The 72089-nt window shown below is 40.3% G+C and overlaps 1 protein-coding gene and 1 pseudogene across 1 annotated transcript in view; both read left to right on the top strand.

Moving 5' to 3' along the window:
* LOC104215806 (putative invertase inhibitor) overlaps positions 1 to 481 on the top strand; it is a 1114-nt gene extending 633 nt beyond the window's left edge. Inside the window, exon 2 of the mRNA XM_009765703.2 lies at positions 33 to 481. Within this exon, the coding sequence (XP_009764005.2) occupies positions 33 to 481 (449 nt within the window). The remainder of the gene's footprint in view (positions 1 to 32) is intronic.
* Positions 482 to 47221: 46740 nt separating this feature from the next.
* LOC104236238 (ornithine decarboxylase 1B, chloroplastic-like) lies at positions 47222 to 50944 on the top strand (annotated as a pseudogene).
* The last annotated feature ends 21145 nt before the right edge of the window (positions 50945 to 72089 follow it).

Genomic DNA, 72089 nt, shown 5'->3' on the forward strand with positions numbered 1-72089 from the left:
TTTCTTTCTCTCTTTTGTGGCTCATTCTTCAGGAGATTTGATAGAAGATATTTGCAAAAAGTCTACAGACTACAAATTATGTGTCAGTTCTCTTAGAGCGGATCCTAAAAGTTCTTCTGCTGATAAGAAAGGTTTGGTGCGTATCATGCTTCAATTATCTTTAGCCAGGGCTGAGGACATTTATAATCAAACTCTAATTATATTGAAGCAACCAACGGAGCCAATTCTCAAGCAATGCCTTCAAATTTGTCGGGATACTTATGATCTGGCCGTGTCACGAATTACAAGTTCGATTAAATATTTAGACGAGAATAACTTTGATATGGTGAATGATGGTATAAGTAGTGCCATGGCTTTTTCTGTCACTTGTGAAGAATCTTTCACTGAACAGCCAGTTCGCAAGGATCCATTAAAAGCGAGGAGTGATGATTTTTTTCATTTTAATGATACAACATTGAGTTTGTTAGACCTTTTCAAATGATTGTAAAGTTGTTATCTTTAGTCGCGCCCTATAAAATAATGAAATAGAAAAGTAAAACAAGCTCTTCCTTTTTTGAGATGTTGTTATTGTTGATTAATAGTTTATGCTAAAGGTAAAGATAATTTTATGCTTAACCTATTAAGGGAGTAAACTAAAATTCACTGTTTACCGCAAAATGTGGTCAAATCTTCGACGAGAATACAAAACACACTATATTTAAAACTAGAGAAAACAATCAAATCTCATTAGATTTCCGACAAAAATACAAAATACACTTTAGATCTCTGATGAAATATAAAATACACATACTATTTATACAATATTTTTCCAGTGTGAAAGGCAGTGGAGGAGAAAGAGTTGGCTCCTTTTTTCGGCGTGAAAAGAAGAGGTGGAGGAATAAGTTTCCGGCCAGATGAATACACTCAAATGTGAGATACAAAGAAGGAGAAGAAGCCATGGATTCCAGCATCTCCGTCAGATCCAGATATGGTGACGCCTCCGATCTTCCTCCTCTATTGTTTTTGCAGCGGGTAATAGATTGATCGCAACTTCGTGATTTTAGATCTGGGTCTAATGGTGGGTAGCGACGGTGTTCAAGGGTAATTGGTGGTTGTGATGACCCTAAAGGTCATCTATTGTTTTAGAAGTCAAAACTGAGTTTTGAAGCCTTGAAAACCTCATTTTGTCTTACCTCAAATTGCGTGTGCAGTCCGGACGCGTTTCCGAAAAGCTTTATGTGAAATTTAAGAAAAATAATAAAATTGGCCTTTAAAATTGGTTAAAGTTGATTTTGATCAATATTCTTGAAAACGGACCCAGACCTATGATTTGATGGTCTCGTAGGGTCCGTAGTAAAATACGGAACTTGAGCGTATGTCCGGAATAGAATTCCGAGGTCCCAAGCTTGAGAAAAGAAATTTTTAAAGAAAATTGTTTGTTGGAAAATATAAAGGCTTTTAGAAGTGAATTGATGCATTTTCTTGATGGTATCGGTCCCATATCTTGGATCCGGAGCCTGGTACAAATTTAGAATAATAATTAAGTTGAATCTTTGAAATTTGGTAAGAATCGGAATTGGTTTGGTATAAAACGGACCTATAGTTGAGAAAATGGAAATTTCATTGTTCTTGGGTAATTTCATGAATTTGAGGTTTAATTCATAGTTGTTGATGTTATTTTGATAATTTGATCGTACGAGTAAGTCCATATGTTATTTTTAAACTTGCGTGCATGATTAGTTTGGAGCCCCAAGAGCTCGGGTGAGTTTTGGATAGGCTGCGGAGTGGATTTGGACTTAGGAAAATTGCTGGTATGTTGCAGTTGTGTAGCAGGCCTCTGATCTCGCAATTGTGAGATTAGGCTTCATAAATGCAAAGTTCTCAGGCATGGGAAATGCGACCCAAGCATCGCAATTGCGAACCAAGCCTGGGCAGGCCATTCTCGTGAATGCGACAATTTGGTCGCAAATGCGAAAGAGTCAGGAGTCGCAAATGCAACATATCCTTCGTAAATGAGAAGGTAGCAGACTTTTGAAGAGTTTGCAATTGCGAACCCCTGTTCGCAATTGCGATAACTGCACCTACTAAATGAGATTTCAGATGGGATTTTCTTCATTTTTCCAACTCTCTTAAACCCTAAACCTCCTTAGGTGATTTTTCAAAGGCACAAACTTCTCCAAATCATTAGCAAATAATTTCTAACTTATTTTCTTCAATCTATAACATCGTTTTACATGATTTCACTTTAAAATCAAGGGTTTTTTATGGGAAATTGGGTGTTTTTGGGTAGAAATTAAGATTTTTAAATTTTGGGGATTTAGATCTTGATTTGAGATCTGATTTCAAAACTAATTACATATTTTGGTTCGTGAGTGAATGTGTGATCGGGTTTTGGTTCGAACTTTGGGTTTTGACCAAGCAAGCCCGAGTTCGATTTTTGACTTTTTGGGAAAAATAATGGGAAACCTATTTTCATGCGTTAGAATTGGTTTATTTAGCATTTATTGATATCGTTAAATAAATTGTGACTAGATAAAAGTGAATTAGAAGTGGAACTGAGAGGTAAAGAGGTAGTTGAAGCTTAATCTTGTCCGTGTATTCGAGGTAAGTGTTTGGCCTAACCTTAGCTTGAGGGAATATGAGTTGTGGTCTATTTGATATGTATTTGTATCGAGTACAACGTATAGGTGTGGTGACGAGTATCTATACGTTGGTGTCGAGCATGCCCGTGAGTCTTATATCATGATTGTTGTGGCTCTATTATGTATCGATCATGCTCAATTTGATGATTATTAATGTTGAACAAAACTTATGGATGTTTCACGGTAATTGTTTATTATTGAGAATTGGAACAAATTGAGTTTCATTCTTGTTAAGTAATTGTTGAAAACGAGATTGGTTATAGCTGAATCCCTTACCGGGAAGTTATTGTTGATATTGTTGTTTCACTTGCCGGGACATATTATTTCTATTATTTGGGTGAGGAAGAGTATATAGCATGAAGGGTGATGTCGTGCATGATATTGTGAATGAGTGTAATGCACAAAGGTGATGCCATGCCGATATTATGAGTGTTAATGCACGAAGGATAATTCCGTGCCATGATTTGAGAGTTAATGCACGAAGGGTGATGTCGTGCCGATATTGTGAGGATTAATGCACGAAGGGTGATGTTGTGCCATGATTATGTGAGATAAAGCACGAAGGGTGATGTTGTGCCATTCAATTGTTTCATATGGTGAGGATGGGAGTAAAAGCACGAAGGGTGATGTCGTGCACGTGTTACTGTTTCATTATTTTGTTGATTCAGATATGATATTTGTCGCGCCCCCATTTTTCCTCGCGGAATCGGGTTTATGACATTTTGGTTGGGACAACTCTTTCCTTTTAGGAGAGGGGTTTAGATTTTTGAAGAGTCGCCACCTAAAGATTTAAGGTGCGTTAGGACACCTATAGGGTTCATCTATAACTACGTTTGATAACCAGAGATAGGGTAAGGGCTTGAAATTATCCTAAGGGGAAGGTGTTAGGTACCCCTCAGGATCCACTTGTGTGATTCCCGGCCAAACAGTTTTTTGTGAATTTGTACAATTAGCAAATAAACAAGCAGGGCTCAAATAATATGGGATTTAAGTTTAAGAACACAGATATTTGAAAAGCAATTAATGAAAGCAAGATTTTGAAAAGAATTACAATCTAAGCATATTCGTGAATGTAAAGAGGGGTGTCTTAGGTTTATTATAATATGGATCACATCAATGCAATACCCGGTATGACACTCCTTAAAGAGGGGCTACACGTGGTATTAACGCACCAGTTATCATATCCATATCTACCCTTTCCCGCCCCGTGAAAGTAATTAAAGCGAGAGTTGGTCTCGACCCCTATTGCATGCTATTGCCCGTCCCTTCATATCAGTCCCGGGCTACATTTAAAAGAAGGAGGATTCTAGGCATACCCTCAGGTTTAAAGGCAAAATACTAGGCGCCAAATAAGAACACATAGGACTGGATTTAGGGGGGAAAACACAGAAAACCGATAGAAGGCTCAGATATACCTCCACAAGTAATGCACATAGATACCATGACTCATACACATATAAGGTCTGAATTAAGATCCTAAGCATGGTATAACAGTAGAACCAAATTTATTGCATGACTCAGAAAAGAAGCCCGAATCAGGCTTGCCTACTGATTTTAAATGATAATTAAGCATACATAAAGAAGCATGTTTCCAGTTTTGACAAATTTAGCACCTAAGACTTGCCTAGGCGTAAAATAACATGCAGCAGTTATTCAGAATTATTAAAAATATTTTGGAAATTGTTTGTACCTAAAACATGTTGTTCTAAATATTGCGAAGACATGCAGGGATTATTACTAGTATGTTTAAAGAAAATGATACTATTGATACTCTTTTTCATGCATCTGTAGTTTAACTAAGCGTAGCTGAGTTAGTATGAACAAGAACTTAATCATGGTATCTAATTATTTATATGCAGTATTCTTAAAGCAGGATTTCTAAATGCACAACATGATTGCAGAATTTCCTAAGAGCATGATTTCTAAATGAAATTTCGGAACATGCTTACGTGGGCAGAATCACATAATAACAGCTTATTTTATTGTTATTATCTATCATATAGACAGGATTTCTAAGTGTGGATGAGATGCTGAAAACAGTATATATAAATCCTAAATAGCATGATGTCTAATGTATGAATCCTAAGCATGGTTTCTATTACGCAGTTAGGAATATCAACCTAATAACATGTTTTCTACTCTTAGCAACTATAACATGCATATTTACCCTATCCCTTTTCACTAGCCAAACCCAATACTTGTTTACAACAAGTTATTACAGACCAATCATTGAAATGAATTACATAAGCAGGAAAGAAAGATAAAAGTTACACTATAGAGAGCCTGAAAACATGCCCAAACTTTCAGCACCTGAATAGGACTTCCTCCCTGAGTTATGTAATAAATCAACTCAAGTGCCAAGATTGTTCCATAGTCTTTCTCATATCTGGGTGTGTCAGAGTTCCCTAAGGACCTCAAGGGATCTCGGGCAGAGCTCACACCCTGACTGCATAGACAAGATAAAGTAAGTGCAGTGTAGAAATGCCAGCTTTTATGTGTCCAAGTTCAAAGGGAGCTCCAGGGTCTCAAGGCAAGGCTCACACAAAAGGGGCAGAACCTAGTGGTCTAAGAGTATATGTAAGAGTGTTTGACATAGATTTAAAAGAGTTGAGTTGGAAACAGTTTTGAAACAACATGTTTGAAATAAGTTTTGGAAAAAAGCAATAGAAGAGTTTGCCTTAGGGAAAACAATTTTGTAAGGAGAAGGGAACAGGAGCAACAACAACTTGGAACAAGCCAGCACACACAGAACAAATTCAAAGAATAGTATCATCTCAACATTCACAAGCAGGGAAATAAGGGGTTGGGGACATAGAGGGCCCAAATCAGAAATACATAAATATGGCTGAGAAGAGATGCATATAGACCAGCAAGTACAAAGAACAAGTAGCAATGGATTGGCCTCCAGAATACAAAACTACTACTTCAAAGTGTTAAAAAGGGAGTCATGCTCGAAATCAGAATAGTAATAGGCAATAAGACATAGAGACAGGGTGTAGGAGTAGTCATGCTGAGGGCAGGAGTCTATTACACATAATTAGTCATGCCACTTAGTGTTAAACCAAACACATTTAAGAGTCTATAATGCTAACATGGCATACTAGTTGAAGGGAATAAACAAGAACTCAAGTAGACATGCTGATTACACACTTGAACCAGAGAGGCCAAAACTTAAGCATGTTGAATAAAGCAGTAAACAAGAAGGGCAATTAAATACATAAGCCATTCAATTAGTACAGAAGAAGACATGGATTAACAGATAAGGAGAACATAGAGTTGAGTTTTAGAATTGAACTAGGAACATACTAGTTAACGAAGCAAAGTGCAGAAAGTAAAGCAAGTAGTGTCCCACAGTTTAGCCTTGGCTTTCAGCTGGCTAGACAAGCAGTTAGCACAAGTAGCAAAGAGAGAAGAGAGAGTTTTTATGTGTGTGTTTTTGAACTAATTGTTCGTGTGTTAAGACTGTAGAAGAGAGTCATTTATATAGTAGCTTGAAAACTGGTTCAAAATAAGGCAAGAATTAACTTTTCAGTAATTATAGAACTCAGTATCAATTAGGAACGAAAATCAGCCAAGTATCCCTTAATTAAGGGAGTAATTTACCAACGGTAGAAAATAGGTAACAGATAAGGAAAGAATCCAAGTAACATAGGTACATAATATGTAAATAAGGGCTAGATACATATGATAATATTGAAAATCAGAGGAGAAGTCATTTAAAAAAAAGGTTAAGAAACCCTAGCCTTGAAGACGAAGGGTTACTTTAGAGAAAATGGGAAAAAAACCTTCAAGAAAAACAACAAAAGCTCATAATTTACACAGATCTAAGATATATCTAAAAGAAACCTGAGGATCTCAAGAGTTATGGTTTCAGAGAACCCAGAGAAGATGAGAAAACCTTAGAACGTTACCGGTTTTAGTCGGAAAAGTCATGGATCTTACTCGAACAATCATGGATGGCCGGAAAATGGCATGAAAGACCATGGATAGGAGTTGAACCACTCTAGGTTCACCTGAGGACCTCAGGGTAGTGTCAAACTGGCGTGGGATGAAGCAGGGGCTAAAAGATGATGAGAGGCCATGGTTTCCGGCGAGAGAGATGGCCGGAGAAGGCGGGCAAGGTCCATCAGAGAGGATGGGAGAAGAGAAGGTTCTAGAGAGAACCAAATATAGAGGGAGGGAACTGAGTGTCGATTGAGTGAATGAGAGAATGAGGGTTTAGGGGGGGGGTAGTCTTACATTAATTATGGTAAGAGTGAATCCGGACCGTTGATCAAAATTGATCAACGACCAGGATTAATTCAGGTCTGTGCTGGGTATGGTTTGGGTTTGGGCTTGGGTCCGGTGGGTTTTTAATTGGGTTGGGGGTCCGTTGGATTTAGGCTAGAATTGAAAGCCAATTTGGCTATAAGTTAAATAGCTAGTTTTTTCACTATTTAATTTATAAAAAATAGTAGATAATTTCTAAAAAATAATTTAAAATGATAAAATGATTTATAATACATAATTAGAAATTTAAAAACATTGGATCCAATTTTATGCATATAAAACATAATTGAATCATAAAAGGGCTAATATTGCAATTATGTGCAATTTAGCTTTTAAAATACTAAATGTAATTATAAAAATATATAAAAAATACATTAGCCATATTTTGGAGTAACTATAGAAATACAATAGATGAATTATAGAAAAAATAATTTTGGAAATAATTAATGGGTATTTTATGGATAAAAAGGGAGAAAATAAATCAATTTAAAACCTTGAAATTTTGAAAAAAAAAAAAAACCTTGGACATGCTTATATATGCTATTTTGAAGGTATTTTGAATATTTAAAATATATAAAGAAAAATTGGGTATCAACAGCTGTCCCTCTTTACACGGGAAGAATAATAGAGTTTCCGAGTAAAGAAATGATGGCCAATTTTGATCGAGCGAAATGGTTTGAGGAGGTTAGGACGCACCCTGGCTTCTGAGTTGCCTACATATCCCTGGTTTTACAGGAATCGGGCTATATGTAGTTCAGGATCCAACGATGGAGTATACCGATGAAGCGATTTCAAAACGGACGCAACATCTAGGGCTGGGTGAGTGGACGGTTTACGAAAATGGTTAGGTTTGATATGGCTGAGGGAACTGGAGAGGGATCGCTCCTACTGGGATAGCCATTGCTCGTCGACTTACCTGCAAATAGAAGCAATACAAGCGTATACTGTGCACAAATTTAAACATGATGCAAATTTCTGTTGCACCATGAATGTTGTCTTCGGAAGATGAGGATGATGTCCTGCCCCATGAAGCGTATGATAAGGGATTCGCATGCCATAAAATGATGGTCTCGGGCTATGAGGATAGTGTCTCCGAACCATGACGCCTTTGAATAATGATATGCAAAAGATTGAAAGAGATCATCGGGCCATGACATGGTGTTCTCAGTCTATGAAGATGGTGCCTTCGAACGATGACGCCTTCGGATGAGTTGGCGATGTTTTAGCTCATGAAGGATGCAATAGTATGATGCGGACAAGATAAAGCTTAGTCTTGTGAATTGCAGGGCAGAGCTTAGCCCGTAAGAGAAGCGAGATAAATAGTGCTTGGGATAGCGCTTAGTTTCGAAGAAAATTGGAGGTAGAGCTTAGCCCCGGAAAGCAAAATGGTAGCCTTATGCAAATCGGAAGGCAGAATAGTAGCCTTATACAATGTAGATACAGATGGAGGTAGAGCTTAACCTCGGAAGGTAGAATGGTAGCCTTATGCAAGTTGGAAGGCAGAATGGTAGCCTTATGCAATGCAGATGCAGATGGAGGTAGAGCTTAACCTCGGAAGGCAGAATGGTAGCCTTATGCAAGTTGGAAGGCAGAATGGTAGCCTTAAATAATGCAGATGCAAATGGAGACAATGTTTAGTCTTGGATGGTAGAATGGTAGCCTTATGCAAATTGGAAGGCAAAATAGTAGCCTTATGCAATGCAGATGCAAATGGAGACAGCGTTTAGTCTCGGAAGGTAGAATGGTAGCCTTATGAAATGCAAATGCAAATGGAGACAGCGTTTAGTCTTGGAAGACAGAATAGTAGCCTTATGCAATGCAAATGCCAATGGAGACAATGTTTAGTCTTGGAAGGCAGAATGGTAGCCTTATGTGAGAAATAAAATAACAAATGATAGTAGAGTTTCCTTAGCTGATAGCAGATTGCGGCATTGTAATTACTGGGAGCATTGTGACATACGAAACATCATTAGTGTGTGCTGATAGAAAATGTTGGCAAGTGCAACGGTTCTGAGAGTCGTATTTTGAACAATGTTTGTCCCATGGGCGTACAGTATGTTTAGTGATTTCCCAATCCTAGTTCCTGCATCTAAAGAAAAATCGTGAGTTTTGTCAGGGGGAAGGTTAGTTCGTATCCCTTCTAGCTTTGCTTGACTCGTTCGGCTTTGATCTAGTGATGTCATCTGTATCGTTGGGGTAGCATTGCTAAATAAAGAAGTTTCAATAATAATCATGCATGATTTTGTAAAAATATGACATAAATTAAACATAGCTCTTAGATGAACCGATGACTCTGACGTGGTTCAGGACATTGCAATCTCTCTTGCTATGGAATTTTAAGGGTCCTCCTCAAAATTCTGCCCCAGTTTGATGGGTTGCAATTTTTGACTGTTACTCATTTGGCGATCGGCTGAAATTACTTTGGAATTTTGAGGGTCCTCCTCAAAATTCTGCCCCAGTTTCCAATTACGGGGGGAAATGAAATTTTATTGAATTATGACCGAACCCATAGGGCTTCCTACATATCCCGTCTTAAACGAGAATCAGGTTAGGCGTAGTTCAATTTACATCATATAAGGAAAGCATAAAGATTACACATAGTAATGCTTGACTGCATCTGAATTGATCAACTTTGTCCAGAGTTCTCCTTCCATTTCTGCAAGTATGAGGGCTCCTCCTGTCAAAACCCGGTGAACCATGTATGGACCCTACCAGTTGGGAGAGAACTTCCCTTTGGCTTTACCTTGATGCGGAAAAATTTTCTTTAACACCAGTTGTCCCAGTGCGAACTGTCTTGGCTTAACTCTCTTGTTGAAGGCTCTGGACATTCTGTTCTGGTAGAGTTGACCATGACAGACTACATTTATTCTCTTTCCGTCTATAAGGGCTAGTTGCTCATAACGACTTTTTACCCACTCTGCGTCATCGAGCTCAGCTTCTTGTATGATCCTTGTCACACCTCCTTTTTCCGCACCAGAGAGGGTGCAAGGGAGTTTTTCCAATTAAAGGATAATCGAAACGGGATTTATTTATTTATTTCAGAGTCGCCACTTGGGAGATTTAGGGTGTCCCAAGTCACCAATTTTAATCCCGAAGCGAGGAAAATAATGACTCCATATTACAGTCTGCGTACCAGAAATCCGGATAAGGAATTATGTTAACCCGGGAGAAGGTGTTAGGCATTCCCGAGTTCCGTGGTTCTAGCACGGTCGCTCAACTGTTATATTCGGCTTGATTATCTGATTTTATACAAGTCTGAACTTATGTGCAAAATTTAACTTTTAACCGCTTTTATCATTTACTGTTTTTATCAAGAATTGCAACGTTGTGAAAATGTATCTCGAACCGCGTTACAATCAATGTACCCGTGGTCGTCGACACACTTTGACTCCGTTGAGATTTGGATTTGGGTCACATCAATGTGCACCCGAGTTTAAGGAAATTAAATTATTAAAGGCGCGCCTAAAGCGACTAGCGTATTTATTTTGGGTAGGACCGTGGAATTTTACTAAACGGTCCATCCCGAAGTCTAAATAATTTTTAAAGCAAATATTTACTGAGGGCCCCGCAATTTGTATTTTATTTGGCGAGGCTCATCTCATTCTTATTTTTTTTTCAAAATGAATTTGCAACGTCATGGACACGCATCTCGAACCACATCACAATCAATGTACCCGTGATTAGAAACACATTTCGACTCCGTTGAGACTTGGATTTGGGTCACATAAATGTGCACCCGGGTTTAAGAAGGTAAGATTTATTAAGGCGCGTCCTAAAGAGTCTAACGTATTGTTATTTTAGGAGGGTTGTGAAATTTACTAAACAACCCGTCCTGGAAACTAAATGCTTTGATAATATACGTTTAACGAGGGCCCCGCATCTTGTGCGTTTCTGTTTGTCGAAGCTCATCTCGTCTTTATTTTAACAGGATATCCTATAGCAACTACGTTTCTTGTCACATTTGTCTCTACTAGTTGAGGTTAAAAATGACCCTATTCAATTACATGCTTGCAGGTTATTATAACGGAATCCCGAGTGCCTTTGCAGAATAAGAAAACATGATCGTGCCCATGGGCAGCTAATCGAGCACCGTGGGCCCAAACCCAGCCCACACGGTATTGGCTGGACCTGGGCCAGTGCCTTTCTGATGAAAGGCTGCTGGGTTCGTTTGATTCGGGCTCGACCTTCGGGAGGTTGAGAAGTGCAGCCTTGCGCCGTTTATTTTAAAGCAATGGTTTGTCAATTATAAGGAGACAATTTATCAAAAGGACATGAAATTAACTAACATGGTTAGTTCTATGTTTTAAGGACATGCTAACCATAAAAAAAACCTAAGATACAACCTACTGCATTTGAGACCCTTTTATCTATCAACCTACATATACAAACTAACATTTAATCACCACATATTGACATCTATTGGGCACACAGGCTACCTTCAGTATCTAAACAAGGATGCAAACTATTACATATTACATGAATGTTTAATGTAACCATCTATGTATAAAGACATTCTTCAGGACTTTCATTTATACTCATGCTCAAATTTCCCAATTACATTTGACAGTGCATTGGTTGTGTACCTGGTATAGAAGACAAAGAAGAAAGGAATGATCAGCTGGGCAGTATGCAGTAAACACAGCAACAGCAGATACACAGCAACAACACAGCAACAAAATCAACCAACAAAGATGAAGCTCCCGAGTAGTCGAGCAACAAACAACAATCCCCGAAACAGAGTATGAACCAGCAGAGACAGCAGAGTATTCAATGTAAACACCCCAGCAATTCAACAACCACAAACAGCTCAAACAGGCAACTAACAGTAATTGGCCAAGACAGCTAAACCAACATAAACTCTTATGTAATTTTCAGACAGTGTTTGGTTACAATATTCTGAGACTTTTGTTTCTTGTTTTTCTTTTCTGAAGACTAAGAAATGTCCAGCCTCGAGACTAAAAATTCCAGTCTTTTCTCTCTCTTTTCTGAAGACTAAAAGTCCAGCCCCTTTTAAGTTCTCAAATGGCTTATTTATAAGCCAAATGAACCAGTGCAGTTAAGCTGCCTTTTTTTTTTTTGCAACTTGCAGCCTGCCCATACCCCTTTAAGCCCCATGCCTCAGCATCTTTTGGTGTCAGCCCCCTTTATTCCCCACGCCTGGTTTTGTTTAATCAGGAGTTATGGGCATCATTTTATTATTCAATTTAAGCCCCATACCCTTGTGTCTTGTTCCCCATTGGTATTAGTTTAATCCTAAATTAGTACCCTACTTGTCAGCCCATTTATACTAATCTTTTCTGTCTTTTTCAACACCCCAGAATGCCCTTGTTAACCCTGGATTATTACTGCCCTGCCTATTGCAGCATCAGGGCACTTTGGGCTTTGAACGTTCGATTTCAGAACTGCCCCAACCTGGCCTTTAATTGTTTACAATGTAGTTACAGACTACCAATCATGGGTAATACCCAACATTCAAATCACAATACAGGCTCATTAGTCATGCGACATTATTAGCTCATTCGATTCATTAGTTATAGAAAACTAATCGACGACATTTATTGAGTCGACTATACTAATTATAACAGGTAATAATCAGTCATTCAAATAAACAACACATACAGGGACCTAAAGGGCATCAGACAGTTTTTTGTTCAATTACTAGGGCTATATGAATTAATTCGCTTGACGACTACTCTAATTGAACATGTACATCACAGAATACATTCAAATCATACACAGAAAGCAATTGACCAAATAAAAGGTCTTTACAGAGATGAAAGAAGTCCGAATGAAAAATAACAAAATAACAAACAAACACAACGAAACATGCTGACCACTTAATCAAAACTAACACAAAAGAAAGGAAAACTTACCGAAAATGTTTAAATCAAACAGACCCAAATCTGATTTAACCTCGAACTTTTGAGGCCGAACAAACTTTAATCAGGGTGTTCTCACATGAGAACGCCTTGATTAAGGTCTATTAGACCTCAAACCCATGTCCAAACCGCCCGGATTCCCCAGGTGCATGTGTTCTAAAGTCTGGATTTCCAGATCTGATTTTTAGGGAGTTGTGGGTAGATTCGGACCAAACCAAGTTTGGTTTGGTCACGAGGAAGGTCAGGGGAGTGTCTGGTATGAAGATGGGATGGTTTGGCATAGATCCGGGTTCGACTCAAATCTTCAAATGAAGATTCGAGACGAACGGAAGTGATTCGAGGCTCGTGGTTAGTGGATTCGTGTTCAGGACAGTGAGGTGGTCCTAGGGTGTTCAGGAGGTGGCCACCGGCGTCCATGCCGCCGGCTTTAATGGCGAGGGAGACGGGGGCGGCTAGGGTTTCTAATGAGAGGTCTGGGTTTGAGCTTGGGGACGAAGGGGTGGGGTGTTGGTATAGAGGGCGTGGGTGTAAGGGAAGGTTTATATACGGAGTAGGGGATTGGATCTGAGCCGTTAGATCAAATGATCTCAACGACTTGGATCTGATGGTGAGAAATGAGACGGGGTCGTTTGGTAGTTAAACGAGGTCGTTTGGTTTAAGTGAGGGGTTGGGTCGGATTGGTTATTGGGTCGGGTTTGAACACGGGTTGCCGAAAATGATCCTGGACCGTTGGATTGGATTGATTGGAACGGCTGGGATTGATTTGCCTGAAACGACGTCGTTTCAGGAGGTGCTTGGGCAGCCGGTTTGGACCGGGTCAGATCGTTGGTTTGGGCCTTTTTTTGTCTTATTCTTTTGGGCCCAAATTGATTTCAACTTTCTTTTGTTTTCCAATTTAAAGAAAAATAAAAATAAAAATAACTAATAAAACAAATGAAATTAAAACAAATAACAATATGGCATTTCAACATAATTATCATACCAAGTAAGTTAAATCACAACCTAAAACGGACGATGCACATATATTTATATATATTTTTTTGAATTTTCTTTTAACGCCACATATATTTTTTGTATTTTTGTTTGATAATGACTAGATGCAAAATGGACAGACTCACAAACGACTAACAACACATGTCACGGAAAGATCGAAAAATTGTACAGCGAAGCCTTTTGCCACTATTTTTATTTTCTTTTGGAGCGATTGTCCGTGAAGCAAAAATCACGTGCTTACAGCTGCCCCTCTTTGCACGAAGACACGAAGGGTTTTCGCGCAAAGATAAAGCGAGCGATTTTTGCCCGTCCGAATACTCCGTGTGAAGCATTTTTTGAAAAAGATTTGACCGAACCTTTGCTTCAGAGGTTTCCTACATATCCTGGGCTGAACAGGAATCAGGTCAATGTAGTTCGGGAAATTTTGGCAGCTGGGACTACCGTGTGACTGTAGTGCCTGCTGCTGTTGTGCTCTGTTGCATGCTGTTGTAGGCTGCTACCGCTCACTGATCTCCTTGTTACATTGATTTTGAAAGGAGAAAAAAAAACAAGAAGTTAAGCTAGAGTATGAGATCTCATCTATCTCCAACTTGTTCTTGTTGTCTTGCTTTCTTGTCGGCTAACGCTTTCCTCTGACGCCTTTATTTTGTGATCTTGGGGATGATGCTGTTCCTTCACCTTTTCTGAATGTCAGTTCTCATCACTTTGCTTGATTTGCTGGGAACATGGCTTTCTTCTTTAAATCTTTCAATGGTTTCTTCAGTGGTATGGCTTTTCATCAGAATTGTTATGTTGGGCATGCCATAGCGTTCTCAAACTGCTTCTTCTGAGACGTGTTCCTTCTTCCTTTTGAATGTGCGCTTGCTTTTGCAGCCTTCTGCTTCTTGGCGCTGGGGATTTTATTGTTTTTCCTGCTTGGGGCTCTCTGTTGTAACCTTCCGTCTTCAGGTGGGGTTACTGATTCCAAAATCTCGAGCTAGATGTATTCCCGCATTATACTGGTGGGCGACCTAGAACTTAAATGTATTCCCGCATTATACTGGTGGGCGACCTAGAACTTAAATGTATTCCCGCATTATACTGGTGGGCGACCTAGAACTAAAAAGTATTCCCGCATTATACTGGTGGGTGACCTAGAACTTAAAAGTATTCCCGCATTATACTGGTGGGCGACCTAGAACTTAAAAGTATTCCCGCATTATACTGGTGGGTGACCTAGAACTTAAATGTATTCCCGCATTATACTGGTGGGCGACCTAGAACTAAAAAGTATTCCCGCATTATACTGGTGGGCGACCTAGAACTTAAAAGTATTCCCGCATTATACTGGTGGGTGACCTAGAACTAAAAAGTATTCCCGCATTGTACTGGTGGGCGACCTAGAACTTAAAAGTATTCCCGCATTATACTGGTGGGCGACCTAGAACTTAAAAGTATTCCCGCATTATAATGGTGGGCGACCTAGAACTTAAAAGTGTTCCCGCATTATACTGGTGGGTGACCTAGAACTAAAAAGTATTCCCGCATTGTACTAGTGGGCGACCTAGAATTTAAAAGTATTCCCGCATTATACTGGTGGGCGACCTAGAACTAAAACGTATTCCCGCATTATACTGGTGGGTGACCTAGAACTAAATGTATTCCCGCATTATACTGGTGGGCGACCTAGAACTTAAAAGTGTTCCCGCATTATACTGGTGGGCGACCTAGAACTAAAAAGTATTCCCGCATTATACTGGTGGGCGACCTAGAACTAAAAAGTATTCCCGCATTGTACTGGTGGGCGACCTAGAACTTAAAAGTATTCCCGCATTATACTGGTGGGCGACCTAGAACTTAAAAGTGTTCCCGCATTATACTGGTGGGTGACCTAGAACTTAAATGTATTCCCGCATTATACTGGTGGGCGACCTAGAATTTAAAAGTATTCCCGCATTATACTGGTGGGTGACCTATAACTAAAAAGTATTCCCGCATTGTACTGGTGGGCGACCTAGAATTTAAAAGTATTCCCGCATTATACTGGTGGGTGACCTAGAACTAAAAAGTATTCCCGCATTGTACTGGTGGGCGACCTAGAACTTAAAAGTATTCCCGCATTATACTGGTGGGCGACCTAGAACTTAAAAGTGTTCCCGCATTATACTGGTGGGCGACCTAGAACTAAAAAGTATTCCCGCATTATACTGGTGGGCGACCTAGAACTAAAAAGTATTCCCGCATTGTACTGGTGGGCGACCTAGAACTTAAAAGTATTCCCGCATTATACTGGTGGGCGACCTAGAACTTAAAAGTGTTCCCGCATTATACTGGTGGGTGACCTAGAACTTAAATGTATTCCCGCATTATACTGGTGGGCGACCTAGAATTTAAAAGTATTCCCGCATTATACTGGTGGGTGACCTAGAACTAAAAAGTATTCCCGCATTGTACTGGTGGGCGACCTAGAATTTAAAAGTATTCCCGCATTATACTGGTGGGCGACCTAGAACTTAAATGTATTCCCGCATTATACTGGTGGGCGACCTAGAATTTAAAAGTATTCCCGCATTATACTGGTGGGTGACCTAGAACTAAAAATTATTCCCGCATTGTACTGGTGGGCGACCTAGAATTTAAAAGTATTCCCGCATTATACTGGTGGGTGACCTAGAACTAAAAAGTATTCCCGCATTGTACTGGTGGGCGACCTAGAACTTAAAAGTATTCCCGCATTATACTGGTGGGCGACCTAGAACTTAAATGTATTCCCGCATTATACTGGTGGGCGACCTAGAACTTAAAAGTATTCCCGCATTATACTGGTGGGCGACCTAGAACTTAAAAGTATTCCCGCATTATACTGGTGGGCGACCTAGAACCTAAATGTATTCCCGCATTATACTGGTGGGCGACCTAGAACTTAAATGTATTCCAATTGTTTCCCCGTTCTTCCGAGAAAATTTTCGACAATCGGCAGAAAATTTTCTGCCCCGGTTTTTGGTGACTTCCATGGCGGTGCATCTTGCTGCCATCATCAATCCTTTGTTTTCCTGCAGCAGACAAAAGGATTTAATCAGTTTTAATCGTGGTGGTAGAGGGTGCCTTTCTGGCGAGCAATTTTTCTCTCTTCCCCTTTTCTTGCTCTTTGTCCCCATAATTGGTTGGCGGGCAAAGTTGCCTGTTGGGGGTCTCTAGCCTGCTGGGGATTGGTTTTCAATTTATCCCCTTTTCTGCTTTCTTTTAAAACACATGATGTGGGAGTCTGCTTCTAACTCCCGAAACCACTCCCTTTTGGAGCTTACTTCTTCCAACATTTCCGAGCACAATCCCTGCATTGCCTGGGGCCAGCCTTTAAGACTGTTTGTATTATCCTGCATTGGATGAATTCCCCTTCGGTTTCTGGTAGTAAGCTTTGACAAATCCTTCAAAGACACATTTTTTAGGAAAAGAAATAAAGATATGGAAAAGAGAAAATCTTTCTGAACCAATATTTTGTGGGAGGAGACAATCAAAAGAACTTATCTGGAGGACACAACTGGTCCCCGTGATCATGACGTGCACCATAGATTCCCGACCCAGTCTATTTGTATCAATCGATTTGCCGAATGGTCTGACTTGCTGGGGATGATAAGTGACTGTCCATGCTGTTGCAAATGTGGTAGCTTTTGTTGATTCGTCTTGTCGCCTCATAGTGCCCTTCGAGGGGTTTTCACTAATGAGACTCTCTCTTTTCTCTCATCTCCCGGCGCCTTATGGTGCCTGCGAAGGTTTTCACCAATAAGACTCTCTCATTTCATATCCCTCATCTTACATCGCCTTTCGGTGCCTGTGAAGGTTTTCACCGATAAGACTCTCTCATTTTATTTCTTTCGAGAATCCGGTGTGTTGTAGATACGACCCTCTCTTCCGGGGATTCTTTTGACTATCAACTCATTCCCAGTCTTACGATCCTTTTCTTTGCTGGGGATCAGTGTATTATTCTCGGCCTTATTTGCCGGATTTGGCATCTCTCGAACATTGATCGGGAGGTCTTTTGGATGTCGATGTTGGTTTTGGTGTGGGATTGAAGAAAGGCTATAAAATGAAAACAACTTGAAGGGTGATGTGCTACAACTTTTGGAATCAAACCTTTGTTGGAACTTAAAACATAACCTCTGCCCCAGTTTTCTTGCTTGGGGGATTTATTTTTTACGCTTATGTTGAGTTACGTGCGTTACGCACATTGTGCTACATTGTGCACACTATGTACATTATGCATCCTATATTTGCTATGATGCACACTATGACCGAGCCGTGAGGCGCCTACGTATCCTCCTATGAACCGAGCCGTGAGGCGCCTACGTATCCTCTTTGAGGAATCAGGTCAAACATAGTTCCCACGGTTTTATATTCCTTGATTTTTCTTTTCTTTCTTTTCATTTTCTTTTCCTTTTTTCATGTCTTTTTCTTTTCTTTTCTTTTCTTTTTCTTTTCTCTTTTTTTTCTTTTTTTTTCGTATCTTTCCCATTAGTGATTCCAAAAGAGGGGTATTGAAAGAATTTGCTTAAGGCTCAAAGGGGGAAGCAAGGGTTAAACAGTGTTTGGGTAGAAGAAAGAATTGCCTCCGTCATCTCATTATCCAATAAATGCCAAATACAAACAAACAAACCGAATAATTGCCATAATTAAAGAAATTACGCATAATATCTCTTGACTGCATCTGAATTGATAGCCATGTCGACACATCTACCTTCGACATCTGTCAAACACAAAGCACCGTTGGACAATATTCTGGTCACGATATAAGGCCCTTGCCAATTTGGGGCGAATTTGCCTTTTGCCTCGACCTGATGTGGGAGGATCTTCTTTAATACCAACTGTCCTACTTCAAACTTCCTGGGGCGCACCTTCTTATTATACGCTCTTGCCATTCTCTTCTGATACAGTTGACCATGGCACACTGCTGCCAATCTTTTCTCATCTATCAGGCTCAACTGTTCCAAGCGAGCTTTGATCCATTCATCATCATCAATTCCGGCTTCAGCGACAATTCGGAGGGACGGAATTTCGACCTCCGCTGGTATCACGGCCTCAGTTCCATACACCAACAAATAAGGAGTTGTGCCTATGGAAGTCCGGACGGTAGTGCGGTAACCCAACAAAGCAAAGGGTAATTTCTCGTGCCACTGTCTGGACCCTTCCACCATTTTTCGCAGTATCTTCTTGATATTCTTATTGGCTGCTTCGACTGCTCCATTTGCCTTAGGACGATATGGGGTGGAATTGCGGTGTGTAATCTTGAATTGTTGGCATACCTCTCTCATCAAGCTGCTATTAAGATTCGCACCGTTATCCGTGATGATCACTTTTGGGATCCCAAATCTGCAGATGATATGGGAGTGAACAAAGTCCACCACTGCCTTCTTGGTTACTGATTTGAAGGTTTTAGCCTCAACCCATTTGGTGAAGTAATCAATGGTCACTAGAATGAACCTATGACCGTTGGATGCTGCCGGCTCGATGGGCCCAATGACATCCATGCCCCATGCCACAAACGGCCAGGGTGCTGACATCGTATGTAACTCTGTTGGCGGAGAATGAATCAAATCTCCATGTATCTGGCACTGATGGCATTTCCTTACGAAAGTGATACAGTCGTGTTCCATGGTTAGCCAATAACACCCTGTTCGAAGGATCTTTCTTGCCAATACATATCCACTCATGTGCGGCCCACAAACTCCGGCATGTACTTCCGCCATAACCGTCGTTGCCTGCCCGGCATCTATGCATCTCAACAATCCCAAATCCGGGGTTCTTTTGTACAATACTCCTCCACTGAGGAAGAAACCATTCGACAAACGCCGAAGGGCTCTTTTTTGGTCCCCAGAGGCATGTTCTGGGTATATCCCCATCCTGAGGTATTCCTTGATATCATGAAACCAGGGTTCGCCATCTGCTTCTTCTTCTACGGCATTGCAGTAGGCGTGCTGATCACGGACCTGGATGTGTAGAGGATCAACATACATTTTGTCAGGGTGGTGCAGCATTGATGCTAAGGTGGCTAAGGCATCCGCAACCTCATTGTGAACTCTCGGGATGTGTTTGAACTTTACCGATCGAAATTGCTTGCTCAGATCATGCAAGCATTGTCGGTATGGTATGAGCTTTAGATCTCGTGTTTCCCATTCACCCTGAATTTGATGTACCAAGAGGTCCGAGTCTCCCAAGACCAAGACGTCTTGGACATCCATGTCAGCAGCCAAGCGCAGACCCAGAATGCAAGCCTCATATTCGGCCATATTGTTGGTGCAATAGAAGCGCAGTTGAGCCGTAACAGGATAATGCCGTCCTGTTTCAGAAATGAGTACTGCTCCTATTCCAACCCCTTTTGCATTTGCAGCTCCATCGAAGAAAAGCTTCCAACCTGGTTCCTCGGGTAATTCCAACTCATTCGTATGCATCACCTCTTCGTCAGGAAAATACGTTCTTAAGGGCTCGTATTTTTCATCAACGGGATTCTCGGCCAAATGGTCTGCCAGCGCCTGGACTTTCATGGCCGTCCTCGTCACATAGATGATATCAAACTCTGTGAGCAGAATTTGCCATTTTGCCAACCTTCCCGTGGGCATAGGTTTCTGAAAGATATACTTCAATGGGTCCAAGCGGGATATGAGATAAGTAGTATATGAAGACAGGTAGTGCTTCAACTTTTGAGCTACCCAAGTTAGGGCGCAGCACGTTTTCTCGAGTTGAGTGTACTTGACCTCATGCACTGTGAATTTCTTGCTAAGATAGTAGATGGCCTGCTCCTTCCTCCCTGTGTCATCATGTTGCCCCAGTACACAACCAAATGAATTTTCCAAGACCGTCAGGTAAAGGATTAGGGGTTTCCCGGGCTTAGGCGGGACCAATACGGGTGGATTAGACAGATACCCTTTGATTTGGTCGAAGGCCTCCTGACACTCTGCTGTCCAACCTACCGCAGCATCCTTTTTCAGCAGCCGAAATATGGGTTCACAAGTTGCTGTGAGTTGAGCGATGAACCTGCTGATGTAATTGAGTCTACCCAGCAAACTCATTACCTCTGTTTTGTTCCTTGGCGGTGGCAAATCTCGGATGGATTCAATTTTGGATGGGTCTAACTCAATCCCCCATCGACTGACGATGAATCCTAGCAACTTTCCTGATGGAACCCCGAATGCGCATTTGGCCGGGTTAAGCTTGATATCATACCTTCGGAGTCTTTGGAAAAATCTCCTTAGGTCTGCCACATGGTCCTCCTGACGCCAAGATTTGATGATCACATCATCGACGTACACCTCTATTTCTTTGTGTATCATGTCATGAAACACAGCAGTCATTGCTCGCATGTACGTTGCCCCAGCGTTCTTTAACCCGAACGGCATTACCCGATAGCAGTAGGTTCCCCATGGCGTAATAAACGCTGTCTTCTCAGCATCCTCTTCGTCCATTAGGATCTGATGATAACCCGCATAGCAATCCACAAAGGATCCGATCTCGCGCCCAGCGCAATTATCGATCAGGATATGAATGTTGGGTAACGGGAAATTGTCCTTGGGACTTGCTTTGTTGAGGTTGCGGTAGTCGACGCACACCCTGATTTTTCCATCCTTCTTTGGGACTGGTACCACATTGGCCAGCCACTCGGGATATCGAGTGACCCGAATGACCTTCGATTGCAACTGCTTGATCACTTCTTCTTTGATTTTCACACTCATTTCTGTTTTAAATTTCCTTAGTTTTTGCTTGACCGGAGGGTATGCCGGGTCAGTGGGTAGTTTGTGAACCACTAAATTGGTGCTCAATCCAGGCATATCATCATATGACCATGCAAAAACATCTTTGAATTCCCTGAGAGTTTCGATCAATTCTGCTTTGACATTCGGCTCAATGTGGATACTAATTTTGGTCTCTTGGATGTTATTAGCGTCTCCTAGGTTCACAGCCTCAGTGTCATTTAGGTTAGGCTTGGGTTTCTCTTCAAATTGGCACAGTTCTCGGTTTATTTCTTCGAAGGCTTCCCCTTCGTCACCTTCGGATTCATTATCACAAACGACCTCTTGCATCATTGAGTCAGATTCAGATTGATTATTTAGACTAGGTCGAAGATCCGCTGTGCATGCCATGTCATTAGGACCAGTAAAAAGAGAACTGTTCAGAAAGAAAAAGAACAAAACAAGAAATTAAAATGGGACAAAAGAAAAGAACTTTATTAAATTTGCAGGATAAAAAGGGTTCACACTTTTACAAAACGGGAGTAAAATTTGGATTACACCCTTGAATAATCCGATCAAACAAATAAACAAACAAAACATTAATCAAAGCCTACTACCAAGACTCCCCTCGGACAGGAAGAGGAGTAACCGTCCAATTGTTGGTCTTGGCCTCAGGCCCCACAAATTTTATCTCTGCTCTGCTGGAACCCTCTCCAGCTTCCACCATACTGACATCCGCGAATAGTCTCTCAAAACTCTGATTCAGGTCTTCACTTATGCCGATCAAAGGTCCTCGAATCTTTGGGATCGCTGACCCCTTGGCACTAGCTTTAACAAAAGACCTTGAGAGGCGTGGCACTGGTTTAGGCAGAAACCAGACTCTCTTCTTCATTTTTCGCGCTTGCTTCCTGTCTGCTGCGGTTGGTTTGAACCCCAACCCGAAAGTTTCCAGATTCTTAGGAAGGGAGACAGGTTGGACTATCCCTTGAAGTTCAACTCCCAGGCCTTTTCCCGGCACAAACCCATTACCCAGCATTTCTGATATCATCATGACTGTTGCGGCAGCTACCCTAGGGTGCGGGATGATTTCTCCTTCAGAAATTTTGTTGGCCGACCCTGTATCGAGAATCTGGTAGACCCAGGGACCCTTGTCATCAGTGGTCTCTATGAAAGGCACAATGGTTCCGCCCATGGTGCATGTTGTATCCTCGCCGTGCAACACGACCTCTTGTCTTTCCCACTCGAACTTCACTGTCTGATGTAGGGTGGAAGGCACCGCTTTAGCTGCGTGAATCCAGGGTCGTCCTAACAGCAAGTTGTAAGATACCGTGGCGTCCAATACCTGGAATTCCATGGTAAACAGGACCGGGCCAATGGTTAGTTCAAGTACAACATCCCCCACAGTGGCTGTTCCGTTTCCGTCAAACCCTCGGACACAGATGCTATTCTCCCGGATTCTTCCACGGTCAATCTTTAACTGGTCCAGGGTGGATAATGGACAAATATTGGCGCTTGAGCCGTTATCCACCAATACTCGGGTTACCACCGAGTCTTCACATTTGACAGCTAGGTATAGAGCTTTATTGTGCTCCGTTCCTTCCACTGGCAGGTCATCGTCTGAGAATGTCACTCTGTTCACCTCGAAAATCTTGCTGGCAATGGTTTCCAGGTGGTTTACAGAAATCTCACTGGGTACATGGGCCTCGTTCAATATCTTTAACAGGGCCCGACGATGTTCCTCGGAATGGAGGAGTAATGACAATAGTGAGATCTGGGCAGGTGTTTTTCTCAGCTGCTCAACCACAGAATAGTCTTGTACTTTCATCTTCCTCAGGAAGTCTTCAGCCTCTTCTTCTGACACTGGCTTCTTGGTCGCCACTGGGTTGGTTTTTCTTAACTCCACCGGAGCAAAACATCGACCTGATCGAGTCAGCCCTTGCGCTTCACAACTGACTTCTTCCACCTGTTTTCCTTGGTACGTCACCACTGCTTTTTCATATTTCCAGGGCACAGCCCTGCTGTCAAGCATTGGCAGTTGGACCACCGGCTTTATGGTCACTCGTTCTCTACATACCCCTTTCAACATGACTGCCGGTGTGGGCAGGATCCCTGGTATTACCAACTTGCTTGGCTCGGGTTTGCTTGCTATGATGGACGGGCTCTTCCCCAATATCACTACCGGCTTGACGCCTTCTCCCTGCGACTGTACACTTGTTCCTCCACTGGTTAAGACTTCTTTCGGGGCGGCTTGGATCATCATCACTGTTTGTGAGGGTTTTCTTAATTCTCCTCCCTCACACACCAACTCAATCACGTGAGTTTCGTGGTGCGCTGGCAGTGGGTTTTGGTTGATGTTAGGAGCCTCTGGTGTCTGGACCTCGATCTTATTGGTGTCAATAAGATCCTGTATGGCATGCCTTAACTTCCAGCACTTCTCGGTATCGTGCCCGAGCATCCCTGAACAGTATTCACAACTGATTGAACGATCCAAATTCTGAGGCGGGGGATTTGGTTCCCGAGTATGGACAGGACTAACCAAACCTAATTGCCGCAGCTTGTGGAACACAGCGGTGTAGGTTTCTCCCAGTTCGGTGAAGGTTCTTTGCTTCCGCAACCTGTCATTTCTGGCATCTGGATTTCCCCGGAAACCTGCCCCTGAAGGATTTCTATATGCCCTTGGTGGAGGGTAAGTGTTTTGTGGTGGTGCATATATGTTCTGGGGAGCCGGTGCGCGCCATTGTGGGCGAACCGGAGGCTGAGTGTATACCTGGGCTTGGTGTACGGAACAATGTGGTTCTCGAGGTGGATAGAAATTTTGTGGTGGGTTGTATGGGTAGTTTGACCTGTGAGGCCTGGGTTGGTTGTAGTGCGGCCTGCCAGCCCTGGACCAACTGCCTGCCTCGATCGTGGCAACCTCTTCTTTCTTTCTTCTTAACGCACCTCCCGTGCCGCTTTGAATAGCCTGGGTTGTGGCCTTAAGTGCCGAATAGTTTAAGATCTTGTCCGACCTCAAACCTTCTTCTATCATGACCCCTATTTTGACCACCTCGTTGAAAGATTTTCCAACCGTTGTCACCAAGTGACCAAAGTAGGTTGGATCCAATGTCTGCAAAAAGTAGTCTACCATCTCTCCCTCTCTCATGGGAGGATCGACCCTAGCTGCTTGTTCTCTCCAGCGGAACCCGAACTCGCGAAAACTTTCCCCGGGTTTCTTCCCAGTTCTCAGTAACGTGAGACGGTCAGGGACTATCTCCAGATTGTATTGGAAATGACCTGCAAAAGCCTGCGCCAGGTCATCCCACGTGTACCACCTGCTGAAATCCTGCCTGGTATACCATTCCAGTGCAGATCCGCTCAGACTTTGGCCGAAATAAGCTATCAAAAGCTCATCCTTGCCTCCTGCCCCTCTCATTTTGCTACAGAATCCCCGCAAATGTGCCATGGGATCACCGTGCCCTTCATATAAATCAAACTTGGGCATCTTGAACCCAGCCGGGAGTTGGACATCTGGGAAAGGGCACAGATCTTTGTATGCCACGCTGACTTGATTGCCCAACCCGTGCAAGTTCCTGAAGGACTGCTCCAGGCTTTTGAACTTTCTTAACACTTCATCCTGTTCAGGGGCCTTAACCGGCTTCTCAACCTCTGCCGGTATTTCCAAATGGGGATTGTAAGCCTGTGGTTCCGGTGCGTGGAATGTAGGCTCAGGGGGATAGTATTGTGTATCGTGAGCCTGAAACAATGGCTCACTGGTCGTTCGCTGCAAAGGGGCTGATGCAGGTCCCACAAAAATGGGAATATTGGGTGTTGGGAGAGGTTGATGGGGTGGTGGAGCTTGGGAATCATGAGGGCTTCTTTCTTGATGATAGAGGGGATTTGGGCGGCTTGTGGAAGGGCCAGAGTGAGGGTACTCCGGCACGTGTCCCAGTGTCTCAGGGCTCTTTTGCGTTTTGGCCAGGGCTAGCTGCATTGCATGCATCTCTAGTCCCATCCTTTCAATCTTTTCCATTGCCTCTTTTAGCAACTGGCTCATCGGCCTTTCTTCCTCATTACTATTCTCAGAAGTAGTCATGCTTGTTGCTACCGGTCCTTTGGATCTGGTTTGGTATGAATGTGTTGCCAGAATTCTTTAACAACTAACTGTCTGGTATCAGACAACAACAAACTTTGTTAGTGTTAGAGCTTAACAGATTTGATCATAACACATACAGGATGCAATGCACCTAGGCAGTTAACCGTTTCTACATGCTTTGCTTCAAACCACATGCGTCATCCCGGTTTGTTCATTCGTTTCTTTTTAAAGTATTTTGCGAAACCCCGCGTTTTATTTTATTTACATTTTTTCTTTATTTATTAAAAGCGGTCGAATCTTATGGGGATTGCCTACGTATCACGTCCCCGCGTGAATCAGACCAGGCGTAGTTCTGCCTTAAAGTAAAGAAACACACAATTCTTGTGAAATCATTAAATTCATTCTCAAAATTTTGCTATTACAAATTACTTCAAGCAAGGAATAGCAATAGTACAGACTCCACAGTTCTTAACCCGTTTTGAAGAAAGGAAAACAACATATGGAAAAGCGACAAAGCCAAATAAACAGGACTCAACCAAAGATTAATTTTCCAACTTAGGGACCCGCGAGGCATCATTCGGCCTTTCCGCGGCCCTTGGTGTGAGGTCCCTCTGCAGGTTTTTCAACTCATTCATGATTCGGTGGACGCAACCCATGATGGAAACAAGGAGGGTCTTTCGAGGCTTTTGCTCGCATGCCAGGCATCTCATGTAGATGTAATGCCCAATCTCGTCGATCTTTCCCCGGATGTTGTCCCTTTCTGTGAACAACTGCCTTATCTGTCGGTTCTAAAATCCTAGTGTTTGTGCCTTGCTAGCAAGCTGGTCCTGGAACATCTCCATCTGCCTTTCCATTCTGGTCATTGCCTCGTAACATCGCCTTCTGTCGGCTTGGGCATCTCGTGTTTGCTTGAAGATCCTCTCTTGAAGAGAGGCATTCGTTTCCCTTAATGTCCCGATGCTCAGTTCATAATCCCTTATGACTCGCTGCAGGCGCTGCCTCCGAGCTATCGCACCCTTTGCCCACTTGGTTCGCAATTTCGCTGTGCTGTCCCTGGCTTTTTCCAAATCTTCCCGGCATTCCGCAATCTGATCCTTTAACCCTGCTATCAATCTTTTATCTGCCTGGCTTCTTAGCTGGCTATTAGCCTCTTTTTTCATTCTCCGGATCTGAGCTTTAAGGATCTCGCCTTCTCTGATTAACTGGTTCTTTTCTCCTTTGTGTGCAGCAGACTGTAATTGGCACTCAAACTTCATATCCTGGATTTATTGCTTCAGTTTGCCTGCTTTGGCAAGATATTCCTGCTCTTTGGCCAACCAGCCCCACTGTTCTTGTGAGGATTGGGCAAATTCTTGCAGGTGAGGTCTTTTGGTCGGTCTTCCAGGTGATGTCTCCCCTTTGTACCAGGCCTGATACCCGGGCGAAACTTCCCCTTTTGCCTGATTCATTACACAAGTATTTGCTTCTAAGTATTGACATTGGCTCCAAATTTGACGAACCCTTGCTTCAGGAAACTGGCCGTCGGGACTGATCTCGATTACCTGGATGCTCAGATCCTCGTCTTTTGGCACTATCTGATACCTCCCAAGTTGCCTTAAAACCCGATGCGGCGCGTATGGTTGAATGCTCTTAAGTCCCATTAAGAGAAAATGGGGCCTGGCTGCTGGCATGTATATGACTTCGTCGATCGGTAACCATCCTAGCGCCCACTGTATTTGACTGGCGTTGAGGGTATGGAAATATGAGGTCCATGCTGTGACTCCTTCTGGTAGGTAGGTTTCATTAACTCTGGTATAGAACTCCTCTATGCAGGTCTTTCCAGCGGATCCATGGCTCAGAAACTGGGCTCGGTGACATAGGTGTTCGGTCATCCACATTTGCAACAACAAATTGCAACCCTCGAAAAAGCTTCCTCCGGCTTTGCAAGAAGTGAGTGCCCGGAATATATCAGATACTATCATGGGTGCCAACGTACTATCACTCTGTGTGAGCAACGTACTGACGACCCCTGCTATCTTTATGTCAATATTCCCGTCTTTTCTTAAGAATACCAGTAGTCCTAAGAAAGCTATCATGAAAGCAATCCGTCTATGTTCTTCCCACTTTTGGCGATTACCTTTGCTGCACAACTGGTTTTCTGGCTTGTCGAATCCTCCTATGTGACCATATCTTTGATATACGAAACTCATGCTGCAAAAACCTTTTGCCAAGTCAGGGTTATGAATTGTTCTGACTATCTTTAAAGAATCCAGGAACCTGTGTATTGCTACAGCTCTTGGAGCAATCAGATATTTGTGCCTCAAAGGAGTCTCAGTGCTGCCGATATACCCTGCTATTTCTTCTAAAGTTGGGGTAAGTTCAAAATCTGAGAAACGGAAGACATTGTGCGCAGGATCCCAGTGGGGGACTAGTGCCCTTATGATATCTCCTCGTGGCCTTGATATCCAACAAACTCGTGAGGCCTTTCAGATACTTCTTGATTTCGTCATGCCCTTCTTTGCCCAAATCATTCCACCAGAGCCGCAATTGGAGGGGGATTTTATTCATGATTGAAAAGGGTTCATTCGGAATCGTGCTCATTCTGCACATTTATTAATAAGATTTAACAAACGACACTTATCCTGATAAAAACAAAAATATATGCGATTTTTTGTGAATTTTGAATTTTCGTATATATATAAAAACTTTCCAAAGAAGTCAATAACGGAAAATATTTTGGATTTTTGTTTCGAAAACTGGGAGCCTGAAAGGACTTTTCTAGACCTTTAGCAAGACAAATATTTTGCCACAAATAAAGATATATATACATTTTGAAGTAAAGCAAAACTTTTGAATTTTTCATATATATATATATATATATATATATATATACATATATTTGCAACAAATAATAAAAGTAAAGACAACACAAGACTCTTTTTATTATTATTTTCATAAAAAAACCATTTTAAAGATAGGGTCTTTTTTTTTTGACAAGACAAACTATATATTTCTATTGATATTTTATTTTTGAAAGACAGAACAACGACTTTTCAAAATTTTGGCATAGTTTTGACAGTATTTGTTTTTTTTTCTCTTTTTTTTTTCAACAATAAACAATCAATTCCTAACCGTTATTTCCCTTTTTTTTTCACAATATTCCAAATATTCAAACACCGGTCAGCATGCGGGTATGAGACAAATAAATGCACGGAAAACAATAGGATGCATCAGAATGGTCTTTTCATATCAGGTTGCTAGTCCTAGACGGACCCAACCCCTGTGTTGAGTCCCCTAAGTCATATGCAACATGATGCAAATAAGCGTTCCTACTAGGGATCCGGCATGAAGTCACGTTATTCTATGCTCAAAACCTGGGTCGGTGTTCTAGACAGTGTACCCGAGCGGACAACTCGAGTTGAGGAAGGAGCTCCTTTCCGGGAACCAAAAGGCCAGCCGGCTTAGAAACTTTCCGAGCCTCTTTTACTTAGGGTATGACACTAACAGAATAGGGAGTCTCAACCAGTGAGCACATCCCCGGAGGTAAGAAGAGAAAGGTTCCCGCACAGTTTATATACAGTTCAAATAATATCAAAGCGGTAACAGCAGCATTTAGCACATTAGTCTCAAAAACATGTAATAATCAGATAATAAATAAAGCCAAATAATAACAATTTATTCTAAGCTCGAATACTTAACCCTGAACCATTGGTTCTGGGTTATAATCCCCAGTGGAGTCGCCAGAGCTGTCACACCTCCTTTTTCCGCACCAGAGAGGGTGCAAGGGAGTTTTTCCAATTAAAGGACAATCGAAACGGGATTTATTTATTTATTTCAGAGTCGCCACTTGGGAGATTTAGGGTGTCCCAAGTCACCAATTTTAATCCCGAAGCGAGGAAAATAATGACTCCATATTACAGTCTGCGTACCAGAAATCCGGATAAGGAATTCTGTTAACCCGGGAGAAGGTGTTAGGCATTCCCGAGTTCCGTGGTTCTAGCACGGTCGCTCAACTGTTATATTCGGCTTGATTATCTGATTTTATACAAGTCTGAACTTATGTGCAAAATTTAACTTTTAACCGCTTTTATCATTTACTGTTTTTATCAAGAATTGCAACGTTGTGAAAATGTATCTCGAACCGCGTTACAATCAATGTACCCGTGGTCGTCGACACACTTTGACTCCGTTGAGATTTGGATTTGGGTCACATCAATGTGCACCCGAGTTTAAGGAAATTAAATTATTAAAGGCGCGCCTAAAGCGACTAGCGTATTTATTTTGGGTAGGACCGTGGAATTTTACTAAACGGTCCATCCCGAAGTCTAAATAATTTTTAAAGCAAATATTTACTGAGGGCCCCGCAATTTGTATTTTATTTGGCGAGGCTCATCTCATTCTTATTTTTTTTCAAAATGAATTTGCAACGTCATGGACACGCATCTCGAACCACGTCACAATCAATGTACCCGTGATTAGAAACACATTTCGACTCCGTTGAGAATTGGATTTGGGTCACATAAATGTGCACCCGGGTTTAAGAAGGTAAGATTTATTAAGGCGCGTCCTAAAGAGTCTAACGTATTGTTATTTTAGGAGGGTTGTGAAATTTACTAAACAACCCGTCCTGGAAACTAAATGCTTTGATAATATACGTTTAACGAGGGCCCCGCATCTTGTGCGTTTCTGTTTGTCGAAGCTCATCTCGTCTTTATTTTAACAGGATATCCTATAGCAACTACGTTTCTTGTCACATTTGTCTCTACTAGTTGAGGTTAAAAATGACCCTATTCAATTACATGCTTGCAGGTTATTATAACGGAATCCCGAGTGCCTTTGCAGAATAAGAAAACATGATCGTGCCCATGGGCAGCTAATCGAGCACCGTGGGCCCAAACCCAGCCCACACGGTATTGGCTGGACCTGGGCCAGTGCCTTTCTGATGAAAGGCTGCTGGGTTCGTTTGATTCGGGCTCGACCTTCGGGAGGTTGAGAAGTGCAGCCTTGCGCCGTTTATTTTAAAGCAATGGTTTGTCAATTATAAGGAGACAATTTATCAAAAGGATATGAAATTAACTAACATGGTTAGTTCTATGTTTTAAGGACATGCTAACCATAAAAAAAACCTAAGATACAACCTACTGCATTTGAGACCCTTTTATCTATCAACCTACATATACAAACTAACATTCAATCACCACATATTGACATCTATTGGGCACACAGGCTACCTTCAGTATCTAAACAAGGATGCAAACTATTACATATTACATGAATGTTTAATGTAACCATCTATGTATAAAGACATTCTTCAGGACTTTCATTTATACTCATGCTCAAATTTCCCAATTACATTTGACAGTGCATTGGTTGTGTACCTGGTATAGAAGACAAAGAAGAAAGGAATGATCAGCTGGGCAGTATGCAGTAAACACAGCAACAGCAGATACACAGCAACAACACAGCAACAAAATCAACCAACAAAGATGAAGCTCCCGAGTAGTCGAGCAACAAACAACAATCCCCGAAACAGAGTATGAACCAGCAGAGACAGCAGAGTATTCAATGTAAACACCCCAGCAATTCAACAACCACAAACAGCTCAAACAGGCAACTAACAGTAATTGGCCAAGACAGCTAAACCAACATAAACTCTTATGTAATTTTCAGACAGTGTTTGGTTACAATATTCTGAGACTTTTGTTTCTTGTTTTTCTTTTCTGAAGACTAAGAAATGTCCAGCCTCGAGACTAAAAATTCCAGTCTTTTCTCTCTCTTTTCTGAAGACTAAAAGTCCAGCCCCTTTTAAGTTCTCAAATGGCTTATTTATAAGCCAAATGAACCAGTGCAGTTAAGCTGCCTTTTTTTTTTTTGCAACTTGCAGCCTGCCCATACCCCTTTAAGCCCCATGCCTCAGCATCTTTTGGTGTCAGCCCCCTTTATTCCCCACGCCTGGTTTTGTTTAATCAGGAGTTATGGGCATCATTTTATTATTCAATTTAAGCCCCATACCCTTGTGTCTTGTTCCCCATTGGTATTAGTTTAATCCTAAATTAGTACCCTACTTGTCAGCCCATTTATACTAATCTTTTCTGTCTTTTTCAACACCCCAGAATGCCCTTGTTAACCCTGGATTATTACTGCCCTGCCTATTGCAGCATCAGGGCACTTTGGGCTTTGAACATTCGATTTCAGAACTGCCCCAACCTGGCCTTTAATTGTTTACAATGTAGTTACAAACTACCAATCATGGGTAATGCCCAACATTCAAATCACAATACAGGCTCATTAGTCATACGACATTATTAGCTCATTCGATTCATTAGTTATAGAAAACTAATCGACGACATTTATTGAGTCGACTATACTAATTATAACAGGTAATAATCAGTCGTTCAAATAAACAACACATACAGGGACCTAAAGGGCATCAGACAGTTTTTTGTTCAATTACTAGGGCTATATGAATTAATTCGCTTGACGACTACTCTAATTGAACATGTACATCACAGAATACATTCAAATCATACACAGAAAGCAATTGACCAAATAAAAGGTCTTTACAGAGATGAAAGAAGTCCGAATGAAAAATAACAAAATAACAAACAAACACAACGAAACATGCTGACCACTTAATCAAAACTAACACAAAAGAAAGGAAAACTTACCGAAAATGTTTAAATCAAACAGACCCAAATCTGATTTAACCTCGAACTTTTGAGGCCGAACAAACTTTAATCAGGGTGTTCTCACATGAGAACGCCTTGATTAAGGTCTATTAGACCTCAAACCCATGTCCAAACCGCCCGGATTCCCCAGGTGCATGTGTTCTAAAGTCTGGATTTCCAGATCTGATTTTTAGGGAGTTGTGGGTAGATTCGGACCAAACCAAGTTTGGTTTGGTCACGAGGAAGGTCAGGGGAGTGTCTGGTATGAAGATGGGATGGTTTGGCATAGATCCGGGTTCGACTCAAATCTTCAAATGAAGATTCGAGACGAACGGAAGTGATTCGAGGCTCGTGGTTAGTGGATTCGTGTTCAGGACAGTGAGGTGGTCCTAGGGTGTTCAGGAGGTGGCCACCGGCGTCCATGCCGCCGGCTTTAATGGCGAGGGAGACGGGGGCGGCTAGGGTTTCTAATGAGAGGTCTGGGTTTGAGCTTGGGGACGAAGGGGTGGGGTGTTGGTATAGGGGGCGTGGGTGTAAGGGAAGGTTTATATACGGAGTAGGGGATTGGATCTGAGCCGTTAGATCAAATGATCTCAACGGCTTGGATCTGATGGTGAGAAATGAGACGGGGTCGTTTGGTAGTTAAACGAGGTCGTTTGGTTTAAGTGAGGGGTTGGGTCGGATTGGTTATTGGGTCGGGTTTGAACACGGGTTGCCGAAAATGATCCTGGACCGTTGGATTGGATTGATTGGAACGGCTGGGATTGATTTGCCTGAAACGACGTCGTTTCAGGAGGTGCTTGGGCAGCCGGTTTGGACCGGGTCAGATCGTTGGTTTGGGCCTTTTTTTGTCTTATTCTTTTGGGCCCAAATTGATTTCAACTTTCTTTTGTTTTCCAATTTAAAGAAAAATAAAAATAAAAATAACTAATAAAACAAATGAAATTAAAACAAATAACAATATGGCATTTCAACATAATTATCATACCAAGTAAGTTAAATCACAACCTAAAACGGACGATGCACATATATTTATATATATTTTTTTGAATTTTCTTTTAACGCCACATATATTTTTTGTATTTTTGTTTGATAATGACTAGATGCAAAATGGACAGACTCACAAACGACTAACAACACATGTCACGGAAAGATCGAAAAATTGTACAGCGAAGCCTTTTGCCACTATTTTTATTTTCTTTTTGGAGCGATTGTCCGTGAAGCAAAAATCACGTGCTTACAATCCTCAGGGAAGGAATTTCTACCTCAGTGGGAATGACAGCCTCTGTACCATAAACCAGCATATAGGGGGTTGCCCCAATTGATGTGCGGACTGTGGTGGGATACCCCAGTAGAGCAAATGATAACTTCTTGTGCCACTATTTATGCTTCTCTATCATTTTCCTCAATATATTCTTGATATTCTTGTTGACGGCTTCTATAGCTTCATTCATCTGAGGCCTGTAGGCTGTGGAATTCTTGTGTTTGATCTTGAAAGTTTCGTACATAGCTTTTATCAAGTCTCTATTGAGATTGGAGCCATTATCAGTAATGATTGACTCTGGAATTCCGAATCAACAAGCAACGCGGTCGCGGACAAAGTCTGCCATAACTTTCTTAGTCACTGCTTTGTAAGATGCTTCCTCGACCCATTTGGTGAAATAGTCGATGGCTACCAGGATAAACCTGTGTCCGTTGGAAGCAGTAAGCTTGATTGGTCCAATAACATCCATTCCCCATGCGGTGAACGACCATGGTGATCTTGTTATGTTAAGCTCGCTTGAAGGTACCTTCATTATGTCTGCATATATCTGACAGCGGTAGAATTTCTGGACATACTGGATACAGTCCGTTTCTATAATCATCCAAAAGCAACCAGCCTGGAGTATCTTCTTTGCTAAGACAAAACCGTTTATATGTGGACCGCATGTCCCAACGTGAATTTTCTCTAGTAGCCTAGATGCTTCCTTTGCGTCAACACATCTTAATAATCCTAAATTGGGAGTCCTCTTATACAGGATTCCTCCACTGTGAAAAAGGATGTTGGACAATCTCCAAAGTGTGCATTTCTGAGTAGGATTTGCAAGCTTTGGGTACTCTCCTTTTGCCAAATATTCCTTGATATTAATAAACCACAGCTTTCCATCTGCTTCTTCTTCAACATGGGCATAGTAAGCTGGCTGATTATGTATTTTTACCAGAATGGGATCAATGAAATGCTTTTCTGGATTCTATATCATAGTTGATAGGGTAGCCAATGCATCGCCGAACTCATTCTAGATTCTAGGAACATGCTGGAATTCTGTCTTCGTGAACCTCTTTCTCAATTCATGTACATGATGCAGATACGGGAGTATCTTGGAGTTCTTGGTTGCCCATTCTTCTCATACCTGATGTATAAGTAAGTCTGAATTTCCAATCACTAGCAGCTCTTGAACGTTCATGTCAGTGGCCATTTTGAGTCCTATGATATAGGCTTCATACATGGACATATTATTGGTGTAGGGGAACCTGAGTTTGGCAGACACGAGATACTGCTAACTTGTTTCTGATATTAGGACGGCTCCTATGCCAAATCCTTTGAAGTTTTCCGCTCCATCGAAGAACATTCTCCAACCGTCATAGGATTCCTTAATGTCTTATCCTATGAATGATACCTCTTCATCAGGAAAATACATTTTCAAGGGTTTGTATCCTCCATCCACGGGGTTTTCAGCAAGGTGGTCTTCCAGTGCTTGTCCCTTGACCGCTTTCTGAGTTATGCAAACAATGTCGAACTCACTCAACAGGATTTGCCACTTGGCTAGCTTGCCAGTGGGCATGAGCTTCTGAAAGATGTACTTCAAAGGATCCATCCTCGATATGAGATATGTAGTATAGGCGTAGAAGTAATGTCTCAGCTTCTGAGCTACCCAAGTCAAGGTACAACAGGTGCATTCCAATAGAGAATACCGGGCCTCGTACGGGGTGAACTTCTTACTGAGATAATAAATGGCTTGCTCCTTCCTCCTGTTTCATCATGCTTCCCAGAACACATTCGAAAGCTCCATCTAACACTGCAAGGTAGAGTAATAAGGGTCTACCTAGCTCGTGCGGGACTAAGACTGGTGTTATTGACAGGTACTCTTTGATTTTGTCGAAGGCCTTTTAGCAGTCACCGGTCTATTTGGTGGTGGCTTCCTTCTTTAACATCTTAAAGATTGGCTCACAGATAACTATAGACCGTGCTATGAATTGGCTGATGTAGTTAAGCCTTCCCAAGAAACTCATCACATCCTTTTTGTTCATTGGCGGTGGTTGTTCTTGAATGGCTTTGATTTTATATGGATCCAGTTCTATTCCTCGGCGGCTTACAATAAACCCAAGCAATTTCCTAGCGAGAACCCTAAATGCGCACTTTACGGGGTTTAGTTTCAAGTTGTATCTCCGCAGTCTATTGAAGAACCTCCTCAGATCTTTTATATTGTCAGTGGCCTTCTTGGATTTGATAATAACATCATCAACATATACCTATATCTCCTTGTGTATCATATCATGGAAAATGGTAGTCATGGCCCTCATGTAGGTAGCCCCTGCATTCTTCAAGCCTAATGGCATCATCTTGTAACAGTACACTCCCCATGGCGTAATGAAAGTCATTTTCTTAGCATCTTCCTCATCTATCCAGATCTGATGATAACCAGCAAAGCAATCTATGAATGAATGTAGCTCATGCTTGGCGCAATTGTCAATCAGGATGTGTGTATTTGGCAAAGGGAAGTCATCTTTTGGACTGACCCGGTTGAGATCCCGATAGTTGATACAGACTCTGATCTTCCCATCCTTCTTTGGCACTGATACAATGTTGGCTAACCATGTAGGGTATTCTACTACCCTGAGAACCTTAGCCTTGATCTGTTTGGTGACTTCTTCTTTGATTTTCAAACTCATATCAGGCTTGAACTTTCTGAGCTTCTGCTTTACTGGTGGACACATTGGATCGGTTGGCAGTTTGTGAGCCACAATAGACGTACTCAGACCAGTCATGTCATCATACGACCAGGCGAATATGTCCTCATACTCTTTCAGAAATTCCTCGTATTCTTTCTTCTCGGATAGCGATAGGTGAATGCTGATTTGCGTTTCCTTGATGTTTTCTGCATCTCCCAGGTTGACAATCTCGGTCTCGTCCAGGTTGGACTTAGGTCTGTTCTCAAAGTTCTCAATTTCTTTGACAACCTCGTCAGGTATGTCATCTTAATGTCCATTTGTTGTGTTGTCTCATTGCATGTCATAGTCATTGGTTCATCAAGACAAGTACTAGTAATGCCCGAGGCTTGTCAGGCTTTGGTTGTCCTGATGGTCCAATTCTTGAGATATGCCCCTCTGCTCACAGCCTATATGGAAGGGCCTTCGTCCCCCTCCTCCTCGAGAATAACACAACGGTCCATATCACTATCCTCTAAAAACAAGTTCTTCACTACTGCAAGTACTTCTTATTTATCTGACCCATAACTAATGTCGGCCTGTTGGAAGGTCTGCTCTAGATGTGGTATTGGTTGCTCTAGTGGATAGTAAGGACCGCTCCATGGTGGTGACCAATTATTGAATTCTTCTAGGTGTATTCATATCCTAAACCGAAGGTAGTGCCTTGTTTCTTGTGTTTTATGGGTTTAGAGATTCCCTGGAGGTTCTTGTCGAGCCCCTTGCCAGGTTCGTACCCACTCCAACTTAGTATACTCTCGATTTTGCTATCCCACCATTTGTTTTTGTCGATAGCATTGACCCGCTCAATGTGATGGTAAGTTTCTCCTCCCAACTTCCTTCTTCCCTCAATCGCCGGAATGGTCTGGCGACTGTATATAGGGTTGCTACCGTCGCTGTAAATGATCACTTCCTGGTGATTCCATTCTAACTTTACTTCCTGATGCAGCATTGATTCTACGGCCCCAACAGCATGAATCCATGGCCATTCTAGCAGCAAGTTGTAAGACACTTGCTTGATTCAGCTATATGTTCAAGGGAATAGACTCTACTAGTTCTTGTCATACCCTGTGCTGCGACAGTTTCTTCGATCCTGACCTTGCCTTTCCTTCTTGCCTCGGCTGTATAGTCCCAGGGTACAACATTTGTATAGAATGGTGGCATGGTAGACATCGCCGCCAGGACCGGCGCGTCTATCCTTACTTCAAATGGAACATGTGCCTTGTGTGGCACAAATTCAACCTCAATTGGTATCAGTGTCTATGCGGGTGGCACTGCTTCAAACTCAAGAGGTATAGACATATTTACCTCAGCGTCCTCAAACGGTTGGATCTGAACTATGATTGGATTGAGAGTAATTGTCGGTTTCTTCGGGTCATCACCTTTTGTGATCAACCCGATTGATCCCTCGGGATCCCAGTCATCTTCTACTTCAATCATGTGGATACGTCCACCCTTATGGTTTGGCAAGGGGTTGTTGCAGACATTTGGAGAAAGTTCTTTTGCCATAATGATCTTGTTATCAATCAAGGATTGTATCTTGTCTTTCAAGGAGTGGCACTCATCGATGGTGTGCCCTTTCATGCTGAGGTGGTATGCACAGGACTTGTTTGGGTTAACCCACTGAGAAGGGTTCTCCAGGGTTGCAGCAGGGATGAGGGTGACATAACTAGAAGCTTTGAGCTACTCATATGGCTGGTCGATGGGTTCAGCGATGGTTGTATATTGTTTTGGAGGTCTGCGATCAAAATTAGGTCGGGGTCTAGGGAAATTTTGGCGTGCAGGGGTGATTGATAATGGGATGGTTGAGCATTATAAGTTTGGTAGACACGAGCGGGTTGAGAGTATTTGGATGAAGTAAGTTGATATGTAGGGGGTGGAGATGATTTATAAGTTGGTGGAGGATCTTGGTACGAGGGTGAGGGTGCTTGGTAATTTGGGGTTGGCTGGTATGTGAGTGGATGTGTTGGATAAGCCTAGTATTTAAGGGGAGACTTGGTCCTTTGTGCAACCATCACGGCTCCTACGTCCCTTTTCTTGGACATACCACCGGATTGTAAAGCCTTATTTGTAGCTTGCAAGCCTCGAAATTTGTAACCATACCACTTTTAATACCTTCTTCAATTCTCTCACCTAATTTGATAATGTCGGAGAACTTGTGGTTGTCAATCATCATCAGTCGTTCATAGTACTGCGGGTTCTGAGCTCGGACAAATAACTTGTTCATTTGCTCCTCTTCTAAGGCGGGTCTGACCTTAGCAGCTTCGGACCTCCAGCGAGTAGCATACTCGTGAAACGTCTCTGTGGGATTCTTCTTCAAATTATGGATATAGAACACGTCTGGCGTGTTCTCTGTATTAAACCTGAATATGTCCATGAAGTCAAACGCCATGCCTACCAAGCTTGACCACTTCTTGGGATCTTGGCTGATGTACCAAGATAATGCATCTCCTTTCAAACTCCTCATGAACAGCATCATACGGATCCTTTCATCCTTCCCTACTCTAACCAGCTTGTCGCAATATGTCCTCAGATGGACCCTTGGATCACCCGTACCATCAAACATTTCAAACATAGGAGGTTCGTACCCCTCAGGTAGTTTGACATCAGGATGTATGTAAAGGTCCTCATAGTTCAGTTCCTCAATTCATTTGCTTCCCTCAACTCCCTGAATCTGGCTGGTCAGTTTCTTAAGTTCCTCGGCCAAGTTCCTTATAAGCAGATCCTTTTCATCAGACTTAGGTATGCATGCGATAGGTTGGGAGGAGTGTGACATGGTCTCCACGTAGATAGGAGTGCTATGGTGGCCTTGTGTATGGGTTTGAAAATAGTCGTTTGTGGAGTTCTGAGGTTCTAGGATGAGTAGTGGAGCGTTGTTTTGGGGTATGGTAGGTGTTGCATTGGTTTTTTGGTGGAGCATGATGATGAGGCGCGGGATGATTCTGCTGTTTTGGGATATTTTGAGGAGGTATAGGGTTTTGAGCGTTGGGGAAGTTGATATCTGGGGTGCTGAGGGAAAATGACAGGCTTGCCAGATTCCGAACCTGATCGAGCTCTTCTGGGAATTTCAACAGTTTCTGTTCAAGTTGTGACACATTCTCGTTAGGAACCCGAATACCTTGGCCATCAATGGCCTCTACACGTTCAGCTGTGTTCTCCTTCCTGATGTTGCTTAAGTCTTCTATTTTGCCTTTGTTCTTGCCTTTAATAGGACTAAGAGGGGGAGTGGTGGAGGGCCCCTGGATCTTGTGAAGTAAGATGATGGTGCCAGAGTGCACAAACTAACCTTTAGGGAGGAAAAATAATAAAAATGAAAATAAAAACAAAGGGTAATCAAGTCAGTGAGGAATATAAAAAGTATTGCAATATTTAAACACATAGTGTGAGAATGTAAAGCGCGTCCTAATTTGGGGACCCCTTTGTGCCCGAGGTAGGCCTAGAGACAAATTGATTTGGAGAACTAGAATTCTAAATGCCTTATTTTATTGATAAAAATAGACGAATCCCAAAACGACACTACTTAAGCAAGATATAAAAGTCACTAATGGCCATTAGCCTTATTACATTCATAAAGCGAAAAAATAAATTCCTATCTATTTGGTCCCAGAAGGACCTTCTTCAGGTTGAATGCTCTCATTGATCAAATCCTCCAGCTCGCGTAGGTTCACCAGTAAAAATGCCTTTTCCAGGTGTTCTCCTTCGACTCCCTCAGTGCTTCGGCAGTCGGTGACTCTCTTCCTCACTTTTCCATCCAATTCCAGCAGACTGTATTCTAGATATTCCAACTTTTCGCTAGCTTTGGCGGCCCTCTCTTTCCACTCATGGATTTGGGCATTTGATGGAAGAATCCTCCACCAGTCTAGCAAGAGTGGGTGTGCTAACCATACCGAAACTGGGGACCTCGTTCTTTATTTTCTGCAAAACAAGAGGGTTAAGACCATACCCTCACCGAACTCGACTATTTAACATCAACAATTAGCATGAAGCATTTAGTTCTCCAAATAAATGCACATAACGTGATGATGTCCGTTTGGGTTTAGAGAAACCTAGTGGACTTTGAACAAGGCTATCTTAAAGGATCATTACCACAAATAAGCCTTTCCGAATTTATGGGGTAATGATATATGAAGGGCGCAACCACTCATCAAGCGTTGCTATAGTATTTGTTTGGCACGGTGGAGTATGATGTTGAGCATGATTATGCAATAATTAAAAGCATGTTGATATGTATTTTCACGTTAAGAAAGCGATAAATATTGCAGTTTTTATAATTTAAAGTAGCAGTAAAGGAAGGAAACAAGAAATATAGGTCCGTTTTGCTTTTGAAAAAGAAATGAAACGCTTAAAGGAATTAAACAAGTAATTGCACATAGGAGAGGGGTAGAAATTCACAAAAACGGTATGAAATGGTAAAAGCCTAAATATCCCCAGTAGAGTCTCCATACCGTCGCACCCCCATTTTTCCTCGCGGAATCAGATTTATGACATTTTTGGTCGGGACAACTCTTTCCTTTTGGGAAAGGGGTTTGCATTTTTGAAGAGTCGCCACCTAACGATTTAAGGTGTGTTAGGACACCTATAGGTTTCATCTATAACTATGTTTGATATCCAGAGATAGGGAAAGGGCTTGAAATTATCCTACGGGGAAGGTGTTAGGCACCCCTCAGGATCCACTAGTATGGTTCCTGGCCAAACAGTTTTTTGTGAATTTGTACAATTAGTTAATAAACAAGCAGGGCTCAAATAATAGGGGATTTAAGTTTAAGAACACAGATGTTTGAAAAGCAATTAATGAAAGCAAGATTTTTAAAAGAATTACAATCTAAGCATATTCGTGAATGTAAAGAGGGGTGTCCTAGGTTTATTTATAATATAGATCACATCAATGAAATACCCGATATGAAACTCCTCAAAGAGGGGCTATACGTGGTATTAACGCACTGATCATCATATCCATATCTACCCTTTCCCGCCCCGTGAAGGTAATTAAAGCGAGGGTTGGTCTCGACCCCTATTGAATGGTATTGCTCGTCTCTTCCTATCAGTCCTGAGGAATTTAGGACTCCTATCCTATAAAAGAAGTGGGATTCTAGGCAGACCCTCAGATTTAAAGTCAAGATACTAGGCGACAAATAAGAACACATACGATTGCATTTAGGGGGGAAAACACAGGAAACAAATAGAAGGCTCATATATACCCCCACAAGTAGTGCATATAGATAGCATGACTCGTACACATATAAGGTCTGAATTAATATCCTAAGCATGGTATAACAGTAGAACCAGATTTATTGCATGACTCAGAAAAGAAGTCCGAATCAGGCTTGCCTACTGATTTTAACAGTTGATAATTAAGCATACATAAAGAAGCATGTTTCCAGTTTTGACAAATTTAGAACCTAAGGCTTGCCTAGGCGTTAAATAACGTGCAGCAGTTATTCAGAATTATTAAAAATAGTTTGGAAATTACTTGTACCTAAAACACGCTGTTCTAAATATTGCGAAGACATGCAGGGATTATTACCAGTTTGTTTAAAGCAAAATAAGACTATTGATACTCCTTTTCATGCATCAGTAGTTTAACTAAGCGTAGCTGAGTGAGTATGAACGAGAACCCAATCATGGTATCTAATGATTTATATGCAGTATTCTTAAAACATGATTTCTAAATGCACAGCATGATTGCAGAATTTCCTAAGAGCAAGATTTCTAAATGAAATTTCGGAACATGCTTACGTGGGCAGAATCACATAATAACATCTTATTTTATTGTTATTATCTATCTTGTAGACATGATTTCTAAGTGTGGATGAGATGCTGAAAACAATACATATAAATCATAAATAGCATGATGTCTAATATACGAATCCTAAGCATGGTTTCTATTGCGCAGTTAGGAATATAAACCTAATAACATGTTTTCTACCCTTAGCAACTATAACATACATATTTACCCTATCCATTTTCACTAGCCAACCTCAATACTTGTTTATAACAAGTTATTACAGACCAATCATAGAAATGATATACATAAGCAGGAAAGAAAGATAAAAGTTACACTATAGAGAGCCTGAAAACAGGCCCAAACTTTCAGCACCTGATTAGGACTTCCTCCCTATGTTATGTAACAAATCACCTCAAGTGCCAAGATTGTTCCATAGTCTTTCTCATATCTGGTTATGTCAGAGTTCCCTAAGGACCTCAAGGGATCCTGTGCAGTGCTCACACCCAGACTGCATAGCCAAGAGAGATTAAGTGCAGTGTGGAAAGGCCAGCTTTTATGTGTCCAAGTTCAGAGGGAGCTCCAGGATCCCAAGGCAAGGCTCACACAAAAGGGGCAGAACCTAGTGGTCTAAGAGTATATGTGAGAGTGCTTGACATAGATTTAAAAGAGTTGAGTTGGAAACAGTTTTAAAACTGCATGTTTGAAATAAGTTTTGGAAAAAAGTAATAGAAGAGTTTGCCTTAGGGAAAACAGTTTTGAAAGGAGAAGGGAACAAGAGCAACAACAACTTGGAACAAGCCAGCACACACAGAACAAATTCAAAGAATAGTATCATCTCAAAATTCACGAGCAGGGAAGTAAGGGGTTGGGGACATAGAGGGCCCAAATCAGAAACACATAAACATGGCTGAGAAGATATTCATATAGACCAGCAAGTACAAAGAATAAGTAGCAATGGATTGGCCTCCAGAATACGAAACTACTACTTCAAAGTGTTAACAAGGGAGTCATGCTCGAAATTAGAATAGTAATAGGCGATAAGACATAGAGACAGGGTGTAGGAGTAGTCATGCTGAGGGCAGGAGTCTATTACACATAAATAGCCATGCCACTTAGTGTTAAACCAAACACATCTAAGAGTCTATAATGCTAACATGGCATACTAGTTGAGGGGAATAAACAAGAACTCAAGTAGACATGCTGATTACACACTTGAACCAGAGAGGGAAAAACTTAAGCATGCTGAATAAAGCAGTAAACAAGAAGGGAAATTAAATACATTAGCCATTAAATTAGTGTAGAAGGAGATATGGATTAACAGACAAGGAGCACATAGAGTTGAGTTTCAGAATTAAACTAGGAACATACCAGTTAAGGAAGCAAAGTGCAGAAAGTAAAGCAAGTAGTATCCCACGGTCTAGCCTTGGCTTTCAGCCGGCTAGACATGCAGTTATCACAAATAGCAAATAAAGAAGAGAGTGTTTTTATGTGTGTGTGTGTGTGTGTTTCTTTTTGAACTAATTGTTTGTGTGTTAAGACTGTAAAAGAGAGTCATTTATATAGTATCTTGAAAACTGGTTCAAAATAAGGCAATAATCAATTCTTCAGTAATTATAGAACTCAATATCAAAACGAAAATCAGCCAAGTATCCCTTAATTAAGCGAGTAATTTGCCAACGGTAGAAAGTAGGTAACAGATAAGGAAAGAATCCAAGTAACATAGGTACAAAATATGTAAATTAGGGCTAGATACATAAGGGTCTAATTAAGTAAATAACAGTAGAAATCAATTAAAATATAGTCAATCCCATAACAAGGTAAGAAATAATTTTAAGGGATAGAAAAAAAATAGATGGAAATCTATATAAGAGCATCAATACTGTAAATCAAGGATTTTAAGAATCGAAAAACTTGTACTAATATTACGGGAAATTGTATAGACTTCCATGAATAAATAAATAAACGTAGTACAAACAGGAAGAACCAAATCAGAACCATTAATAAAAAATCACTAGGATGAAAGTCATAGAAATACTCTAACTAATCACACCATATCCATGAGAATTACACATACAGACAAATCGACTGAACGAACAGTAAAGACGAACTCAGAATCACAAACTAGAGCCAAACAAATTAGGGTTTTCAATGTAATGAGTCAGATAAAAATAAACCATTTAAACGTAGTAAAAATCATATGATAATACTAAAAATCAGAGGAAAAGTCGTTTAAAAAAAAGGTTAAGAAACCCTAGTCTTGAAGACGAAGGGTTACTTTAGAGAAAATCGGAAAAAAACCTTCGAGAAAAACAACAAAAGCTCATAATTTACACAGATCTAAGATAGATCTAAAAGAAATCGGAGGATCTCAAGAGTTAGGGTTTCAGAGAACCCAGAGAAGATGAGAAAACCTTAGAACGTTACCGGTTTTAGCCGGAAAAGTTATGGATCTTACTCGAACAACCATGGATGGCCGGAAAATGGCATGAAAGACCATGGATAGGAGTTGAACCGCTCTAGATTCACCTAAGGACCTCAGGGTAGTGTCAAACCGGCGTGGGATGAAGCAGGGGCTAGGAGATGATGAGAAGCCATGGTTTCCGGTGAGGGAGGTGGCCGGAGAAGGCGGACAAGGTCCATCGGAGAGAATGGGAGAAGAGAAGATTCTAGATAAAACCAGAGATAGAGGGAGGGAGATGAGTGTCGGTTGAGTGAATAAGAGAATGAGGGTTTGGGGGAGGGGGGTAGTCTCAGGTTAATTGTGGTAAACGTGAATCCAGGCGGTTGATCAAAATTGATCAACGACCAGGATTAACTCAGGTCTGGGCTGGGTATGGTTTGGCTTTAGGCTTAGGTCCGGTGGGTTTTTAATTGGGTTAGGTTTCCGTTAGATTAGGCTAGAATTGAAAGCCAATTTGGCTATAAGTTAAATAGCCAATTTTTCCATATTTAATTTATAGAAAATAGTAGATAATTTCTAAAAAAATAATTTTAAAATGCTAAAATGATTTATAATACATAATTAGCAATTTAAAAATATAGGAATCAATTTTATGCATATAAAACATAATTGAATCTTAAAAGGGCTAATATTGCAATTATGTGCAATTTAGCTTTAAAAATACTAAATGTAATTATAAAAATATATAAAAATTACATTACCATATTTTAGTATAAATATAGAAATATAATAGATGAATTGTCAAAACAATAATTTTGGAAATAAATATTGGGGATTTTATGGATAAAAAGGAAGACAATAAATCAATTTAAAACCTTGAAATTGTGAAAAAAATAATAGAAACCTTGGACATGCTTATATATGCATATATATGCTATTTTGAAGGTTTTTTGCATATTTAAAATATATATAAAAAATTTGGGTATCAACAATGTTCATTATGCTCCTTTATTGAGAAAGGTCTGGGTGTGAGCACTGCCCAGAATCCTTTAGATCCTTAGGGAACTCTGACGCACCTAGACATGAATTGGTCTATGGAACTTTGGGCATTTGAGACTAGTGAAAGCTTGATAAACTAGGATTGCTTTGGGCCTACTTTAGGCTCCCTATAGTTTAATGTATATTTATATTTATGTAATTTATTCAATTCTTGGTCTGTAATAATTAATTATAAACAAATATTGGAGTGACTAGTAAAAAGGGAAGATATTTGTATATTGTGGGTAAAATTGGGTAGATAACATGACTATAGGGTCTATTTCGATTCAAATGTGTTTGTTAGATGACATGCCTATAGGGGCTCGTTTGGTTCAAATGAGTTTGTTAGATAATATGCCTATAAGATCTGCTTTGGTTTCAATGAATTCTGCTTGCTTTACTTTTATTAGACATCATGCCTATAAGATCAAAATCAGCTTTTAATAATTAGATACCACACCTATAAGATTTAATATCAGTTGTAATAGAAGTCATGCCTATAGGGATTTCGTTTTGGTTCAATAAATTCTGCTTGTTTCACCTTATGTTCAATTAGAAATCATGTTTATAGGATCTAAAACTAGCTTAGTTAGATTTAAAATTAGCTTAACTCGTGCCTGTAAGTTCTGAATCAGATTAACTAACCTACTCATTTCTTTAATAGTCGTCAACATTGCGTTAAATAATATTACTAGAAAGCATGACTATAGGATCCAAGTTGTCCGTTTAAAAATTATTTACTGTTTTACTGCATTCCTGATCAACGATTAGATACCATGCTCATAGGATATCACTATTATGCGCCTAGGCAAGCCTGCAGGGTGATTAAAATTCTGCAAACTATAAAACTACGCCTCGTATTTGTAACTGCTCATATTCAACATGTCTAAAATCAGTAGGTAAACTGAACAGATCTTTGAACTTTAGTCCTAATTCAATACTGTATACTCTCTCCTTAGCTAGATATCATGTTCTAAGGTTTTCTCTTAAATACCTGAAACTGTTGTTTGAGACATATACTTACTTGTTCTGTTTGTGCCGGTAAAATATGAGCCTTTAATTGTTCTCTCTTTAATGCAGTCCTAACTATTTTGATTGACGCCTAGAGTTTTCTCCTTTGGGTACCTTAGGATGGTCTACAACTACCTAAATTAGAGGTCCTAAATACCTCCAGGGCCACAAGGAAGGGACGGATAGTGCACACATAAGATATATTTCAAGGTTGCTAGAACGCTTTAGGCTTTGACCAAGGGGAGGGAATTGGGTAGTAAGGATATGATGACTAGCGCTAATGTCACGTGTAGCCCCTCATTGAGGAGTGATTACCGAGGATTGTGTGGGTATGATCCTGTAGGCTAACCAACCTAGGACCCATCTTTCCCAACTCCCGCTGTTTAAATGAATTTACTTTTCTTTATATATGTGTAAGTTGTTCAAACCTCTTTCTTGCTCCCATTACCTAAAGCATACATGTACTTAGAATGTCAAAACATGCATTTATTTGCAAGTATGTTTTACAACTGTTTATTTGTTAAAATGACTAATTCACATAGTTTAAGTTCGGTCGGGACCCACCGTTGTGGACCGCGAAGGGTGCCTAACACCTTCCCCTCAAGGTTATTTTGAGCCTTTACCCTAATCTCTGGTAATGCAAACTAGTCCATGAGTTAATTACTCTAAGTGCCCTAATACACCATAATCCTTTAGGTGACGACTCTTCAAATACCTAAATTCCCAAAAGGAAACGAGTTATTCTCTCATGAATGTCGAAACTCGGGCTCCCGTGAGGGAAAAAGGGGGAGCGACACCACACCCCTCACCAGTCACACGACCACCTTCTGACAACCAGCCCCAAACCAACCGCAAACCACCTCAAGATCAACGGCAAACAAGGATGAGAATCAGGAACGTTTTTAAATCCCTAGTTTCTTTTCTTTCCCTTTGATTCCTTTCTCTCATTTACCTCTCTCTTTTCTTCCTTTGTTTGGATGGCCGGCCAAACAATCATCGTTTCCGGGTTGAACCAGGTGGCCATTCTTCAGTCCACAATTAGCGGCGGAGCTTCTCCTACAGCGGCGGCGGCGGCGGAAAACGTCACCAGAAAAGTCATCCCTCTTTCAAGAGATGCCTTACAAGATTTCATGTTATCAATCATAACCCAAAAATTACAAGATGAGAAACAACCTTTTTACGTGTTAGATTTGGGTGAGGTTGTTTCTCTTATGGACCAATGGAAATCTGCTCTCCCAAATATCCATCCATTTTACGCTGTTAAATGTAACCCTGAACGGTCGTTCCTTTCAATTTTATCTGTTATGGGCTCAAATTTTGATTGTGCTAGCCGAGCTGAAATTGAGTATGTTTTATCTCTTGGCATTTCACCTGACCGTATTGTTTTCTTAAATCTATGCAAACCGGAATCCGATATTATTTTTGCAGCAAAAGTTGGGGTGAATCTTACAACATATGATTCAGAAGACGAGGTTTACAAGATCTGAAAGCAACAACAACAACAACAACAACCTAGTATAATCCCACACGTGGGGTCTGGGGAGGGTAATATGTACGCAGACCTTACCCCTACCCCGAAGGGTAGAGAGGCTGTTTCCAGGAGACCCTCGGCTCAAAAAACAACAGAATCCGATATATTAGTACCACAAAAATGCATAATAAAATAACAGCGATACAATATATATGAAATACAGAATACGAAATACGATAAAAATGGCTGGTATAGTAAAACTAACAGGTAAAGCCCTGCATTAATAGACGACCAATGACCTTCTTAGTCTAACTCCTAACTGGCTAGTCTCACTCTATTGTGCTGTAGAAATATTCACAACTCTCCCCTAACCTACAACCTTAATACTCGACCTCCATAATTCCCTGTCAAGGGCCATGTCCTCAGTAATCCTAAGTCGCGCCATGTCCTGTCTGATCACCTCTCCCCAATACTTCTTAGGTCGTCCTCTACCTCTCCGCATGCCCACTACAGCCAGTCGCTCACACCTCCTCACCGGTGCATCAGTGCTCCTCCTCTGAATATGCCCGAACCATCTGAGTCTTGCTTCCCGCATCTTGTCCTCTATGGGGGCCACGCCCACCTTCTCTCGAATATCTTCATTCCTAATCTTATCCATTCCTTGTATGCCCGCACATCCACCTCAACATCCTCATCTCTGCTACTTTCATCTTCTGGATGTGTGAGTTCTTTACCGGCCAACATTCAGTTCCATATAACATGGCAGGCCTAACCACTGCTCTATAAAACTTACCTTTTAGTAACGGTGGCACTTTCTTGTCACACAAGACTCCCGACGCTAACCTCCACTTCATCCACCCCACCCCTATACGGTGTGTGACATCCTCGTCAATCTCCCCGATCCCCTGAATAACCGATCCAAGGTACTTGAAACTACCCCTCTTGGGAATGACTTGAGAGTCAAGCCTCACTTCAACTCCCGCTTCCGTCGGCTCAACTCCAAATTTGCACTCGAGGTATTCCGTCTTCGTCCTGCTCAACTTGAAACCTTTAGACTCAAGAGCATGTCTCCAAATCTCTAGCCTCTCGTTGACGCCGCCTCGTGTCTCGTCAATTAGAATAATGTCATCAGCAAATAGCATGCACCATGGCACCTCCCCTTGAATATGATGAGTCAGTGCATCCATCACCAGGGCAAATAGGAATGGGCTGAGCGCAGACCCTTGGTGCAACCCCGTAATAACTGGAAAGTGTTCAGAGTCGCCTCCTACTGTCCTAACCCGAGTCTTAGCTCCATCATACATGTCTTTAATCACCCTAATATAGTTACTCGGGACCCCTTTATCCTCTAAGCAGCTCCATAAGACCTTCCTAGGAACCTTATCGTACGCTTTCTCCAGATCAATAAACACCATGTGAAGATCCTTCTTCCTATCCCTGTACTGTTCCACCATCCTCCTAATAAGGTGGATAGCTTCTGTGGTAGATCGCCCTGGCATGAACCCGAACTGGTTGTCTGAAATAGACACCGTCCTTCGCACTCTTATTTCTACCACTCTCTCCCAAACTTTCATGGTATGACTTAGTAATTTGATGCCCCTATAGTTGTTACAGCTCTGTACATCACCTTTGTTCTTATACAATGGGACCATTGTACTCCACCTCCACTCTTCCGGCATCCTATTAGTCTTGAATATAACACTAAACAATGCAGTAAGCCATTCTAAGCCTGCTCTACCCACACACCTCCACAGTTCAATCGGGATTTCGTCTGGCCTGGTAGCTCTGCCCCTTCTCATCTTACGCATTGCCTCCATGACTTCATCGATCTCAATGTCCCTACAATTACTTAATTCATGGTGACTGTCGGCATTCCTCGATTCCCCAGGTCTAATATCTTGATCTCCTTCTTCACTTAGAAGTTTATGAAAGTAGGTCTGCCACCTCCTCTTAATCTGGTCATCTCCCATCAAAACTTTGCCGTCGTCATCTTTTATGCACGTCACCTGGTCTAGATCTCGAGTTATCCTCTCTCTCGCCTTAGCGAGTCGGAATAACTTCTTCTCCCCGCCTTTGTTCCTTAGTTCCTCATACAGACGAGCAAAAGCTGTCGTCTTAGCCTCCGTCACTGCCATCTTTGCCTCCTTCCTAGCTACCTTATACCTTTGACTGTTCTCTCTCTTCTCCTCCTCGTCAGTGCTCCCTACTAACCGCAGGTAAGCCGCCTTCTTCGCTTTCACTTTACCTTGGACAACTGCATTCCACCACCAATATCCTCTGTGACCACCATTGCGGCCCGTAGATATCCCTAACACCTCTCTCGCCGCCTTTCTTATACAATCCGTCGTCGTCTACCACATTGTGTTTGCGTCCCCACCACTTCTCCAAGCTCCCATTGCCGATAACCTTCCTTCCAACTCCTTGGCTTTATCCTTAGTCAAGGCGCCCCACCTAATCCTAGGGCGTCCTTACAAGATCTGAAAGCATCACCCGAAATTTGAACTCTTGCTCCGAATCAAGCCCATGCTCAATGGCAACGCGAGATGCCCAATGGGCCCGAAATACGGCGCGCTTCCAGAAAAAGTCGACCCGCTGCTCAGGGCAGCTCAAGCCGCCCGTCTCACCGTATCCGGCATCTCATTCCACATCGGTAGCGGAGATGCCGATTCAAACGCTTATCTCGGCGCCATAGCCGCGGCTAAGGGAGTGTTTGAAACAGCTGCTAAACTCGGATGTCGAAAATGACTGTTCTAGACGTCGGCGACGGGTTTACATCCGGCCACCAGTTCACAACCGCCGCCGTCGCCGTTAAATCAGCTTTAAAACAACACTTCGATGACGAACCGGAGTTGAAAATCATAGCTGAACCGGGTCGGTTTTTTGCTGAGACGGCGTTTACTTCGGCAACGACGATTATAGGGAAAAGAGTGAGGGGTGAATTGAGGAGTATTGGATTAACGACGGGCTGTACGGTTCGATGAACTGTGTACTTTACGACCATGCGACGGTGAATGCAACTCCGTTAGCTGTTCTGTCGAATCGTAGTAGTGTCACCTGCGGCGGGTCGAAAACGTTCCCGATGACTGTGTTTGGGCTAACTTATGATGCTCTTGATACTGTTTTAAGGGATTACCAGTTACCGGGCCGCTTTATGTAACGACAGATTTGGTGTGGTCGCGTCGTTACCTTGTCTTTTTCTCTCAATCTCACCCTTTATTATTAAATTATTTTATTTTATCATTTACCCTACCTTTTTATATAGTAATTTTATCTTGTATTATATTTTTTCTTTATAGTATTGCAAGTTTATTCTTCATATTGTTAGTGCGTGATATCATGAAACGATGACAAACAACACAATCTATCTTAACATTGTATTTATCAAATGATACAGTACAATACAATACAGTACGATACGATACATTATGAAACGATGCGTAACAACCATCCAAACAAGCTGTAAGAGGATGAAGGAAGGGGACAATAGGGATCTTCAGTTCAAAAACGAGAGAGAGGATAGTGTAAATTGATATTTTGTCAAGATCGAAAATACAAAAAAATTTATGCCGCTTCTCTTTCAATTCTCGGATTTTGGGGTTTCAAAGATGGATTTCAACTGAATTGAGTTTGGTATGCCGATTCGAGTTCCCGTCTGCGTTTCATCACATTTTCGAGTTCAAAACAGTGAAACAAGTAATTTTCCGGCTATATTGAGGTTCAACTCTTTCATCCTCTATTTTGTTTTATTAAGCTTAATGTTAATTATTTGTTTGGTGATATGATCTCGTTGTTTCTGTAATTGTTCTCCGTGGTTTTGAATTTTCTCGCTCGGTTATCTGCTCGTGTTTACTCAAATTGGTTATAGCTGAACATGATTTTGTCACAGTATAGAAATTGAGTTACTATTCATCAACTGAACTACGTTAAATTAGATTAAAGGGGCTCAGATGCTAAATTTTATGAAATTGAGCTTTTAATTGTCTATTGCTTTGTTGCTTGCCTATATTCGTTAGGAGCATGCTTAGGTCGTTAATATTCATAAACATCGTAGCTTGCTTTTAGCACGATCACTAATAAATTATCGTGGCCATGGGTACGGTTCCCGTGGCATGTTCACGATACGTGAATCTCAATTCGAGTGTGTATTTCATGTGACCCGGCCATTACTTCAAATAATAATAAAAATAAGCACGTTGTAGGTCGTGGGTACGGTTCCCATTACACAATTCGCAATGTGTACCAAACAAACAAGTGTACGACAATCGTAACTTGTTCTAAAATAATTCCATAAATAATTAAAAACGGTCAGAGGTTAAAAATGCACAATAGATTTTAAACATATTATTAATCAGATATTTAGGCCAAATAATAATAGTTGAGCGATCGTTCTAAAACCACGAAACCCGAAAATGCCTAACACCTTCTCCTGAGTTAACAGAATTCTATACCCGAATTTCTGTGTTCGCAGACCATAAATAAGAGTCAAACTTCCTCGATTCGGGATTTTAAACCCGTGACTTGGGACACCATAAATTATCCCAAGTGTCGACTCTGAATTTAAATAAATAATCTCATATTGATTATTATCACTTTAATTGGAAAAACTCTCCTTATACTCTTTTTAGGGCAGGAAAAGGAGGTGTGATAGTTCCCTCTAGAGTTTGGTTTCCTTATGTATCACGTTGGAGTTTGTAACTTATTGGTACATTGTGGCATCATATGAGACTTTTGGCAGTGTTTTAGGTAGCTTATTGCCTGAGTAGCTTGTACTGGGTGAGATGAGATTATAGGACCTGGGATCAGTACGACCAGATTTGTATGAAGCATATTAAAAAGCAATTATTGTTGCGTGGTTCAAAATGAGGTAATGGTTCTTGTCATGAGAATAGACTCAATGATCTGTTGACTCGGCAGTTGGTTATGAATTTCTACACATTTCTTCTATGGTGGCAGCATTACAAGAGTTGGAGCAGGACTTATATGTGACATGAGGTGTGTTATGAGCAGCGAATTCATGGAATTCCGACTATCGTTATTAGAGGATATTGTTATGGTCTTGTGAATTATGCGGTGCATGTTGTGAATTCAGTAAGGGTATGCAGTCATGTATTGGTGCATCGCGTAGTGATTGATACAATGTCTGTATAATGGAAACAGGCATGGCAGAAAAATTTCAGATGTTGGATTTTGGCTCTAAGGCTAATTTGACTAAGTAAAAAGGAAGAATGTTCAGACTGGCTCAAGCTAGCGTGCTCAACTAGGTTATGGTAGTACGGGTAGGTGCATGGGGTGTGAAGCAACGATTTTAGATAAATCCAGAGCAGTTCTTACCACGTTCGAGGACAAACGTATGTTTAAGTGGGAGAGAATGTAATGACCCGATCGGTCATTTCGATCTCTAACACATCGTTTGGTGGTTTGAGGCCATGAGCAGCTTCACTTAAGGTATTATGACTTGTAAGCGTGGTCGGAATTGAATTTTGGGAAGTTCAGAGTTGATTTGGAAAGAAAATTCTCATTTCGAAAGCTTTAAGTTGGAAGAATTGACTAAGAATGGATTTTTAGTAAGCAACCTCGGAATCAGGATTTGAAGGTTCCAACAGGTTCGTATGATGATTTCGGACTTGGGCGTATGTCCGGATCGGGTTTTGGATGAACCGGGAGCATTTCAGCGTCAGTTGTGGAAGTTGGCATTTTGGAAGAATCTCATAAATTTGGGTTGAGGTGCATTTCAATGTTATCGATGTCTGTTATGGATTCTGAGTCTAGGAATAGCTCCGTATTGTGATTTTGGTATAGGGAGCGCGTGCGGAAGTGGATTTGGAGGTCTGTAGGTCATTTTGGGGTCATTTGGCGAAAGTTAGAAATTTGAGGGTTTTTTAGATGTTTGACCGGAAGTGAACTTTTTAATATCAGGTTCGGATTCAGATTTCAAAAGTTGGAGTAGGCCCGTAATGTTGAATATGACTTGTGTGCAAAATTTGAGGTCAATCAAGCGTGATTTGATAGGTTTTGGCATCGAAGGCAGAAGTTTGAAGTTCTAAAGTTCATTAAGTTTGAATTGGTGTGTGATTCATGGTTTTAGTGTTGTTTGATGTGATTTGAAGGCTTGACTAAGTTCGTAGTGTGTTTTGGAACTAGTTGATGTGATTGGATGGGGTCCCGGGAGCCTCGGGTGGATTTCGAGTGGTTAACGGATTGGAATTTGAATTTGAATTTGAGGAAGAGCTGAAGCAGCTGGGCATCTAGTGTAACCGCACCTTGTGAAGAGGGCCGCAGGTGCAAGCCCGCAGGTGTGGGAGATGGCTCACAGAAACGGAAGGACCCAAGGCTGTTGAGAACCGCAGAACCAGAAAGGTTTGTGCACCTGCGATGTCAGTAGCCGCAGAAGCAGCAAGGTCCGCAGGTGCGGAAGGAGCGTCGCAGAAGCGGACGCGCTGGAGCAGCCTATGTGCCTCAGGTGCAAAAATGTCATTGGGCAGTGACGTTTCTTTAAAACGGGACTTGGCCTATTTTTCTCCCATTTTCATTTGGGTTGGGCAATTTTGGAGAGCTTCAAGGGGAGATTTTCATCAAGAAACTCAAGGTAAGTGATCCCCACTTATTATATGTTAAATACATGGTTTGTATAAGGATTTAAGCGTAGAAATTAGTAAAAATTTGTGGGTTGTTGGTAGAAAAACTAGAATTTAGTATTTTGGATTTGGACAACGAATTTGGGCATGGAATTTAGAATTAATTATATATTTGAGTTGAGGTTATGGGTAAAGTTTATCTTCGAAAAGTTTTGGAATCCGGGTACGTGGGTCCGAGGGTGATTTTATCAACTATTTGAGCGGAGTTGGGAATTTATTTAAATCAAATTGTTGTGAGTATTAAAGTACATTTTTATGGGTTTGTACATTTATTGACTAGTTTTGTAGCGTTGGGCATCGGTTTGAATGGTTGGAAAGGCTTGGGAGCCGGCTATGGACCTTCGGAGCGAGGTAAGTCTCTTTTCTAACCTTGTAAGAGAGAATTAATCCCATAGGTGAACTAAATTAATACACGCTTCTATTTATGGGGGTACACACGAGGTGATGAGAGTCCATATGTAGCTACTAATTATGCCTATGCCCGGGTAATTCTAGGTTTACACCATGATTTGCTGATACTGTTATTTGATCTTGTTATTTACCTGCTTTGAAAGGAATTTAGATCGAGTATGCTTATTAAATGCCTTGAAAAGAGTTAAAATTGAGGATATTCAGGACTTGAAACTTTTTATTTGGATTTCATATGTTGAAAAGAATTAAAGAATATTATAATAATAATTATTTGAGAAATTCTATGTGTAATTGTGTTGCAATTATATTCCACGAGCAGGGTAAATTTCCACTACTCTTACGGGATCGGGCCGTTCACCTCGGCAAGATTTTGTATTTCACTCTTATGGAATTGGGCCGTTCGCCTCGGCAGGATCTATGTACCACACTCTCATGGGAGTGGGCCGCTGGCCTCGACGGGTTAATAGATGCATCTATGGTTCGTGTCGTTCGACCCTCGGCAGTGCACAGTTTATTTTTATGTTCGATTGGGTCGTACACCTCGGCAATTCCTATATTATATCCTCATGGAATCGTGCGTAATATTCGGCAAGCAGCCAGTGTATCCGTGAGTTTTCCGGATTTGAATTAGGATAATCTACTTTATGAGGTCCACAACACCCTTATGTGTGCTCTGGTTAAGGATGGAGTTTCTAATGGGAAGCTTGAGTTCATTGTAAAGACGGAAATTTGTATCACGTATCTTTATGTTTATTAAATTCATTTATTTATTCTGCCTCACATTTATTTACCTTTTTACTGTACCTAATATTATTGGATCACTAGTAAGTGTCGAAGTCGACCTCTCGTCACTACTTCTTTGAGTTTAGACTGGATACTTACTGGGTACGCGTTGCTTTCATACTCATACTACACTTACTATATATTTTGTTGTACAGGCACACACATATATAGTGGCCTTGTTGGCGCAGCAATGTGGTTGATGTGGGGACTTAGGCGAGCTGCATCTTATGTTACGATCCGCAGCCAGTAGAGTTTCCTTAAGAGTATTTATATTTTTCTTTCCTGTTCAAATGTTGTATTCTGGATGGATAATGTATTTTATTTTATTTTTCCTAGTTGATGCTCATGCACTTTGTCACGCCCCAAAAATCGAGGAGTACGACCGGCGCTCAACCGAGTAAGCCCAACTGAGCAAGCCTACTAGATTTTATTCTATCCAAACTAATTCACGAACAAGTAGGAGATTGAATCCATTAATCATACTTAGTAAGTATTTCATTATCAACTTCCATTTCATTTCTATTAGCAGCTTAAATCATAATTATCAGAATATTACAAGTTTTATAAATCTTTGCCAAACATCAATATTTCTACTTTAATTTCAATACCTGACACTACCCACAACCTCTCTATGGACCCTCTAAACACAATTGAAGAGTAATGTAATATGAAAATGTCGGTAACAAGGCTCCGGCTATACCTCAAATACAAAGTACATGATGAACAGATGAAACAGGACCCCAAAACGAAGTGGGGCTCTCCAAGTCAGCTGAAAGGATGATGTGGCACTAGCTGCGAACAACACTGTCTGCTATAGAAACACCTACATCCATTTAAAGACGTAGCGCCCCCGGTAGAAGGGACGTTAGTGCCATCGAATAGCACTAGTATGTATAACTAAACACCATGTAGTTAGAAAGAACTTTCATACGAGAATAAAGATGAAATCATACAGACAACAAAGTTTCAAATAAGCACCATATCAACAATATAAGGAGGTTCACATGATTTTCACATAGTTCTTGAAATTTTAGATTGGAGCATCGCACATTGTTGCATCATTATCCATATTACCACCGCTTCCGTGAGCGGAGTCCGATCACGGCCCGATCGGCTAAGCCGTCTCCTCGAGACGTTACCATTATTTCATTCACACTTTCCAGTTTCAATCATCAATACATTACCACCACGTGTATATATATATCATGGCGTCCGATCACGGCCCGATCGGCTAAGCCGTCTCCCTGAGTCGTTACTATTTTCCATCAATCATCTCAATTCGATCCTTGTTTCACATATATCATTTCATAGGCACTTGGGTCCACATCTATTACGTCATATATTTGGAACTAGGCCACATTTCACATCATTCCCAATTTCAATGTTAGATTTGTGAGTTAGGATGATATGTGTACACAAGAGCAAATAAAATTGTAAGCATAGATGAGACTTCACATAGAGGACACAACATATGCAGCTTCAATCTTAATTTAAGGTCTAAGCATTTCAATACATGATTTATATTCCATAATTCATGTTTCACATTGTTCCCATTTTCAACATTTACTTTGCCACTTAAGATTGTATGCGTATACAAAGGCAATTTAAATCATAAGCATAGAGAGAAATTCGTCAAGTTTGGCATATTAGTCCTAAAGTAACCTTGGCATGACATTTAGGCATTTAGCACATAGATCATGTTCTCCACACATCCTCCATTTACAAAGAATAACACATTAAACACATGAAGAAGTACCTACCACATACATTTTCAAAATAATAATCCACTTAACATAACAAGTACTGTATCAATCACGTTTCAAACTTACAACATTTACACGGGCACCATGGAAGCTCAATTTCTAAGAGGCGGGGTTTTAGCCATACATACCTCAATAGAGCTTTCCTTAAATCTCTACAGTACACCAACACCTCTAGCAATAACAATCTATAAGGAGATAGCGAAAATCGATTAATAATTAGGAAGATTATCCATGGTGCAACTCTCTTAGGTGATTCATCAAACACCTAACATGTGAAGTAGACTACAAGGTTTAAAAATGGCAATTCCTTCCTCTCTCAACCAATTTTAACATGAACTACCCATACTAGTTCTTTAACATTATATACTACAACTTAGTCACACATGTATGACCTATTTCTGACCCCCACAATATATTTGAACCTGTAATGTTCATCATTTACTATTTAATTGAGGAAAAATCACGATTTCAAATTACTAAAATGAGAACTAAACTAAGTGTTTATTATTGGCTTTCCTGACAGCGGTGTCCGGCGCCATCACAACCTTTAATGAATTTTGGGTCGTGACAATATTGAGTTTGTTTTATTGATACAATATATAGTTTGTTTGACCTTTTCAAATAATTGTAAAGTCGTTATCTTTAGTGACAACCTATAAAACAATGAAATAGAAAAGTAAAACATGCTCTTCCTTTTTTGAGATGTTGTTATTGTTGTTTAATGGTTTAAGCTAACGGTAAAGAAAATTTTATGCTTAACCTAAAAGATTAGGGATTAAAATAAAATTCACTATTTACAATAAATTGTTCAAAAAGGATCCATTATTTCATTGTTTGATCCTCGAGAAATAAGGTAAAAATTGCATGGGGTGCCTTATTTGGTCGTCCCCATTTAACTTAAACCCACTTTTTAAAAAACGTTTTAACTTGTACCCACTGTTTAAACAACTTAAGGCCTCTTTATCCTCCTCCTTCTCCTCCTTAGTTTTCTAAATGCTGAATCTTGAGATATTGTTATGCGTTCTAGCCTGATGATTCATATATATCTGCTTGTCCCATTATGTTCAGTTTGGTGTTATTCACAATAATTTAATCTCTTAGATATTTTAGCTTTACATGCCCATTGGTTTTTTATTCTAATTTATCTGTAGTAACTTGTTTTCATGTCGAAAATATTTTTCATTCTTTAATCATTGAAATGAACAGCATCAATCGCTGCTAATCATGATTTATTAAATTCATTGTTGTTTAGAACTTCAGCTCTAAGAATGCTGAAGTTCAGCAAATACAAAACAAACTTCAGCCCTAGAATGCTGAAGTTCACCACAAACAGAACAAAACTTCAGCTAAAACATGCTGAAGTTCAGCAAATACAGAACAAAGCTTAAGCTAAAACATGCTGAAGTTCAGCAAATACAGAACAAAGTTTCAGCTACTAGAATGCTAAAGTTCAGCGATTACAAACAAAAACTTCAGCCAAAACTTGTTGTAGTTTTATTGAACTGAAGTTTGCCATTTGCACTATGAACTGAAGTTTGCGTGATTGCCTTTGCAAGTCAGGCCAAACTTCATGCAAAAATATCTAAAGTTTTGCTACACTTCAGGCAAAATATTCTGAAGTTCAAACTTAACACACAAATTTTTGCTACTTCAGGTCCGTATGTCTGAAGTTACGCGAAAAGTGGATACGCTTGTAATTTTTTTTACAAAGCGGGTATGAGTTACAAGGTGACCCAAAAAACGGATATAGATGCAAATGCCCCATAAATAAATCAATTTTGGGCTCTTGAGAACGCCCATTTATCTAAAGTTTTAAGATATTTCGGCCCAAAACATCCCTCCTTATGTGATGTGTTCCAATTTCCAAAGCGTATAGTCACTTCTAAGATCGTTGTTTAATGATCCAACTTCAGGTCATCAGAGAAGATGAAGAAAGAATAAGGAGAATAAGAAAGAAGGAATAATAATTTGATGCAGTTTTCTTACGATTTAAGCGACTAAAAACCCTTAACAGGTATCGAGACTGAAATTATTGACCTCTATTTTTGCATTTGTCAGCATATAAAGGGATTTTACGGGTCGAATATATATTAAGTCAGATCGGAGGTTTTTGGTTGGAACAAGTTGTTAGTATTTTCTATTTTTTGGCTTAAAAAATCAGGTGTCACATTATTAAAAAGTGTCATGATATATTACTTTTCGTTTAAGTGCCTTGTGAATAAAATAGCAAAAGATAAGTGTCTTTTTGATATATAAAAGAAAGAGAAATAATTTTATTAAGCTATTTCTAATAGAGGAGAGATTTTACTTATTCAAGCATTTTGATTCTTTGCGATTTCTGTTTTATACAAATTGGTAGGAACTGACCTTAACAATGAATACTATTATTTGTATAAGCAAATGCCGAAGCATCTTTGTACGGACTATCATTGTCAACTTTAACTGTTTCAATTGATAATTATAGGGAAACCAAGATTTTTTTTAAGGATATTCAAACTTGAAAGAAGTAAAAAAAAAATATACTGACAAAGAGTATTCAATATATATCATATACCTCTAAAACATAATATTTTACCTACATATACGCGGTGCAATTTTCCGACGAAGGGTGATCAATTGACCATCCTTACCATAGTGTAGCTTTGCCCCTATCTGATTAGTGTTAAGACATAATTTGTAGTTGTGTTATATTAGCACTAAATTAATGATATTTGATAATATGTTTGAAGCTTATGCTTTGCTCATCAATTGTCACAATAATTAAGTTTTCCAAGGGTTGCACACCAAATTTTGTAGTTAGTAATTGGTATGTCTACGTTAAAGAACTACCAGTGGATGTACTGCACTCTACTCTTAACCAAAGGTTTTCAATTCAACCCTTAAGAACGAAGAAATTTCTAGTGGGGAGCATTTCCCCTTTAATGAGCCCCTACGCCGTGCTAATCTGAACTAGTCGGCCTATAGATATTGAATGATTAAAACAACAATAGTGGTGCCATGTTACCTTCATATCCTGGTCCGCCTCTGCTGCTACTATCATCGAAGCTACCTCATATCATATTGCTTTTGCAAACGTGGTTTTGCTCGACTGGAGACTGAAATTTATAACATTTTCTTTTTTTGCAGTGAATTTCATAAAGATATGAAAAATATGAGTCTTTAACATTTTACTGCATATTTTGCTGAGACAAAAAATTGCATGCCATATTAATACTACTAACAAATATTATACTGCTATCTGATAAGTAGCAGAAATCGTGGATTACAGTATCAATTGCATTCATAGGAGATCTAAGTAATGTGACACTGTGGAGGGTATCCATTTATCACCATGGATAAAATTCCTGACACTGAAACTTGATGCAACATTAGGATCACTAGTGACACGCGCCCACTTCACACGTCCCGTTGTGTTTGCACCAGGTCCCCTATTTTTGAATTGCATGTAGAATGGGCGAACAAGGGGCTCTCCCTGAAACTCGACCCGTTCACTCAAGTCACCCCATGGCCGCCCTAAATACATAGTTACGTTACCCACATCTGGAGTTGCTAATTTCAACGTGCAGTTTTGCAACACGAGTCCAAATGATTCTTTCTCAATATTTTTCTGTTGTGATGTGATGGTAATATATTGGCCAGGAAGTGGCATACGTGCTTCAATTAAATAATTCTGGAATACTGCAGCTGCATCACCACAAATAAAGTCAATGGTGCCCAAAATTGTACACTCCCCGTAGAACTGCCAGAATGTGTGTCTAAAGTATCCTGAAAACCGTCGAATTTACACCTATAGAAGGTGCAGGAATCAGCAGTTTCTCTTAAAGCTACTGCCTGTAGCATCTGAGGTCCAGCAACGTTTCGAAAAGTGATGCCTCGCGCCATGAATCCTTGCCCATTCACCCCTTGAAAGAGAAACCAAATTAAACAGTCATCAGATCAATGGCTCGTGTGGTCATTGCATCCCAATTATAAAAACAGACAAATATTCCGCAAACAAGATATGCAATTTTCCTCAGGCACTTGGTATGATAGTTTACTGAATTAGTTTCGCGATACGAAATTTTCATATGTTGTGAAATATGAAATTGAGTTTATTATCAAATTTTTAATCAAATTATTTACGAAATAAGTAGGTGCCTGGTCGAATAGTGTAGCCACTGTCATTGCAATTCTAAAGTAACACGACAAGACTATTAGTAATTCTTTTACTATAGACTTCACAATGCTCAATAGTCAATAATAGGTTCATAATTCTCTGAAGGAAATATTGAACGAAAATCATATTTGGAATAAATTTTATATTATTCCTTTAAATTAAGAGATAACACTACACACTTGGTAACAGATAGGAAGGTGATAAAGATGATTCTTGCTTGTGTGAAATTTCATCCACATTAAATTATAGCATTTAATTCTTTTCTCAAAAAAAAAGAAGTAAAATCTGATTACCACAATCTCATTAGAGTAATACCAACATAAATGTCAATACTAGATTCTATAAAAATAGTTCATCATGAGACACAAAAGATAAAAAAAGATGAATTCCTTAAGAACTTCAATAGTGATTTTTTTTTTCTTTCTCTCTTTTGTGGCTCATTCTTCAGGAGATTTGATAGAAGATATTTGCAAAAAGTCTACAGACTACAAATTATGTGTCAGTTCTCTTAGAGCGGATCCTAAAAGTTCTTCTGCTGATAAGAAAGGTTTGGTGCGTATCATGCTTCAATTATCTTTAGCCAGGGCTGAGGACATTTATAATCAAACTCTAATTATATTGAAGCAACCAACGGAGCCAATTCTCAAGCAATGCCTTCAAATTTGTCGGGATACTTATGATCTGGCCGTGTCACGAATTACAAGTTCGATTAAATATTTAGACGAGAATAACTTTGATATGGTGAATGATGGTATAAGTAGTGCCATGGCTTTTTCTGTCACTTGTGAAGAATCTTTCACTGAACAGCCAGTTCGCAAGGATCCATTAAAAGCGAGGAGTGATGATTTTTTTCATTTTAATGATACAACATTGAGTTTGTTAGACCTTTTCAAATGATTGTAAAGTTGTTATCTTTAGTCGCGCCCTATAAAACAATGAAATAGAAAAGTAAAACAAGCTCTTCCTTTTTTGAGATGTTGTTATTGTTGATTAATAGTTTATGCTAAAGGTAAAGATAATTTTATGCTTAACCTATTAAGGGAGTAAACTAAAATTCACTGTTTACCGCAAAATGTGGTCAAATCTTCGACGAGAATACAAAACACACTATATTTAAAACTGGAGAAAACAATCAAATCTCATTAGATTTCCGACAAAAATACAAAATACACTTTAGATCTCTGATGAAATATAAAATACACATACTATTTATACAATATTTTTCCAGTGTGAAAGGCAGTGGAGGAGAAAGAGTTGGCTCCTTTTTTCGGCGTGAAAAGAAGAGGTGGAGGAATAAGTTTCCGGCCAGATGAATACACTCAAATGTGAGATACAAAGAAGGAGAAGAAGCCATGGATTCCAGCATCTCCGTCAGATCCAGATATGGTGACGCCTCCGATCTTCCTCCTCTATTGTTTTTGCAGCGGGTAATAGATTGATCGCAACTTCGTGATTTTAGATCTGGGTCTAATGGTGGGTAGCGACGGTGTTCAAGGGTAATTGGTGGTTGTGATGACCCTAAAGGTCATCTATTGTTTTAGAAGTCAAAACTGAGTTTCGAAGCCTTGAAAACCTCTTTTTGTCTTACCTCAAATTGCGTGTGCAATCCGGACGCGTTTCCGAAAAGCTTTATGTGAAATTTAAGAAAAATAATAAAATTGGCCTTTAAAATTGGTTAAAGTTGATTTTGATCAATATTCTTGAAAACGGACCCAGACCTATGATTTGATGGTCTCGTAGGGTCCGTAGTAAAATATGGAACTTGAGCGTATGTCCGGAATAGAATTCCGAGGTCCCAAGCTTGAGAAAAGAAATTTTTAAAGAAAATTATTTGTTGGAAAATATAAAGGCTTTTAGAAGTGAATTGATGCATTTTCTTGATGATATCGGTCCCATATCTTGGATCCGAAGCCTGGTACAAATTTAGAATAATAATTAAGTTGAATCTTTGAAATTTGGTAAGAATCGGAATTGGTTTGGTATAAAACGGACCTATAGTTGAGAAAATGGAAATTTCATTGTTCTTGGGTAATTTCATGAATTTGAGGTTTAATTCATAGTTGTTGATATTATTTTGATAATTTGATCGTACGAGTAAGTCCATATGTTATTTTTAAACTTGCGTGCATGATTAGTTTGGAGCCCCGAGAGCTCGGTTGAGTTTTGGATAGGCTGCGGAGTGGATTTGGACTTAGGAAAATTGCTGGTATGTTGCAGTTGTGTAGCAGGCCTCTGATCTCGCAATTGTGAGATTAGGCTTCACAAATGCAAAGTTCTCAGGCATGGGAAATGCGACCCAAGCATCGCAATTGCGAACCAAGCTTGGGCAGGCCATTCTCGTGAATGCGACAATTTGGTCGCAAATGCGAAAGAGTCAGGAGTCGCAAATGCGACATATCCTTCGTAAATGCGAAGGTAGCAGACTTTTGAAGAGTTTGCAATTGCGAACCCCTGTTCGCAATTGCGATAACTGCACCTACTAAATGAGATTTCAGATGGGATTTTCTTCATTTTTCCAACTCTCTTAAACCCTAAACCTCCTTAGGCGATTTTTCAAAGGCACAAACTTCTCCAAATCATTAGCAAATAATTTTTAACTTATTTTCTTCAATCTATAACATCTTTTTACATGATTTCACTTTAAAATCAAGGGTTTTTATGGGAAATTGAGTGTTTTTGGGTAGAAATTAGGATTTTTAAATTTTTGAGATTTAGATCTTGATTTGAGGTCTGATTTCAAAACTAATTACATATTTGGGTTCGTGATTGAATGTGTGATCGGATTTTGGTTCGAACTTTGGGTTTTGACCAAGCAAGCCCGAGTTCGATTTTTGACTTTTTGGGAAAAATAATGGGAAACCTCTTTTCATGCGTTAGAATTGGTTTATTTAGCATTTATTGATATCGTTAAATAAATTGTGACTAGATAAAAGTGAATTAGAAGTGGAACTAAGAGGTAAAGAGGTAGTTGAAGCTTAATCTTGTCCGTGTATTCGAGGTAAGTGTTTGGCCTAACCTTAGCTTGAGGGAATATGAGTTGTGGTCTATTTGCTATGTATTTGTATCGAGTACAACGTATAGGTGTGGTGACGAGTATCTATACGTTGGTGTCGAGCATGCCCGTGAGTCTTATATCATGATTGTTGTGGCTCTATTATGTATCGATCATGCTCAATTTGATGATTATTAATGTTGAACAAAACTTATGGATGTTTCACGGTAATTGTTTATTATTGAGAATTGGAACAAATTGAGTTTCATTCTTGTTAAGTAATTGTTGAAAACGAGATTGGTTATAGCTGAATCCCTTACCGGGAAGTTATTGTTGATATTGTTGTTTCACTTGTCGGGACATATTATTTCTATTATTTGGGTGAGGAAGACTATAAAGCATGAAGGGTGATGTCGTGCATGATATTTTGAATGAGTGTAATGCACAAAGGTGATGCCATGCCGATATTATGAGTGTTAATGCACGAAGGATAATTCTATGCTATGATATGAGAGTTAATGCACGAAGGGTGATGTCGTGCCGATATTGTGAGGATTAATGCACGAAGGGTGATGTTGTGCCATGATTATGTGAGATAAAGCACGAAGGGTGATGTTGTGCCATTCAATTGTTTCATATGGTGAGGATGGGAGTAAAAGCACGAAGGGTGATGTCGTGCACGTGTTACTGTTTCATTATTTTGTTGATTCAGATATGATGTTTGTCGCGCCCCCATTTTTCCTCGCGGAATCGGGTTTATGACATTTTGGTTGGGACAACTCTTTCCTTTTAGGAGAGGGGTTTACATTTTTGAAGAATCGCCACCTAAAGATTTAAGGTGCGTTAGGACACCTATAGGGTTCATCTATAACTACGTTTGATAACCAGAGATAGGGTAAGGGCTTGAAATTATCCTAAGGGGAAGGTGTTAGGTACCCTCAGGATCCACTTGTGTGATTCCCGGACAAACAGTTTTTTGTGAATTTGTACAATTAGCAAATAAACAAGCAGGGCTCAAATAATATGGGATTTAAGTTTAAGAACATAGATATTTGAAAAGCAATTAATGAAAGCAAGATTTTGAAAAGAATTACAATCTAAGCATATTCGTGAATGTAAAAAGGGGTGTCCTAGGTTTATTATAATATGGATCACATCAATGCAATACCGGGTATGACACTCCTTAAAGAGGGGCTACACATGGTATTAACGCACCAGTTATCATATCCATATCTACCCTTTCCCGCCCCGTGAAGGTAATTAAAGCGAGAGTTGGTCTCGACCCCTATTGCATGCTATTGCCCGTCCCTTCCTATCAGTCCCGGGCTGCATTTAAAAGAAGGAAGATTCTAGGCAGACCCTCAGGTTTAAAGGCAAAATACTAGGCGACAAATAAGAACACATAGGACTGGATTTAGGGGGGAAAACACAGAAAACCGATAGAAGGCTTAGATATACCTCCACAAGTAATGCACATAGATACCATGACTCATACACATATAAGGTCTGAATTAAAATCCTAAGCATGGTATAACAGTAGAACCAAATTTATTGTATGACTCAGAAAAGAAGCCCGAATCAGGCTTGCCTACTGATTTTAAATGATAATTAAGCATACATAAAGAAGCACGTTTCCAGTTTTGACAAATTTAGCACCTAAGGCTTGCCTAGGCGTAAAATAACATGCAGCAGTTATTCAGAATTATTAAAAACATTTTGGAAATTGTTTGTACCTAAAACATGTTGTTCTAAATATTGCGAAGACATGCAGGGATTATTACTAGTATGTTTAAAGAAAAATGATACATTGATACTCTTTTTCATGCATCAGTAGTTTAACTAAGCGTAGCTGAGTGAGTATGAACGAGAACTTAATCATGGTATCTAATTATTTATATGCAGTATTCTTAAAGCAGGATTTCTAAATGCACAACATGATTGCAGAATTTCCTAAGAGCATGATTTCTAAATGAAATTTCGGAACATGCTTACGTGGGCAGAATCACATAATAACAACTTATTTTATTGTTATTATCTATCATATAGACAGGATTTCTAAGTGTGGATGAGAAGCTGAAAACAGTATATATAAATCCTAAATAGCATGATGTCTAATGTATGAATCCTAAGCATGGTTTCTATTACGCAGTTAGGAATATCAACCTAATAACATGTTTTCTACTCTTAGCAACTATAACATACATATTTACCCTATCCTTTTTCACTAGCCAAACTCAATACTTGTTTACAACAAGTTATTACAGACCAATCATTGAAATGAATTACATAAGCAGGAAAGAAAGATAAAAGTTACACTATAGAGAGCCTGAAAACATGCCCAAACTTTCAGCACCTGATTAGGACTTCCTCCCTGAGTTATGTAATAAATCAACTCAAGTGCCAAGATTGTTCCATAGTCTTTCTCATATCTGGGTGTGTCAGAGTTCCCTAAGGACCTCAAGGGATCCCGGGCAGAGCTCACACCCTGACTGTATAGACAAGATAAAGTAAGTGCAGTGTAGAAAGGCCAGCTTTTATGTGTCCAAGTTCAGAGGGAGCTCCAGGGTCTCAAGGCAAGGCTCACACAAAAAGGGCAGAACCTAGTGGTCTAATATGTAAGAGTGCTTGACATAGATTTAAAAGAGTTGAGTTGGAAACAGTTTTGAAACAACATGTTTGAAATAAGTTTTGGAAAAAAGCAATAGAAGAGTTTGCCTTAGGGAAAACAATTTTGTAAGGAGAAGGGAACAAGATCAACAACAACTTGGAACAAGCCAGCACACACAGAACAAATTCAAAGAATAGTATCATCTCAACATTCACAAGCAGGGATAAAGGGTTGGGGACATAGAGGGCCCAGATCAGAAATACATAAATATGGCTGAGAAGAGATGCATATAGACCAGCAAGTACAAAGAACAAGTAGCAATGGATTGGCCTCCAGAATACAAAACTACTACTTCAAAGTGTTAAAAAGTGAGTCATGCTCGAAATCAGAATAGTAATAGGCAATAAGACATAGAGACAGGGTGTAGGAGTAGTCATGCTGAGGGCAGGAGTCTATTACACATAATTAGTCATGCCACTTAGTGTTAAACCAAACACATTTAAGAGTCTATAATGCTAACATGGCATACTAGTTGAAGGGAATAAACAAGAACTCAAGTAGACATGCTGATTACACACTTGAACCAGAGAGGCCAAAACTTAAGCATGTTGAATAAAGCAGTAAACAAGAAGGGCAATTAAATACATAAGCCATTCAATTAGTACAGAAGAAGACATGGATTAACAGATAAGGAGAACCTAGAGTTGAGTTTCAGAATTGAACTAGAAACATACCAGTTAACGAAGCAAAGTGCAGAAAGTAAAGCAAATAGTGTCCCACAGTTTAGCCTTGGCTTTCAGCTGGCTAGACAAGCAGTTAGCACAAGTAGCAAAGAGAGAAGAGAGAGTTTTTATGTGTGTGTTTTTGAAATAATTGTTCGTGTGTTAAGACTGTAGAAGAGAGTCATTTATATAGTAGCTTGAAAACTGGTTCAAAATAAGGCAAGAATTAACTTTTCAGTAATTATAGAACTCAGTATCAATTAGGAACGAAAATCAGCCAAGTATCCCTTAATTAAGGGAGTAATTTACCAACGGTAGAAAGCAGGTAACAGATAAGGAAAGAATCCAAGTAACATAGGTACATAATATGTAAATAAGGGCTAGATACATATGATAATACTGAAAATCAGAGGAGAAGTCATTTAAAAAAAGGTTAAGAAACCCTAGCCTTGAAGACGAAGGGTTACTTTAGAGAAAATGGGAAAAAAACCTTCGAGAAAAACAACAAAAGCTCATAATTTACACAGATCTAAGATATATCTAAAAGAAACCTGAGGATCTCAAGAGTTATGGTTTCAGAGAACCCAGAGAAGATGAGAAAACTTTAGAACGTTACCGGTTTTAGTCGGAAAAGTCATGGATCTTACTCGAACAATCATGGATGGACGGAAAATGGCATGAAAAACCATGGATAGGAGTTGAACCACTCTAGGTTCACCTGAGGACCTCAGGGTAGTGTCAAACCGGCGTGGGGTGAAGCAGGGGCTAGAAGATGATGAGAGGCCATGGTTTCCGGCGAGGGAGATGGCCGGAGAAGGCGGACAAGGTCCATCAGAGAGGATGGGAGAAGAGTAGGTTCTAGAGAGAACCAAAGATAGAGGGAGAGAGCTGAGTGTCGATTGAGTGAATGAGAGAATGAGGGTTTAGGGGGGGTAGTCTTACATTAATTATGGTAAGAGTGAATCCGGACTGTTGATCAAAATTGATCAACGACCAGGATTAATTCAGGTCTGTGCTGGGTATGGTTTGGTTTTGGATTTGGGTCCGGTGGGTTTTTAATTGGGTTGGGGGTCCGTTGGATTTAGGCTAGAATTGAAAGCCAATTTGGCTATAAGTTAAATAGCTAGTTTTTTCACTATTTAATTTATAAAAAATAGTAGATAATTTCTAAAAAATAATTTAAAATGATAAAATGATTTATAATACATAATTAGAAATTTAAAAATATTGTATCCAATTTTATGCATATAAAACATAATTGAATCATAAAAGGGCTAATATTGCAATTATGTGCAATTTAGCTTTTAAAATACTAAATGTAATTATAAAAATATATAAAAAATACATTAGCCATATTTTGGAGTAACTATAGAAATACAATAGATGAATTATAGAAAAAATAATTTTGGAAATAATTAATGGGTATTTTATGGATAAAAAGGGAGAAAATAAATCAATTTAAAACCTTGAAATTTTGAAAAAAAAAAAAAACCTTGGACATGCTTATATATGCTATTTTGAAGGTATTTTGAATATTTAAAATATATAAAGAAAAATTGGGTATCAACAGCTGTTCCTCTTTACACGGGAAGAATAATAGAGTTTCCGAGTAAAGAAATGATGGCCAATTTTGATCGAGCAAAATGGTTTGAGGAGGTTAGGCCGCACCCTGGCTTCTGAGTTACCTACATATCCCTGGTTTTACAGGAATCGGGCTATATGTAGTTCAGGATCCAACGATGGAGTATACCGATGAAGCGATTTCAAAACGGACGCAACATTTAGGGCTGGGTGAGTGGACAGTTTACGAGAAGGGTTAGGTTTGATATGGCTGAGGGAATTGGAGAGGGATCGCTCCTACTGGGATAGCCATTGCTCGTCGACTTACCTGCAAATAGAAGCAATACAAGCGTATACTGTGCACAAATTTAAACATGATGCAAATTTCTGTTGCACCATGAATGTTGTCTTCGGAAGATGAGGATGATGTCCTTAGACCATGATGTCCTGCCCCATGAAGTGTATGATAAGGGATTCGCATGCCATAAAATGATGGTCTCGGGCTATGAGGATAGTGCCTCCGAACCATGACGCCTTTGAATAATGATATGCAAAAGATTGAAAGAGATCATCGGGCCATGACATGGTGTTCTCAGTCTATGAAGATGGTGCCTTCGAACGATGACGCCTTCGGATGAGTTGGCGATGTTTTAGCTCATGAAGGATGCAATAGTATGATGCGGACAAGATAAAGCTTAGTCTTGTGAATTGCAGGGCAGAGCTTAGCCCGTAAGAGAAGCGAGATAAATAGTGCTTGGGATAGCGCTTAGTTTCGAAGAAAATTGGAGGTAGAGCTTAGCCCCGGAAAGAAAAATGGTAGCCTTATGCAAATCGGAAGGCAGAATAGTAGCCTTATGCAATGTAGATACAGATGGAGGTAGAGCTTAACCTCGGAAGGTAGAATGATAGCCTTATGCAAGTTGGAAGGCAGAATGATAGCCTTATGCAATGCAGATGCAGATGGAGGTAGAGCTTAACCTCGGAAGGCAGAATGGTAGCCTTATGCAAGTTGGAAGGCAGAATGGTAGCCTTAAATAATGCAGATGCAAATGGAGACAATGTTTAGTCTCGGAAGGTAGAATGGTAGCCTTATGCAAATTAGAAGGCAGAATAGTAGCCTTATGCAATGCAGATGCAAATGGAGACAACGTTTAGTCTCGGAAGGTAGAATGGTAGCCTTATGAAATGCAAATGCAAATGGAGACAACGTTTAGTCTTGGAAGACAGAATAGTAGCCTTATGCAATGCAAATGCCAATGGAGACAGCGTTTAGTCTTGGAAGGCAGAATGGTAGCCTTATGCGAGAAATAAAATAACAAATGATAGTAGAGTTTCCTTAGCTGATAGCAGATTGCGGCGTTGTAATTACTGGGAGCATTGTGACATACGAAACATCATTAGTGTGTGCTGATAGAAAATGTTGGCAAGTGCAACGGTTCTGAGAGTCGTATTTTGAACAATTTTTGTCCCATGGGCGTACAGTATGTTTAGTGATTTCCCAATCCTAGTGCCTGCATCTAAAGAAAAATCGTGAGTTTTGTAAGGGGGAAGGTTAGTTCGTATCCCTTCTAGCTTTGCTTGACTCGTTCGGCTTTGATCTAGTGATGTCATCTGTATCGTTGGGGTAGCATTGCTAAATAAAGAAGTTTCAATAATAATCATGCTTGATTTTGTAAAAATATGACATAAATTAAACATAGCTCTTAGATGAACCGATGACTGTGACGTGGTTCAGGACATTGCAATCTCTCTTGCTATGGAATTTTAAGGGTCCTCCTCAAAATTCTGCCCCAGTTTGATGGGTTGCAATTTTTGACTGTTACTCATTTGGCGATCGGCTGAAATTACTTTGGAATTTTGAGGGTCCTCCTCAAAATTCTGTCCCAGTTTCCAATTGCGGGGGGAAATGAAATTTTATTGAATTGTGACCGAACCCATAGGGCTGCCTACATATCCCGTCTTAAACGAGAATCAGGTCAGGCGTAGTTCAATTTACATCATATAAGGAAAGCATAAAGATTACACATAGTAATGCTTGACTGCATCTGATTTGATCAACTTTGTCCAGACTTCTCCTTCCATTTCTGCAAGTATGAGGGCTCCTCCTGTCAAAACCCGGTGAACCATGTATGGACCCTACCAGTTGGGAGAGAACTTCCCTTTGGCTTTACCTTGATGCGGAAAATTTTTCTTTAACACCAGTTGTCCCAGTGCGAACTGTCTTGGCTTAACTCTCTTGTTGAAGGCTCTGGACATTCTGTTCTGGTAGAGTTGACCATGGCAGACAACATTTATTCTCTTTCCGTCTATAAGGGCTTGTTGCTCATAACGACTTTTTACCCACTCTGCGTCATCGAGCTCAGCTTCTTGTATGATCCTCAGGGAATGAATTTCTACCTCAGCGGGAATGACAGCCTTTGTACCATAAACCAGCGTATAGGGGGTTGCCCCAATTGATGTGCGGACTGTGGTGGGATACCCCAGTAGAGCAAATGATAACTTCTTGTGCCACTGTTTATGCTTCTCTATCATTTTCCTCAATATATTCTTGATATTCTTGTTGACGGCTTCTATAGATTCATTCATCTGAGGCCTGTAGGCTGTGGAATTCTTGTGTTTGATCTTGAAAGTTTCGTACATAGCTTTTATCAAGTCTCTATTGAGATTGGAGC

This window comes from Nicotiana sylvestris, chromosome 12 (assembly GCF_000393655.2).
Source record: "Nicotiana sylvestris chromosome 12, ASM39365v2, whole genome shotgun sequence".
Lineage (NCBI taxonomy): Eukaryota > Viridiplantae > Streptophyta > Magnoliopsida > Solanales > Solanaceae > Nicotiana > Nicotiana sylvestris.